Raw genomic sequence first — 71,832 nt, 5'->3', positions numbered from 1 at the left:
GACTTTTCACCAGCGTGGCTTTACTAATCCTAACAGTGGAGATAACACGCCCACATCTGAGGTGGTTATCAGCTCCCACAATCAGTTTAAAACAGCTGAAGAAGAACTCTAGAAGGTGAACATATGAAGGTTGGGATGTTATGAAGCAACGTGTTCAGCTGAAAATGAAGTAAAGACCTGGGAGCTTCAGCAGCACCAGACTGAATTATTTCTGGGAGATCTGGAGCTACTTCTGGTTTTATAGCGACAGACTGTTGAAGACAACAGTCCAAAAGTTGGACTGGGGGTCAAAAAGGTCATGAGGAGATGAATATTTTTAGAAATATCTGTAATTCGTTGTAAGAGCAGGGAACAGGGCTGCTTATTTCACCTCACCCAAACTGACTGGTTCTGTTTTATCCATCACAGTGTGAGGTTCATAGGACTGGGAGGATCATAGAGGAACATCCAGGAGTAAAGCATGTGGCCTCCTGTTCTCTGTGGGTTGTAGATAAAGTGATGCTAGAAGAACATTAGGTCTGGAGAGACCTGCACAACCATCTAGAACGAAGCATTTGGTGCTGCTCATATCTTTTACTGGTGGTCTGCAACAAATCTGTGCTTCATGGAGGATGTCAGGCTCAGGGTTGTGCAAGAAGAAGAGTGTAGATCACATTTCTGACAGCTTTGACCAGAATGAGGCTGTTTTTGAAACAAGAACGTTGAAGGAACGTCTCTGCTGTCCACCATATACACTCTTCTGTTCTGGTTAGTCCTCGCTGGAGAATACTGCTAGTTTCATGCTCATGTTCAGGCCTGATTTTTACATTTACTCCCTGCTCCACCTCATGCCTGCCTGCCTGCATTTGGGTCCAACTCCAACAACATTTCCTGACACAACGTTCAGTTTTTGGCGGTTTTTTCACTGGTTCTGTGTCTTTCTGACTGAGTAATAATAGTTTATAGGGGAGAAATCCCGTCTGCTCTGACTTGATGGTAATAAGAGTTAAACGTTGCTGCAGTTACAAAAAGAGTCCAAATGTTTCTGTTGATGAAACTGTTTAAATGTGAGTCAGCTGTTTAGAAATCCAGCCTTTTGAAAATATTTTAAGAGATTAAAGATAACAGGGCAGAATAAAACAGATGCAAGGAAATGACATCATCTATATGCTAATTAGTGAGTGACATCATGACCTATATTATATTTTAGGCTTTATTTCAAAGAAATTATGATAAATTAACAAGAACTAACTCAAGTTGGAGATGTGTTCAAAATATTTAGGAGGTGAACTATGAACATGAATCGATTCATTTTAACCTGACTGAACTAAAAATGAAGCGGTGCAGAACTGTCAGGGTTGCAGAGTCTCATTACAGCAGAAGGGCCTGGGTTCTGACCCAGACTGGGACCTTTCTGTGTGGAGTTTGCATCTTATCCCAGCGCATGCTTGGATCCTCTTTGGGAAGCCCAGCTTCCCATTTTCCAAAGAGATGCTGTTGGATGGGTGTGAGGACTTGTTATCACTCATGTAAAAACCTTGGGTTGCAAGGCACCTGCACTATGCCTTCCTCCCTGTGTGTGTGAGATCATTGTTATCTCTGTGTGAACCAGCCTCCTTTCCGTCTCACACACATACACCCTGTCTGAACTGTCTGTTGAACTGTGTATATAAATAAAGAGATAGGGTGTCAAAACTTTGTAGTTTCACTGCAAAGTGGGCTACCCTTGCTGCAAGTAACTATGACTGTGTCGTTCTTACCTCTGAGTTGACTAAATAATACCTAACATTTATTGGTCCTTCGAAGCCGGATTAATTCAATAACCTTATTTCTCTTTGCTTTAACAGTGACTCTGGGATCCGTGGGGGAAGCCTGACGTCGAGCGAAGCACCGCTGCACAGCCTCCATTAGCCGGAGTGGCTGAAAGTCCCGGTGTGTGTGAATTCACACCTGGCCAGTGGGTTATTGCCTTCCTCTGCGCGGGGTGACTCTCACAGGGTCCAAAGAGTCACCAAGAAGTCAACTCCGAGGTGAGACAGTTTTAAAATACAGTTCATAGGAAAAGTACTTAACAGTCGTTGGTAGTGCGTCGCCGGTAAGGACGCTGCATTCGAATGGTTTTATTCCACCGTGAAAGGGATAGTGACAAATTTGGTACAATTCCGCCGTGAAGGGGATTAAAGAAAACGACTGAGGATTATTCTCCTGGGAGGGAATAGAGTAAGCGCTATATAAATAAAAGAAGAAAAGTACTTAAAAGTCGTTGGTAGTGCGTCGCCGGTAAGGACGCTGCATTGGGATGGTTTTATTCCACCGTGAAAGGAATAGTGACAAATTAAGGTAGGGCCCCGCCAAGAAGGGGGCCAAATAAAACGACTAAGGGTTATTCCCCTGCGAGGGAATAGAATAAGCGCTATAAAAGTAAAAAGAACGGAGTAAATTGAGCTCATAAAATAACACCAAGTTAACTTAGAAAAATTACAAGGTACCTGAAACTAACTGTGTGACTGTGTTGTGTGTGTATGGAGGACTAAGCATTTTAATAGAATCAGCAGGATTCTGCTAGTCCTGTGTTTTCTTTTGCCCAGATTAAAACTACGTACTGGTGACTTTGGAGATTCAGGTCGGATTTCATTCCAGAAAATTAACACCGCTGCGAATTAGTCGCAGTAGAAGGCCGTGTTAATGTCCTCTCCTTAAAGTCTCATGCCAGTGACCTTTTATCTGGGACATTTATACTATAATTAAACTAACATAAAACATAATGGGGAAACAACAAAGTAAACAGAAAAATACTTTGGAGGGAGATGTAAAATTTATGGAGAATTATGTGGAAGGAGCAGGCATGATCTGCCATAGGTGGAATAAAAAACATGGGTTTTTGGGCAAATTAGAAACAAAGGCTGTCTTAAAATTACAAGGGGATCTAAAATTAGAAATAATGAAAACTAAAAAGAGACAAAAGACAGGACAAAGGAAGGTTGAATATAAACTGTCAGAAAAATGGTTGGAACAGAGCAAGCTGAGAGACATACAGAGGCAGGAAAAGGGGGAGAAGCGAAAAGAAAAGTTAGCAGCCGCAGTTATGGTGCGGCAAGAGGAGGAGACTACAGCTGTTTTCAGACAGCAAAAGCGGCAGCCTCCAGGAGCGCAGCCGCCTGCTACACAGGCAGTGATACAGCGTGAGGAGGAGGAAGAAGGCGCAGCAGCAGCACCTCCTCAAACCCCCGACCAAAAGCCAGATAAATCAAGTAACCCTTTTAAAACAGAAGAACAGAGCTCCTGGTCTCCTAATTTCTGGGGGAGCACAGGCGTACAAACTAGGAGTAAAAAAAAACCCACTACTGACCCCGGCTTATACCCAAATGAAGCTTTAAAGGCTCATGAACAGAAATTTCATCCATCTGAAAAAAATAAAAAAATTATAGAGGAAGACACATTTCCTCTTGTAGAAGTGGCCAATCCAAACATAGGTAACGCTGATAATCCACAGCCGCCAACCATTCTAGTATATAGGCCATGGACGCAGGAAGACAGAACTGCCGCTTTAAAAGGTATCCCAAACATACAGGAAGGTGTACCGGAATTTTTAGCAGCTATCACAGAACTCAGAGGAAGTTTCCATCTTAATGGCAGAGAAATGCACCAGTGTCTTTCTCAGCTTTTTGGCCATCGCTGGTGTAGAGTAGCCGGAGATTTCACTGGAAATAATGCCCAGGGAAATTCAATGGCGCACAATTCAGCGGATTTAAGAGATGCCTTACGCATCCTATATGACCGAATCAGAACAGAATACACACAGACAGCAGATTACGGCAAAATCTCACAATGTAAACAGAAAGATGAGGAAGACCCACAAGATTTTTTGGATAGAATGAGACGTGTTTTCAGAGCAAACTCTGCTATACCATACAATGAGGTAGAAGGCGGGGCATATCAACAGCAGCTGAAGAGAGCGTTTTTGCAAGGATTAAAACCTGAGCTCAGACGCTACATAGATAAACATTGGGTACACCAGAATACAGGCACTGTCACCCAGGCGTTGGAATATGCAGACCATGCACACAAAACGCAACAACACAGGAAAACAGACACATTCACAATGCAAGATGGTTTAATAACATTGCAACAAGTGTCAGCACACTCGTCAAGGGGGAGGGGAAGATTTAGAGGCGGGGGGAGCAGAGGAGGGGGAGATTTCAGAAACACACAAAGCATTGTGTGTCGGAGGTGTGGCAAAACAGGGCATTACGCCAGAGGATGCAAAGTAAACTTACAAAGCTCCAGAGCAAGAGATGAGAACTGTTGGCTTTGCAACAAGCAAGGACATTTTGCAAGAGATTGTCAGGAGAAACCGGTATACAACCCCAACTCCAACCAAAATTGACAATTACAGCCTCAGCCCTCTGCAGGGGAAGAAGATAACTCTGATATGGAGGAAGTTGACATACAAGCAGCCTTAGAACTGATAGCGTTAAGCAAATCACAAGATCTACCCTACAAGAACATAATAATAAATGAAAAAGTGTACAACTGCTTGTGTGACACGGGGGCATGTAGGACAGTATTAACTGAACCCCCACCTGGAGTAAAATATTCTAACACTGCAGTACATGTTAGATCTGCAGCCGGTACATCAGAGGTCCATTATCTAAGCACACCGGTGATCATAAAAGAGCCTGAAACAGGATCCACATGCCAGGCTCCCGTTCTAATTAGTCAGAAATGTCCAGTAAATCTGCTAGGGAGAGACATTATGCAGAAGTTACACATAAACATCGTGTCTACAGAAACAGGCATGAAAGCTATTGTTGAGGAGGGAGCCCTAGTTGTACACGGGTCCTCACAACCACACTATTACTGGTCTCTAGATCTAGGACCATCCCCAACAGCTAGAGAGCTGCTAAGAAAAACAAGAGAAAAACAAATTTTTCAACAAACTCAGTATATGCCAGATACTGAACTCCATGTGACTATGAGATACAAAAACACTGCAGGGCCAGATTATCAATATGACACTGTTTTTCATAGAGAGAATAATCAAACCATTACCATACAGCATCTGTATGTTGACCCCAAAACAGGGAAATCCTCTGCCTCAGTCCTACTGTCAGAAAAACAACTACAACTGTTTAAAGACCACACCCCTCATCTATCACTGACTAAACCTGTAGGGGGTCAATGGAAGAATTCAGAACATTTTCTACAAAGAGCTGAGAGAGGGAGATATGAGGCATCAACAGACTCTGACTGGAAAATAGATCATAATACAGGGATCTGGAGACTCACTCTAGGGTGGGTGATCAGAGTACATCCAAAAACGCATATGGATGAAGCTGACTGAAAGCTACAGTGTCTGGCTGAAGAAAAACAAAATCTAAAACACTCTGCCTTGAAAGCTGTCCCACCTGAACTGTGGTCCCAATCATCAACTGATGTAGGATTAATAAAGGGGTTCCCCCCATACAAGGTTAAACTAATATCTGAAAAAAGGCCATTAGTCCGTCAATACCCCTTAAAGCCAGAAGCCGAGGAAGGTATTAAGCCAGTAATACAGGACATGTTAAAATCAGGAATATTAAGAGAAGCCCCTGAAGCTACGTGTAACACACCTATTTTTCCAGTGCAGAAAGCCAGCACAGGAAAGTGGAGAATGGTTCAAGATCTCCGACAAATAAATGATATTGTACAGCATGCAGCTCCAGATGTTTCAAATCCACACACATTGCTGCATTCACTGACCCCAGATAAAAAGTATTTCTCAGTAATAGATCTTAGTAATGCTTTCTTCACAGTACCACTGCATGAAGAATCACAGCATTTGTTTGGTTTTCAGTTTAAAGGAAAGAAATACACCTATACTAGGCTTCCACAAGGTTTCAGTGAAAGCCCACATGTATATACACAAGCATTAAGGTACTCAATGAGCACCTGCATAATACCAGAACACAGTCAAGTTCTGCTATATGTGGATGACATTTTAGTAGCATCAGACACAGAAAAACACTGTGAAGAGGCCACAATTACTGTGTTAAAGCACCTACACCAAACAGGCCACAAGGCGTCAAGAGATAAGCTGCAGTTTTGTAAAAATGAAGTGGTTTATTTAGGGCACACACTGTCACAGAATGGACGCTCCCTGCTGAATAGCAGAAAAACAGCCATACAGGAAGCCCCAAAACCAATAACAAAGCAGCAAATGATGTCCTTTTTAGGACTTTGTAATTTCTGCAGAGAGTGGCTGCCCGACTATGCAGCCATAGTGCAACCATTACAATCTATGATTTATGGAACAAACATGACATTAAGGGACAGAATTATTTGGACAGAAGAGGGGGAAAAAGCATTTATTAACTTAAAGAACTTACTGCAAACCACAGTTACATTAGCCTTACCAGACTACAGCCAACCATTCACGCTGTGCGTGGACTCATGTCAGGGCTATATGAAAGCTGTACTGACACAACCCTTTGGGTCTAAAGATAGACCCCTAGCCTTTTACTCAAAGAAACTTGACGCAGTGGCCGGGGGTTTTCCTGCGTGTTTGCAAGCATGCTCTGCTGCCGCTGAAGCAGTGAAGCAAACAGCTGAAATAGTTCTATGCCACCCGCTGACGTTAAAAGTTCCCCATTCTGTTTCACTTGTTTTACTACAGACCTCACTTCCTTTTTTGACACATGCAAGGCATATTGCATTAACTTCTCTACTACTCTCACAACCAAATATTACCTTGCAAAGATGTGGCCCGTTAAACCCAAGTACCTTAATACCTACGGCAGAGGACGGACAGCCACATTCATGTAAAGCAAAAGTAGAAGAGGACACCAAACCCAGACAGGACATTTCCCAAACGCCACTGCCTAACTCACAAACTGTGTTTGTAGATGGGTCAGCATCAAAAGATGAATATGGGAAAAATAGAGTTGGTTACGCAGTGACAACCATTGACAGCATAATAGAAGCTAAATCCTTGCCCAAAACATGCTCAGCCCAGACTGCAGAGTTGTATGCTGTAGTGAGAGCATGTGAACTACATGAGGGACAGATACTTACTATATACACAGACAGCCAATACGTTTTTGGATCAGTACACCACCATGCTAAAATCTGGCAGAATAGAGGTTTTAAAACATCATCAGGAACAGAGTTAACACATTTTAATCTTTTGAAAAGATTATTATCAGCAATACAGCTACCTGGTAAAATAGCACTCTGTAAATGTAAGGCTCACCAAACAGATTCTAGCACAGAAACAAAGGGGAATACTTTTGCTGACATAACTGCAAAGAAAGCTGCAACAGAACCCCTAACACTAAAAATGACTGACCTGCTATTTATAGACATGTCAGTACTGAAAGATGCGCAACAGACAGCACCCAGTACTGAAATAAAGGCCTGGCTGAAAAGAGGGGCTGAGAAAAAAGATGATATATACCACATAGAAAACAAACCCGTTTTACCAAAAAATCTATATAAAACGGCGGCGGTGGTGACTCATGGTAAATGCCACGTGTCACAGAGAAATATGTCACATCTGGTGAAACATCAATTCTATGCTTTAAATTTTTCTGACTATGCAAAGAATTTTTGTAGATCATGTATTATCTGCTGCAAACATAATCCACAGGGGAACATGAGACCCAAAAGAGGCCAGTTCCCAGCAGCTATTCATCCCTTTCACACGATACACATGGATTTCATAGAGTTATCATGGTCAGGGGGAAAGAAATATTGTTTAGTGGTTATAGATGCATTTTCAAAGTGGGTTGAGATGTATCCTGCGAAACACTGTGATGCGCTCACGGTGGCAAAAAGTTTAGTGACACATTTCTTCCCTACATATGGTATCCCAAAAATCATAAGATCAGATAATGGGACTCATTTTGTAAATAATGTAATAGAATTGTGCTCTAAAGCATTAGGGTTTCAGTTAAAAAATCATTGTTCTTACCACCCACAATCTGCTGGGCTGGTTGAACGAACAAATGGAACAATAAAAAACAGACTGAGAAAAACAGTTGAGGAGACAGGCAGACCGTGGCCAGACTGTCTGTCTCTGGTCAAACTATGGATGAGAATAACTCCAAATCAATCTGGGCTCACTCCATTTGAAATAGTACATGGCAGACCGTTTCCTCTGCCTTCTGATATGAATGAAATAGAGAAAGCACAACAGGAAACTTCATTAGCTGAGTGGATGAACAAAATGTTGCAGACAAAAGAAGCACAAATGTCCAGTGGTCTGCCGATAACCTCTGCTCCTATCCCACAGAACGACCTGAGGCCTGGAGACCTGGTCCTGATTAAGACACTCCACAGGAAGGATTGGAGCACCCCCTGCTGGAAAGGGCCGTTTCAAGTGCTCCTGACAACGCCCACAGCTCTGAAAATAGCAGAGAGGCCTTCCTGGATCCATAAAAGCCACTGTAAGCCAGTTTTGCCGCTACAGGAGCCAAACCAACCGACGGGGTAAGCAGAAGGAAGTCCGGATCCAAAGGGGTTGGAGGACCCATATGGCCCAGCGTCTCAAACCGGTGAAGAAAACAGCTGATCTGCGCCCAATTATAAAATGGCTCTCTGTAACATGTGGACAGGACTGATAAGCCTGAGCTTAATTCTGGTAGCAGGACTCTTTCTCTATCTAAAGCAGGATCCACAGGAGGTGATACCGCACCAGAAGAGATGGACATCAGACGGGACCCATCTCAGACCACTGACGGAAGGACATGACACACACCCATTTCTGCAAAATTACTGGTATCGTTATGTGTATGACACAGCTAAAACTCAAAATAAAACTGATTGTTATGTGTGTTCTATGATGCCCGTGCATTCCCAAGGCCCCACTATATATGTCAAAGCTATGAACCTCACCGAGACAAGTTGCGCCATATCAATGGGCCTGATAGGATATACAAATAAAAAGTTATTTCTTATGCCAGACCAATCTTTCAGTAACCAGAGATTAAATTATAGTTGTGACCCAGAAAACTGCACTTGCGACAGAAAACAATGGCAACCTCTCAACATTACAGGGATATCAGAACCATTCAAAGCATATGTAACAGACCCCGGAAACCATCGACACTGCATAAGACAAAATATTATAGGGAATCATACTCATTTTGTAGGGAATACTACGAAATGTAACTACTTCTACACTTACAGGAATAATCCCGGAAACGGCACATACTGGATAGAAGGGGTGGCATGGTTATGTGGTAATAATGCTTATTATGTACTTCCACCCAGCTGGTATGGTGTATGTGCCCCAGTTTTCACATCAGATCACACTGTGATACTTAGTAAGCAGACTATAGTTGTACCACATAGGAGGTCAAAAAGGGAAATAGATGTTAAACCACATGACCCCATTTGGGGAACAAATGTCCCAGATGAATTTAAACTTTGGTCTACAGATGATAAAACATTATTATCTCTCTTACCCTGGTTAGGTGTGGGCAAATTAATGCTGCGCGTGGAAACTTTAAGTTATCGATTTGGATTGTTTCTAAATAACTCCATAATAGTAGAAGAGGGTCAAAACACAGAAATAAGCGCTATGCGAGCCATGATAATTCAAAACCGCATGGCTTTGGATATTCTAACAGCATCAACGGGGGGTGTTTGTGTTCTATTGAATAACACCTGTTGCACATATATCCCAGATAATATACACTCTGCAAACATAACGGGAGCATTAAACAACCTACGGAATCTGCAAAATGTCATGGCACATGACCACCCAGATCCTAACTCTTCTTGGTTAGATTGGATGCTCACAGGGGGATGGATACATCTGTTTAAGATTCTCTTAGTTGCAGTAATAGCATGCATGGGCCTTCTGTGTCTCCTGTCAATATGTATTATCCCATGTTGCAAATGCATGGTACAAAGCATAGTAACTCAGTCAGTCACGGTGGCATATGCAACACTGAACCAGGTAGAAATGCACGAAAATGAAGGGGACGATTATGATGACATGTTGTAAATAAATCACATCAAAAGCCTGAATGTACTCATACATTGTATTTCATAAAATGACCTTACAGCAGAAAATCGAAAGAAGTTGTTGCTTAAGTGAAATGAGAAAAAGTACAATGATGACATAAACAGGGCAGATTTTGAAATTCCTTTATTATGTTTCACTGTTTTCATTAATCAAGTATTATTCTTATTCTTTTATTTTTATGATTTCAAGTATTATTCTTTTATTTTTATGATTTCAAGTATTATTCTTATTCTTTTATTTTTATGATTTCAAGTATTATTCTTTTATTTTTATGATTTCTAGTATTATTCTTATTCTTTTATTTTTATGATTTCAAGTATTATTCTTTTATTTTTATGATTTCAAGTATTAATCAACATTTAACTTTTAATGGTCGCCGAGGGCGGCGGGGCCGTATGAGTATTTCCCACAAAATATAATCTGTTTACCGTCCGTGGGTTTTCGCTCATACAAAGTATTTTTCTTACTCGTTTTTATATTAAATGTTTTTACTTGTGATAAAAGGAGGGACTGTTGGATGGGTGTGAGGACTTGTTATCACTCATGTAAAAACCTTGTGTTGCAAGGCACCTGCACTATGCCTTCCTCCCTGTGTGTGTGAGATCATTGTTATCTCTGTGTGAACCAGCCTCCTTTCCGTCTCACACACATACACCCTGTCTGAACTGTCTGTTGAACTGTGTATATAAATAAAGAGATAGGGTGTCAAAACTTTGTAGTTTCACTGCAAAGTGGGCTACCCTTGCTGCAAGTAACTATGACTGTGTCGTTCTTACCTCTGAGTTGACTAAATAATACCTAACAGATGCATTATGGGTTATTATAAAAAATGTATCTCTGGTTTCTGTTGGGTTCACCGGGATGTGAGGGAATATTTCAGGCCTTAAGGAGACACATGTGAGCACCGACATCCATGGCCGGATGTGAAGGTAGGTCAGTGGGTCATTTGAATTCACACACTTCAAGCCCCAGGGAATGAGATTCATTTAAGTTAACGGTGAATATTAACCATATCCTGGTCTGTTCAGTAGAGCCCTAATGAATCTGGGTGGCTTGGTGTCGACCCATGAGATAACCATTGTTTTTATGGATTTTTGGTACCACGGGTCTTTAGTGAACAGTTACTATTTGAGGTGGAGAGAAAAGCAGAAGACAAGCAGCATAAGGCCAGAGACCAGAAATGAAACCTGGGTCAGCTGTGTGGAGGACTGCCCTACCAGCTAACCCCACCCAATCCCAGCATGGGATGAAGTCTCATTCTTATCTCATGTAGCCTGTTACACTCTGTTGTTCTTTATTGTTCTCAGTTGAGGAATTGCTGCTTTGTTTAAGTCTCTTTCCTTTCTTTCATTCAATGCCAGGGGGCTAAGAAGTCATTTAAGGTGTTAAGCAGTTGTTTTGTTCATCAAACAATTTAAATCTGATTTTATTTCATTCAGGAGTCTCACAGCACTGAGGATGACATGACCTTCTGGAAAGGTCAATGGGGGGATTTATTTTGTTAAAATAAATCCTTAGAGCTTGGCTTCGTCTACCGAGCCTCAGGAAAACTTGGTTTCAGGCAGTTCCTGATCAAATCTGTTCAAACCTTGTATGAGCGGTAATTGCTCGACCGAACTGAAGCACGGCGCCTGTCCTAGGTTCCCTTTATCCAGAGGAGTGTGACAGGGCTGTCCGGTTTCTCCATATTCAATCTGGATCGCAGCCCAACTTCCTGCAACATTTCTTCTTGAAAACAACATCTGTGTGTTTTTAGTTGCTGGTAGGGAGATTTTCATTAGTCAAGTTGCTGAAGACACCATTCTGAGAGATTCTGATCTAATATCTGTTGTTATTAAGCTCATCTAGAGTTTCTCAGCTTCAGGCCTCAAGTTTAATATAAATAAATGAGAAATGTTTCCATCCCTGTTAATTTGCAGATATCTTATCTTGGAGTTATTATTACAAAGAATGTTAATGAAAGATGGAATTTAAACTTGAGAAAACCAAAAAGAAATGAAACACTGGCTTCAAGGAGATAAATGTTTGACCGGAAGGATACGATTATCCAGAGCAGAAGGTATATCCAGGTTAACCTATGCTACCATCGCCTTACCTCTACCTCGTTCGTTCGTCGTCTTCCGCTTATCCAGGACCGGGTTGCGGGGGCAGCAGACTCAGCAGAGACGCCCAGACGTCCATCTCTCCAGACACCTCCTCCAGCTCCTCCAGGGCCAGCCGAGAGACATAGTCCCTCCAGCGTGTCCTGGGCCGTCCCCTGGGCCTCCTCCCGGTGGGACGTGCCTGGAACACCTCCTGAGGAAGGCGTCCAGGAGGCATCCGGTATAGATGCCCGAGCCACCTCAACTGACTCCTCTACCTGCAGGGATAAAATGCTCCACACATAATAAAAAAATAAAACACGTTACATCAGAATGTCTGCGCTCTGATAGTCTCAGCTGGTCTAAATGTTTTAGACTTCACCCTAAATTACACATTTAAAATGATCCGGATCAGGAACGTTTTGGATCCAGACTCAATGTGGAATACAATTCCATAAATATATGTATATATGTATATGTATATATATATATATATATATTTATATTGTCTCTTGTGATGGTTTATTTTGTCTACATGTTCTATTTTGGATTTTGTATCATGTTTGTTTAGTTCTCTTCTCCTCGTATTATTTTAGTCCCCTTGTCTTCCTTAGTTTTAATTCTCATTTAGTATCTTTGTGTTTAATTATGGTTTGGTATTGGTTCACCTTACACTCTTCTTGTTTATTAGTTTGTTCTCTGTTCCTCCTCGTCTTGGTTCCCTTTCTGTGTTTTATTCTATTCTATAGTCCTAGTTCTCCGTCCTGTTAAGTTAGTCTTTCAGTTCTCTCTTCCTCTGCTTCATGCCCTGTTTGGGTCAGTCAGTGTTTAGTTTTCTTTACGTTTGTACTTTGGATAAATTTATGGTTTCTTTGGATAGATCTTAGGTTATGTTGTTCTTTTGTTCCCTCTAGTTTCTCTGTTTACTTTAGTTAATCATTATTCTAGGTTCTTATGTTTCTTTGGTTATTTATAATTTCATTTAGATCTAGTTCCCCGATTCTTTATTATTCGGTCCTTTACTTAGAGTTTTGTTTTTATGTTTCCCCTTGGATTTATGATTATGTCTGGTTCCTCTCGTGTTCCCTTTGTTTTTCTAATTTGGTCACCGTAGCAACTATTCACATTCCCTCTGTTCTCTACTGCCTGGTCCACACCTGATCTCCATCTCTCCTGATTACCTGCCTCGGTGTCTCATTGGTTCTTACCTCACTCCACTCTGTTTATTAGCTCTCTGGTTCTCTTTGTTCTTGGCTGGTTCCTCCATCTTGTCACCCTCGCTCATGTCTGTTTTGTCCACAACAGTACCTTTTATTTTTACTTAAGTTAATAATTTACAAGCATATTTACAACGACATTCCTTCAGAGGGTGTTGTGCTCTTCAGGATGTCAAAGTCCAAACTGTGGTCCATTAGATATCAGGGACAAATGGGCTCCAGTAGTGGGTTACATGAAGGATATGTCCTTCTGATAAGGGCCCTGACATTTCTGTTTCTGATTGAAGGTTTAGAACAGACACAAATTAGTGGTCTATATAACAACAGGCCGGACCTAGAATGAAGAATCAAGTTTCTGTCTGAAGGAGTTCTCAGAGGTTCATCTGAGATTTTCTCATTCATATCATATCAAGAGTAAAACTGTGAAAACATTTCAGATCATTCATATCAACACATATTGTCCCTTATTTTAGCATTTTTCCTCCTCTTGTTGGCTAAGCCAAAGCTTTTGAATTCATTATGTTCAGAACATTTTTTAAACTACTGAGATAAGTGGGGTTTTCTGTCTTTTTTATCTTTGTTTTTTACTAAAACCATGTGTTTATATGCAAACGATGCTACTCAACCCATACCTTTGGTTATGATTTATTTGCATTTGTGACATTGTTTTTGTGATAAATGCTTCTAAGAACATTTTAGGCCGCAAGATAAGGTTAGTTATTTTAAATAAATAAAGGTTGATTTATCTTCATGTTGCTTTTTTGTTTCGTCTCAAAAAGTTCGGAAAGATTTCGAAGTAGAGCTTAGAAACATTTAAATGTGGAAAAACCCGCAGACTATCCTGACCTGACGGAGGAAAAGGTTTTAACCTTAGAACCTGTTCCGGAGGTTCTAAAGTAGATCTAGAACCTGTTCCGGAGGTCTGAACCTTCCCGTCGTTGTGTGATTTTCCTCAGCTGTTTTATTCTGATCCGAATAGAAATAAATCAAAACATAAATTCATTTAATCTCGCAGTGAGATGGATTTGTAGCTGCAAATCTCTAATAAACTGTCAGAGTTACATAAACATAATAATATCCATATCATTTCCTCACCTTGACAACAGATTAAAGTTAGAGTCATCAGAAGGAAGGAAAGTGTGAAAACTTTCTCTCCGTCCATTTGTTCGTTCAGTTGGTGCCGTCGCTGTTTTATCTGATATATATATATAATATAATATTATAACTAAATCTGTTTCTCTTTAGAGTTATAAAGACTCCCAGCTTCCGTCCTCACTGAGCTGCGACCTGTTTCCAGTCAAGCTGGGACTGAATGACTGGAAGACATGGTTCTGTTTCTCCACCAAACTTAAACAGAAGACTCTGATCATTTCAGGGTTGCTTCATGCTTGCTGCTGGTTTTAAAGCTCTGCTGAGATTTTATACATGGTTGAGGGGGAGTTTATCGCCCCACCCTCTTCAGCTCAAGAAGCACGTCATCAAAATGATTTGTTGGTCCAGCTTTTAAAGTCAAACAATCTTTATTTGTCTCCCTTGGGAGTCCTTTGTTTTGGACAGAGGGTTTTACTGCACCGGCACAAACTGCTCTGTAACTCAACACAGACAGACAAATAAATTGATCAATAAAACCATTCTTTAAAACACTGTTCACTAAAACACATTATTAAAAACTGTTGGTTCAAAATGTTAATTGAAATCAGTAAAACTGTAAAACAGTGAAAACATTTCAGCTTTATCCTCTTACCCAGGCTGTTCCTGGCTCCTTGCATCCATGATCACAGACCCAAGCTGGTTAATGAAGAATTAATGACCTGCCTGATTTTACAGGTTTCCTGACTGTTCATCTCACTCCGATTCTCGTTCAGAAGATCTTTAGTATCCAGGTTAATTTTACTGAACAGGCTCCATGTTTGACAGGTCTGGGGACTGAGAAAACCTCCTGGATGTCTCTGGGGACTGAGAAGGACTCCTGGATGTATCTGGGGACTGAGAAGGACTCCTGGATGTCTCTGGGGACTGAGAAGGACTCCTGGATGTCTCCGGGGACTGAGAAAACCTCCTGGATGTCTCTGGGGACTGAGAAGGACTCCTGGATGTCTCTGGGGACTGAGAAGGACTCCTGGATGTCTCTGGGGACTGAGAAGGACTCCTGGATGTCTCTGGGGACTTTGGACATTTAGTTAAAGCTTTCTCATAGAATCAATTCAAATTCTGCAAGATAAGACATGCCATGTGCTATTTGCTAAAATGTAGGAGAAAGAAGATGATATGATAATAAACAAATTATTAACAAAACTGGGAAAGAAAATGATTTATTGTTTCCATGTCACCAACAAGGATTCCCTTAAACAGCTCCATGGCTCCACCTGCTGTCGTGTCAAAGAAACAACGTAGTTGATGTTAATAAAAGTAGAAACCTGAAGGCTTCTACATGCTTGTGATGTTTCTCCTGAACAGCCTAGAAACAGATCAGGGTCAGACAATAAATGTCTCCACCTCATCAGCTATTGGGCCAAATCTGGCTGCCCCTAATCAATGATTATCATCTTTATATTGGAAAATAACTGTTAAAAGAAAAATAAATGAGCTGTTTATTTAGCCCTTCTGTGTCAACGTGGACCGACGACGCCACCTAGTGACCAGAAGTGATGTTAACTCCCTTTGAGCGGGCCTTTAGTTTGGTATAAGCAGTTGATCCAGTGTTGAAGTTGAACTGGCTGTACATATTTATTGTACGTTACATAAACAAGGCATGTTTTAATTAAATAAATATAAACATACACTAGCAAAAATAAATAAATAAATCAACTTTTAGTTCTGTCCCATAGCATGGAAACATAAAGGTCATTGTACCAATGTAGCGTCTGTTGATGCTAATAAATGTTATTTGTGCTGTGACCCGGTTCTGGTCTCCTCATTAGAACATTGTTAGAGGACAGAATCATTAACTAAAGATGCTCCCAGCCTGACTTCACCACAGATGTTGGTTTTCAGTTTCAGTTTTATTTATATAGCGCCAATTCACAACACATGTCGTCTCAAGGAACCCCACAAAGGGTCCCACTGATGGTCATTGTTATACTAAAAACCACAAGGATTGGGATACCTCTCTCTGTCAGACTGATTATAACCATTGGAAAAGAGAAGGGGTCATACAGGTAGCAGAAATGGAGGGTGTGTTTGGACCTCAACCATAACTGAGCCGGTTTAGGCTAAACCTGACTCACCCTTACTCCAACCAACAGGGAGGAAGGAAGGCAGAGATAAAAAATAATTGGAGAGTGTTGTTTCCTGTTGCATTGTGTAAAAGGTGGGTAACTATAAAATAGGCTAAGTCAATTCAATCGAATCATATAGATTTCAAGTCAGGTTCATACATTCCAGTTAATTGTAACCATTGAACAGTTCAGTCAGATTCAGTTATTTATTCAAATTGGATAAAAAGTTTTTCTGTCTAAGGAAACCCAGCAGATTACATCCAGTCAGTGACTTGCAGCATTCACTCCTCCTGGATGAGCATGTAGAGACAGTGGACAGTCACTGGCGTTGACTTTGCAGCAATCCCTCATACTGAGCATGCATGTAGCGACAGTGGAGAGGAAAAACTCCCTTTTAACAGGAAGAAACCTCCAGCAGAACCAGAACCAGGCTCAGTGTGAGCGGCCATCTGCCACGACCGACTGGGGGTTTGAGAGAACAGAGCAGAGGCACAAAGAGAACAAAGAAGCACTGATCCAGGAGAACTTTCTATGGGAAGGAAAGGTAAATGTTAATGGATGTAACTCCTTTAGTCATTTCACCTAGAAAGAAAGAACAGATAAACTCTGAGCCAGTTTTCAAGGTTAGAATCTGAAAGAGAGAACATAGAGTTAGTTACAGTAGAAGCTCAGTCAGTAGCCATGTCTAGGAGAGAGAAAGGGTTAAACACTGAAAGACAGGGCTATGTGGATCATCTGTAGAAGGTGAGCATTAAGTTGTTGGCAGCAGAAGCTTGAACAATGCCCCTCTCCAGAAAGGTGTCACAGGTAGACACAGAGTCAGGCCAGGTGTAGCTTCTAGGAAGATAAAAGAGAGAACAAGGTTAAAAGCTGAAATAACAGCAAATAATGCAAAATTGGAGAGTAGTGTGAGAATGTAGCAAAGAGGGTGAAAGTGGTCATTATGTCCCCCAGCAGCCTAAGCCTATAGCAGCATAACTACAGAGATAGCTCGGGATAACCTAAGCATAAGTAAAGCTGAGTATCATCAGCGTAACAGTGAAAATTTATCCTATGCTGCCTGATAATTTGACCTATTGGAAGCATATATATAGTAAAGAGAATTGGCCCAAGTACTGAACCCTGTGGTACTCCACAATTAACCCTGGAGTTTAAAGATGATTTATCATTTACATGAACAAACTGGAATCTGTCAGACAGATAAGATTTAAACCAGCCTAGCGCTGTTCCCCTGATCCCTACAGCATATTCCAGCCTTTTTAAGAGAATATTATGGTCGACTGGATCAAATGCAGCACTGAGATCTAACAGAACCAGAACAGACACAAGTCCATTATCTGAGGCCATAAGAATATCATTAGTGACTTTCAGCAGAGCTGTTTCAGTGCTATGATGAGCTCTGAAACCTGACTGAAACTCTTCAAACAGGTCATTGCTGTATAAATGTTCACACATTTGATTAGCAACTATTTTCTCAAGAATTTTAGATAAGAATGGAAGATTGGATATAGGTCTGTAATTTATTAAATCATCTCGATCAAGCGAAGGTTTCTTAAGTAAAGGTTTAATTACAGCTAACTTAAAAGCCTGTGGTTCTGATCCATTTACTAAAGATAGATTAATCATATCTAAAATGGGGCTGGTAATCAGAGGGAACACTTCCTTAAATAATTTGGTTGGGATTGGGTCTAATATACAAGTTGAAGGTTTAGATGAAGCTAATATTTCTGATAACTCAGGAAGCTCCACAGGTTTAAAACAGTCCAAACACAAATCAGGTTCTACAGTTATTTCCAATGTTGTCTCACTTTCTGAGGATGAAGTAATCATCTTTGGGAGTATGTCAAAGATTTTATTTTTAATAGAATCAATTTTATTTAAGAAGAATCCCATAAAGTCATGGCTGCTGAGAGCTAAGGGAATGGATGGCTCAACAGAGCTATGACTCTGTGTAAGTTTAGCAACTAAAGAGAAACCGAGGATTATTCTTGTTCTCTTCTATTAATGATGAGAAATAAGCTGTTCTAGCTTGGTGAAGTGTCTTTTTATACAACAGTAGACTATTTTTCCAGATTAAGTAGGAATCCTCTAGGTGTGTAGTGCGCCATTTTCTCTCCAATTTTCTAACATTGTGCTTTAAAGTACGCAGCTCTGAATTAATCCAAGGAGCTAGCCTCCTATGAATGATTACCTTCTTTTTCAAGGGGGCTGCATTGTCTAATGCATCACACAATGATGAAGAAACACTATGAACAAGAGAATCAATTTGTGAAGGGGCAGAAACAAAATTATTGCCCTCCACTGTGCTGTTCAGTGATAATGAGGAAATTAAAAGTGGAACCGATTTTTTAAAGGTTGTTACAGCATCGTCTGATAATGATCTAATATAATAAAATTTTCTTTCAGTTGTGGAGTACTCGGTTAAATTAAACTCAAAGGTTATTAAGAAATGGTCAGACAGGACAGGGTTATGAGAGAATATTGTTATGTCTTTACACTCAATGCCATATGTCAGCACAAGGTCCAGAGAATGAAGACAAAGGTGGGTACGTTTGTTAATGTTTTGAGCAAAGCCAATTGAGTCTAAGATAGCATTAAACGCTATATTTAGGCTATCACTTTCAGCGTCTACATGAATGTTAAAATCCCCCACTATAATAACCTTATCTGTATTTAACACTAAATCCAATAAAAAGTCTGAAAACTGATCTAAAAATTGAGAGTAAGTGCCTGGTGGACGGTACAAAACAACAAACAGAAGTGGTTTTAGTGCTTTGCAATTTGGATGAGGAAAACTAAGGATTAAATATTCAAAAGAGTTGTAGCTATTGATTGGTCTGGGACTAATCAATAAATCGGACTGAAATATGGTTGCTACTCCTCCTCCTCGCCCAGTAATTCGAGGAATGTGAAAATTTAAATAATTAGTAGGAGTTGACTCATTTATAGTAACATAATCCTCTTGCTGCAACCAGGTTTCTGTGAGGTAAAATAAATCAATCTGATTGTCACAAATCAGGTCACTAACTAGCAAAGTCTTTGAAGAGAGAGATCTTATGTTCAGTAAGCCACATTTAATTGTTTTATTTTTCTTTTTAGTCTGAGTTGTGTTTGTTTTTATTAGATTTTCCTGATTTCCTCCTTTTAGATTATTTTTTAATCTATTCAATTTTGGCCGTGGGCGAGACACTTAATAGGGTGCAATTGTTGGTGCAGTCTTGACTTGTCAGAGTTTCCACCAGTGTCTGGTCTGATAGTTCTCATGTTAGCATGAACACAGCATGACTGAATAATCTGTTTTGTTCTTTGTCCTTGAGCGCCTCTCTTACAGCAACACATGAGCCAAATATAGCTCATAAGATAGAAAATCGGCCCCCTGCTGGACAAATACAGACAAAAAAGTCCAATGAAGGGAATTATTGTGATAGTCAGAGGTTTTATTCTTCTAAAAAGTTTTGTTTCATCTGCAAACATCAGCATCTAAAACATTCAGATTTAATAGAAAATATCCAAACATTTAACCTGAAGTCCATTTCTATGCAACAAAACACTCAACTGCATGTTTTTGTTTTGCTGACTGAATTTAATTTGACATTTAATAAAATTCTCTCCTGCAGCTTTAATTTGTGTAGAACATTTCAGTAACAAGACAATTCAAAGCGCTTTACATGAATAGAAAACGAGAAAAGAAAGAAACAGAGAAAAGAAGATATCAGTGTCATAATAAATGCAAGTAAATAACAGTTGGACTACAGACTGAAATTAATGATGTTTCAGTTAATAATTTAAATAAAAGAATCAGATGAAACTCTGGTTTTTATCCTTAGTTTAAAGGATCTCAGGGATTCAACATCTCTGCAGTTTTCTGGAAGTTTGTTCCAGATCAGTGGAGCATCACAACTGAATGTCGGGGGAGGTTCTTGGGTCGGATCAAAGTGCAGACAAGAGCTCGGTAGCCGCATCATAGTTTATTCCACACTCCAGGTACTATGGCAAAACGTAGCAAAACATAGTCATGGTAAACGTAGCATAGACAAAGCATAGACATAGAAAAGGAACCAGCGAGGAACTAAACAAACAGAACAACTAATATACACAGAGCACATAGAAGGGAACAAAAGGCAGGTAATCAAAGAAACAGGGAACAGGTGAAACAAATACAAAGGCTGAGGATGGGTGAAAGGACTAAAACAGAAAACACAAACTAAGCAAGAGAATAAATCAGAGGAGGAAATAAAGAACTAGAATAACTATGAACTAAAGTAAACAGAGAAACTAGAGGGGAACATAGAAACAATAACTTAAGAAATAAACAAAGAGCCATAAGGAGAATCTAAATTACAAAATAAACCATCAAGTCCAAAATGTCACTCCATGACACTGAATGCTGCTTCTCCATGTTTGGTTCTGGTTCTGGGATGCAGAGCAGACTGGGACCAGAAGACCTGAGAGGTCTGGAAGGTTGATACAAAAGCAACAGATCTTTAATATATTTTGGTGCTAAGCCATTCAATGATTTATAGACTAACAGGAGGGTTTTAAAGTCTTTTCTCTGAGCTAGAGAGAACCAGTGGAAGGACGTTAGAACTGGGCTGATGTTCTCTAGTTTCTAGGTTCTAGTGAGGACCAGGCAGCAGCGTTCTGGATCAGCTCCAGCTGTCTGGTGGACGTTTAGCCAGACCTGTGAAGACACTGATGCAGGAATCAATTCCACTAAAGATGAACCCATGGATGATTTTTTCCAGTTATTCCTGAGACAGTAGTCGTTTCTAGCTGTGTGCAACCTGTTCATCACTCCATTGGTCCAAAAATGACTTCAGTCTTGTTTTTATTCAGCTGGAGAAAATTCATTGATTTGTTTTATGCAGCTGCCCAACTTTATCTCTTTTTACAAAAAACTTTCAAAAACTACGAGCTAAAATAAGAGAAGATCTTCAAAAATGTCCACATGTTCACATAATATTAGAAGGCGGACATTTCCTCCCCAAACTTCCTTTTTATTCCAATATATTCCCACTTGTATTAAGCTTTTTTCATAACGTAGATAGGTCTCAGAATTTATTTGGACTAACAAACAGCCTAGATTAAGCATAGCTTTCTTAAAGAGGCCACAATGAACAGGTCTGCATGGGGATACAAAATTTTAAAATGTATTACTATGCAGTCAACATTAAAACGATGGTCTATTGGCTGCAAATTTACTGAAAAACACAAATCCGCATTTTCATTTGGCAATGCAATGTTTAATAACTGGACTGAAAAAGAAATTCCTGGCTTTTCAGATGTACTCTATTTATAGATCTGTAAGGATAATGATTATTGATTAGTTAATATTTATCAAAAATTATAATTAAAAATCATAATTCTGAAAATAATTTCATAACCAAAAATCATTACTTATGAATAGAAATCAGAGATGAGCTCTGGTGTTGTGATTATTGGCCCAAAGCCCTTAATAATTACAATTAGTTATTTATCATTAATAATTGATAATCAGTAACCAATACTATTACTGGTCCTTCTCAAAAAATTAGCATATTGTGATAAAGTTCATTATTTTCCATAATGTCATGATGAAAATTTAACATTCATATATTTTAGATTAATTGCACACTAACTGAAATATTTCAGGTCTTTTATTGTCTTAATACGGATGATTTTGGCATACAGCTCATGAAAACCCAAAATTCCTATCTCACAAAATTAGCATATCATTAAAAGGGTCTCTAAACGAGCTATGAACCTAATCATCTGAATCAACGAGTTAACTCTAAACACCTGCAAAAGATTCCTGAGGCCTTTAAAACTCCCAGCCTGGTTCATCACTCAAAACCCCAATCATGGGTAAGACTGCCGACCTGACTGTTGTCCAGAAGGCCACTATTGACACCCTCAAGCAAGAGGGTAAGACACAGAAAGAAATTTCTGAACGAATAGGCTGTTCCCAGAGTGCTGTATCAAGGCACCTCAGTGGGAAGTCTGTGGGAAGGAAAAAGTGTGTCAGAAAACGCTGCACAACGAGAAGAGGTGACCGGACCCTGAGGAAGATTGTGGAGAAGGGCCGATTCCAGACCTTGGGGGACCTGCGGAAGCAGTGGACTGAGTCTGGAGTAGAAACATCCAGAGCCACCGTGCACAGGCGTGTGCAGGAAATGGGCTACAGGTGCCGCATTCCCCAGACCTGGGCTACAGAGAAGCAGCACTGGACTGTTGCTCAGTGGTCCAAAGTACTTTTTTCGGATGAAAGTAAATTCTGCATGTCATTCGGAAATCAAGGTGCCAGAGTCTGGAGGAAGACTGGGGAGAAGGAAATGCCAAAATGCCAGAAGTCCAGTGTCAAGTACCCACAGTCAGTGATGGTCTGGGGTGCCGTGTCAGCTGCTGGTGTTGGTCCACTGTGTTTTATCAAGGGCAGGGTCAATGCAGCTAGCTATCAGGAGATTTTGGAGCACTTCATGCTTCCATCTGCTGAAAAGCTTTATGGAGATGAAGATTTCATTTTTCAGCACGACCTGGCACCTGCTCACAGTGCCAAAACCACTGGTAAATGGTTTACTGACCATGGTATCACTGTGCTCAATTGGCCTGCCAACTCTCCTGACCTGAACCCCATAGAGAATCTGTGGGATATTGTGAAGAGAACGTTGAGAGACTCAAGACCCAACACTCTGGATGAGCTAAAGGCCGCTATCGAAGCATCCTGGGCCTCCATAAGACCTCAGCAGTGCCACAGGCTGATTGCCTCCATGCCACGCCGCATTGAAGCAGTCATTTCTGCCAAAGGATTCCCGACCAAGTATTGAGTGCATAACTGTACATGATTATTTGAAGGTTGATGTTTTTTGTATTAAAAACACTTTTCTTTTATTGGTCGGATGAAATATGCTAATTTTGTGAGATAGGAATTTTGGGTTTTCATGAGCTGTATGCCAAAATCATCCGTATTAAGACAATAAAAGACCTGAAATATTTCAGTTAGTGTGCAATGAATCTAAAATATATGAATGTTAAATTTTCATCATTACATTATGGAAAATAATGAACTTTATCACAATATGCTAATATTTTGAGAAGGACCTGTATGTTCAGAAGGTCTCATGTCACACACAAATAAAAAATATTTCTAAAAGTCTTGTTGGTTTCTCTGTTTAGTCAACTCTTCTTTTATTCCCTCTAACTTTAGGATTGTAAGTATCCAGGGTCAGGAGAGGGAGTCAGTGAAAAGCCCACAGCTGCTACTTGGCCCTGGTTTGTCCTTATGGATGAGGTATTGGGACAGAGGTCTTCCACAACACCTCCTGTCCTAATTGCCTGAAAGGAATGCTCATTCCAATCTCTAGAAACAGAAAAGGCCACTCTTCTATGACTATTTGCAAGTCTGCTCCCTTGTTGATTGCTTTACGCAACAAACTTCATAACATGAAAACGTTTAGATCATTTCATCCTAAACCAATCTGTTAATCTGCCCAAACCCAACCTCTGAACCTGTTGAGGGAATGTTGTCCAAGGGCAAAGTCAGACGGTGACCAGCTGTTCATTACCGTAAACACGGTTGCACGCCGTAGTCTTTCCTCCAGACTCGGCTTGTCGAAACAGCTTCTCCACCCGGGCTTTTCTCGAACACCGTTTGCTTCTGTGGGGCCTCGAAGAGAAAATGTAAGCAACTCTTACACCTTAATTTCCCCGTTCATGAATGAAAATACCGGATACACAGACAGTATTTCATTCTACTTAACTTTGCATATGATCGGTGATCGGTCCTTGGATACAGTTGAATTTATGTCTTTTTACCAGCAAAAGACATCAGCGCGCTTTGTTTCTCTCCTGTCAGGTACCTCTGGCAGGCCGTGTGGAAGAGAAAGACTTGTGGAAAGGTGGGGGCTTTTATTTGGGTAATGGCGCCACAGGAAGTCCGCAGTTACCCCCTTTCCTGGCTGTGCTGGAAGAAGGTTAATGCACTTTATTTTGAAAAGTTCCAGGAAAGTATGTACCGGAGTTTTAGTGTTGAAACCCATGGCTGTATGGTCCCAACACACACGTTCAGTGCAATAAATTCCTCTCCAACACAAAGATAACACAAAATCAAATACTCAGTCAAAACTGTGTTGGTGGGTTTTTTATAACTGATAAAAATAGCTGCCCAACCTAGCAAACTCAAAGTAACAATAAAATGACATCTGAAATAATTGAAACGAACTTCAAATTATGTTTTCCCTCAAGACTGGACAGATGTACTCACTTCACCTAGAACTTTTGGGCAGTCGGGGTGTGGAAAATGCTCCAAGACGTTAAATGTGAGCAGCCACAATGGCGCTGGCACAAGGTCGCAAGCCGCGTCGTTAACGTGGTTGAGGAATGATGGACAGGATGTCTCCTCCGGCTGGCAAAAAGAGCGGTCTGTACACAGCTCAGCAGCGCGTCACGCTATTGGTCAAAACGCTCCGTAACGTCGTCAATTGGATAATATCTTTCAGGAGAGGAGGTCCTACCAGAAAACAAATTTTTCTTTTCTTCCAATTTGAGGCTCTGCAATTCAAAATGTCACAGTGAAAGACTTATAAAGCGCGTTTAAACAGTAAACCAGCAGTTCAGCTCTAAATCAACAACCATCACACCAACTGGAGATTTAAGGCACATAAAGGTGGTCTGATTAACAGAAATATACTCTACTTTTCTTTTTTCTGTAAATAAAGAAACAGAAAATTGAGAACTATTAAAAACAAAAAGGATACTATCTATTTGTTTCACTATTTTGTCATTTGTAGAAATTAAATGTTTATTATAAAATGTTATTTTAATTTTTTGGTATTTTTCTGCTGAGATCTCCTCTTTTTAAAACATTTGCTGTTGACAATTTTACAGTGGACCATATCTTCTTTTTACATTTTGCTGCTGTAAAAATGAAGGCTTGTGTTTGCTTCACAATCAACACGTCTATACCGTAAATCTGAATGTGCACAACTCCATAAGCTGCAGTTTTACCCAAATAATTCAGTAAAATGTAAGGTTTTTAGATATTTCTATCATTATAGTATTTTCTTATAAAATGTATGCATATTTATTTGTTTTCACTTTAAATAATTCTAATTTTCACAATTTTCTACAGTAAAATTAAACATTATTTTCAAGTTTCCCAATTAACTGTTATTTTATGTATTTAATACAGGAGAAGAACATTTTTGTCTTTATGGTCTTTTACTGTTGCTATTTCACGGTCTTTTGCTGTATTTTTTACTGACTTTTTTTTTTACAATGTAGAAGATTCTTCGGTTATCTCCAACCTCTAACAGCTTAGAACATGTGCTCACCCACATTATGGGTCAGCTGAAGATCATTTACCCAGAAAGGTTGGCTGTCTGTGTGGTCCAGGGACAGAGCAAAGTTCAGGATAACCAGGAAGAGAGAGAGATCAGCGTTCTTCCTGACAGACGAAGCAGAAGACATGGACAAGGTGAGATTGAAACCCTCTGAGATGTTTAGCAGACATTTGGACACTTGTTTTAAAGACATGTGTACAGGTGAACTCTGCAGTCATGTATGAGGTGTGATCATTTAGGTCTAAATTACTGTTAATTGTTTACTAAAACCAGCCGCCACAGAGACAGTTTCTTCCCCCAGGCTGTTTCTCTGATAAACATTTAATACATTACCAAACAACCTGGGTGCTGCACGGTGGTGCAGTTGGTAGCACTGTTGCCTTGCAACAAGAAGGTAAGAAGGTCCTAGGTTCAATTCCCAGCTGGGGTTGTTTCTGCATGGAGTTTGCATGTTCTCCCTGTGCATGTGTGGGTTCTCACTGGGTACTCTGGCTTCTTCCCATAGTCCAAAGACATGCCTGTTAGGTTAATTGGTAACTCTAAATTGCCCTTAGGTGTATGAATGAGTGTGTGCATGGTTGTTTGTGTGTTGCCCTGTGATGGACTGGCGACCTGTCCGGGTTGTACCTGCCTCTCGCCCATAGACTGCTGGAGATAGGCACCAGCTTCCCTGTGACCCACTATGGAATAAGCGGTAGAAAATGACTGACTCACCAAACAAACTCATACTGAAGTCCACCTTGTATATTGTATTTAAGGACATAAAGATAAAAACCCACAGAGCAAAGTGTACCGGAGTCAAATTCCTTGTTTGTTGTATGTACGAACTTGGCAATAAAGCTAAATCTGATTCTGAATTTAAATTTCACGTTCAGAGATGGATCCATCAGATCTGACCTCATGTGATCATTTAGGTCTAAATTAAATTAGATCAGATCTGACCTCATGGAGGGAGATGATCCAAACCAGCAGCAGGATGGATCCATCAACATGTACAGAGTCTTTAAGCATCAAGTTAAAGACCTTCATCTTTGAGCTGAATTAGTTCTCATCAGGTTAGAGAAAAAAGGTTCATGTATTTCTGTTCCATATAAAGAATCATTATCACATTTGAATCATTGATTTAATGTTAATTAACCACATCTTTGATATCTCATCGGTCTCTCCTGGTCTTATGATCACAGCAGGAACATCATTTCTCTGAAGGGATTATTTCACTGCAGCTCTTTTCATATTCAGAGGTTTTTAAGCCCTCTGTTTAGGCTGTAAAATAAAATGTGTGATCAGGGTGAGATCCGGGGACCGAAGGTTCTTCTTTATAATATTTGAAATCTCCTGGGTTGTTTTGGATCTTCTCATCAGTCAGTAATATTTCTTCAGTCCCACAAAGTCTCTTCTCAGTGAAGTCTCCTCTCTCAGGAAGACCTAGATCCTACTCTAACCCATCCCTCCTTTGTCTGGTCCTGCTCTCACCCTCTGATTTGTTCTTCTGGGTTCTGGTTCACTGGATGCAAACTTCTAATTTGCTCACAAAATGCTCCTGTTCGCAGATGTTCTGGTTTCACAGTCTAACAGGGACTGTTACTAAATACTTTGAAGACATCCATTAATATTGATTATTATATGTGTATCATTTTTATTCCTAAAGATTTCCTAAGAGGCATCTTAGTATTTGGGTGAAGAAAAGATAATGTCCAACTTTACAGTTGTTCTGTATTGTCTCTGTCCTGGTTTGTCTTCAGATGAAGATGTCAGACTTGTCTTCGTTCTGCTGTGCAACATGTATTACTCTGAAGGATCGATGTTCACGACCAAAGGGACTTATCAACCTGCTCCTTACAAAAGGTGACAGCCACCCACTGTTGCACAGACATTCACCACCACTGTTAGACCTTCACTGTAAGACCACCACTCTTCGCGGCGGGGCTTGTTGCCTCTATTGTCTTTAGCTTCGAACGCCCACAGGTGGTGTTACAGTTCATGCAGATAACAAGTATTCTGTGCTGCCTGAGGTGAACCAGAGTTCATGTTTTTTATTGGTGGAAACACGCGTCACTGGTTCGAAATCACGTTCTGGAACTGGAACGGGCTCCAAACCGAGTTGGTGGAAAACGGGTTTGTAAGACCCACTGTAGGATCCACTGTACAACCCCCACTGCTATAGCCACACTGTTGTGATTATTATTATGATTATATTATTTAATATTAGTATTAATATTTTAATATTTTTATTAAATAATAATTGGGTCTGTTCAGTGTTCAGTAAATAAGGAGCCAATAAGGAGGTGGCATTAGGACAATAGAGAAAGGGTAGAATCGAGCTCTGGCATTACTGAACAGCAAAACTCTGCACATACATGGAATAAATTCACACAATTACTTAAAACACAAGAATTTATTAATAAAAATAATTCAACGAAGTCAAAGTCAAACATATTTCAACCAACAAGCTCTTTAGTATCCTAGAACAACCTAACTAAACTACCAAGCAGAATGACTGAATAAAGAAATTGAAGAACTATGCACAAATGAAGCAAGGGAATCAATAAAAATGGTTAATAGCCATGACCAATGAAATGAACATTACCTTTCAATGTTATTTATGTTTGAGAACCAAGGATTATCTTAAAGAACCTGGAAATGAGGTTAGATGAACCTTAGAACTAACTTAGAACAACAATTGGTATACATTCAAACAACTATTCACAATGAAAGATCAGATAAAACATTATTTTGATAAAATTACCCGTGCTCGTACTCGTCGTCTTCCGCTTTATCCGGGACTGGGTCGCGGGGGCAGCAGACTCAGCAGAGACACCCAGACGTCCCTCTCTCCAGACACCTCTTCCAGCTCTTCCGGGGGGAGCCCAAGGCGTTCCCAGGCCAGCCGAGAGACATAGTCCCTCCAGCGTGTCCTGGGCCGTCCCCTGGAACTCCTCCCGGTGGGACGTGCCTGGAAAACCTCCCGAGGAAGGCGTCCAGGAGGCATCCGGTATAGATGCCCGAGCCACCTCAACTGGCTCCTCTCGATGTGGAGGAGCAGCGGCTCTAGTCCGAGCCCCTCCCGGATTGTCGAGCTCCTCACCCTATCTCTAAGGGAGTGCCCGGCCACCCTACGGAGGAAGCTCATGTCAGCCGCTTGTATCCGGGAACTCGTTCTTTCGGTCATGACCCAAAGTTCATGGCCATAGGTGTGGGTAGGAACGTAGACCGACCGGTAAATCGAGAGCTTCGCTTTTCGGCTCAGCTCTCTCTTCACCACAACGGACCGGCACAGCGCCCCCATTACTGTGGCAGCCGCACCGATCCGTCTGTCGATCTCCTGCTTCATTCTTCCCTCACTCGTGAACAAGACCCCGAGATACTTAAACTCCTCCACTTGAGGCAGGAACTCCCCTCCAACCTGAAGAGGACAAGCCACCCTTTTCCGGTCGAGAACCATGGCCTCGGTCTTGGAGGAGCTGATCTTCATCCCAGCCGCTTCACACTCGGCTGCGAACCGCCCCAGTGCATGCTGTAGGTCTTGACTAGATGGGGCCAGCAGGACCACGTCATCTGCAAAAAGAAGAGACGAAATCCTCTGGTTCCCAAACCAGACCCCTTTTGGCCCTTGGCTGCGCCTAGAAATCCTGTCCATAAAAGTTATGAACAGGACCGGTGACAAAGGGCAACCCTGCCGGAGTCCAACATGCACCGGGAACAGGTCCGACTTGGTGCCGGCAATGTGAACCAAACTCCTGCTCCGCTTGTACAGAGACCGGATGGCCACTAGTAAAGAGCCACCGATTCCATACTCCTGGAGCACCCCCCACAGGGCATCACGAGGGACACAGTCGAATGCTTTCTCCAGGTCCACAAAACACATGTGGACCGGTTGGGCAAACTCCCATGAACCCTCGAGTACCCTGTAGAGGGTATAGAGCTGGTCCAGTGTCCCACGGCCGGGACGAAAACCACACCGCTCCTCCTGAAGCCGGGGTTTGACTATCGGACGGACTCTCCTCTCCAATACCCTGGCGTAGGCCTTACCAGGGAGGCTGAGGAGTGTGATCCCCCTGTAGTTGGAGCACACCCTCCTGTCACCCTTCTTATGAAGGGGGACCACCACCCCAGTCTGCCAATCCAAAGGCTCTGTCCCCGTCCGCCACGCAATGTTGAAGAGGCGTGTCAACCATGACAGCTCCACAACATCCAAAGACTTGAGGTCAGCCGCCTTAGGAGTCCCACAAGCCAACCACAGCCGATAGGACTCCTTCTTCAGCTTGACAGCGTCCCTTACTGCTGGTGTCCACCACCGGGTTCGGGGATTGCCGCCGCAACAGGAACCGCAGACCTTACAGCCGCAGCTACGGGCAGCAGCATCGACAATACATGTGGAGAACATGGTCCATTCGGACTCTATGTCTCCAACATCCCTCGGAATCTGGTCAAAGCTGTCCCGGAGGTGGGAGTTGAATACATCCCTGGCCGAGGGCTCTGCCAGACGTTCCCAGCAGACCCTCACTATGCGCTTGGGCCTGCCAAGTCTGTATAAAGTCTTGATAAAATTAGATTTAAAAAAATTATTTGCTGAATAAAACCAACCCACTGAGTGATTAATTCTCAGTGGTGTTTAATTAGCTGCCTTTATTTAGTGCAATAATATTTAAGGAAGTATTATTTTGAATAAGAACCAACAAATTTTCTGGATAAAGGATTCTTGACTGGTCCTCACCTGCTGACAAAGAAGCCTAAGGATAAGATGGAGGCGAGTCACCTGTTACCTTAGCTGTTAGCGGTTGGACCTAACAAAAGGGAAGCCTATAGCTTCCTTAAAGTCAAACATATACCTTTAAAATTCCATTAATGAAAGAATGAAAATGCAGAAGCGTTGAGGGTGCGTTATGGCCGATTATTGTTAAAAAATATCCTTTAAATATAGTTTGTCTTAATTTTAAAACACAACGCAGAACACATAAACAGATGAGCAGCTAGTCTGTTAGCTGAGTTTTCTCAACACAAACAAAAACCAATTTCATTAAACTAACATTATTTAGATTATTTAACTCTAAACTAATCTCTGCCCAAACACCACCGCTTACGTGAACCGTGCTGAGGCAAAGTTGAGGGAAGCAAAGCTATCATCCATGTGTGGACTGAACAAAGGGACTAGCGTTGCAGTTACTCTCTGTAGCTGGGGGGTTGGGGGGTTTGAAGGCTGGTTAGCAGGCCCAGTCGAACTGTACGATAAAGGTACGTTCGGCCACATCAGTGGCCATGCCTGGGAAGCTCCCGCCACCTGGGCGGTGGTCCTGTTTTCCTCTGTCAGGCCAGGAAAAACCACTTCAGTTCGAAACGTCTCTTGGGAGCTTCTGTAGCGTCTACCGGCCTCAAAGGAAAGTCAAGCTACGCTTGTCTTATTACTCCCTTTATGAATGAATGCCTATTATTTTGAACAGCATATCATTACTTAACTTTGTTGAATGATCGATGTGATCAGTCACTTTGGATCCAAGTTGAGGAGCACCTTCTGGCCACGCTGTGTCCCTCCCTTAGCTGCAGCGGCAGCCGGATTGAGGCTGCCACGTTGGAACATGGCGTTATTGTTTAGCTCTGACTCCTCCTCTTCCTGCGCTGAGCTGGAAGTGGGTTCGTGATTTATTTTGAAAGGTCCAGAAAAGTTCACGCTGGCCTTTGATTATGTACAGTTCAGAGTCCATGTTCATCTATGCTGTAACCCATGGCGGGGGTCCCAACAACACTGTAAGACCTCGTGTAATCTACAACGATTGCGTGCACAATGGATAACAGGTGTAAAACTGGTGCAGACCTCCTTGTTTAAATGAGGAAATTGCATGTGCTGCTGGCACCATGGAGTGTTGGAGAGCAGACCGGCCTTAAAATAAAGATGAAGTTCCAAGACTTTTGCGAAACCCTTAAAATACGTACATTTCCCACACGACTGATGGCTCTAAGTCAAAAGCTGTAGAAGGAGTTCGCTCAGATATGCGGGCTAGAAAGGGCAAATCTGGGGTCAAAATGGCAACTTCAATCCAAAATGACTGACTTCCTGTGGGGTTTGGACCAATGCTCCCAGAGACTTTTTTGTAGGTCTTGACAAGTTACATATGTGTACCAAATTTCAGATTCCTCCGTCAAGGCATGGCTTGGGGCTGATTTCTTATAATTTTCTAGGGGGCGCTGTGGACGAATTAGGCCACGCCCACCAAATATGTCATTAGATCTCTGTTGAGGACTGGACAAGCATCAATCACATTAAATTTGGTGCAGATCAGATGATGTATGTGGAAATTAAAGCCAAACGTATGGCCATGACGTGACGTCCAAATTCGCTGCGCCACCATGGCCACGCCCTTTTATTAAAAGACACTGTGCTTCAAACCAAGTTAGACCCACTGGTTATCAGTCACCTGACACAGTCTCAAGTTGATTGAGTGTAGACAGCCGGATAGCGACCTTTCCCAGTAAAAATAATGACTTCCTGTTCTCAGGGGGCCTGGCTTTGATGATGTCAGCATATGACCCCATAGGATTGTCGGGAACCTGAAGGTCGTCCATCATGCCAACCTAACATCATATTCCAGCCTAATATGACATGTATTTCATTGAAAAGAAATATGTGGATATGTGATTTGGCGTTTCTTTGAGAAAGTTATTGCATTTTTTCACTTTGGGCGCGAACGGCATATTCGTGCCCCGGTCACACCCCCTAAACATGGCCAAAAACTCATGATTTTGACAACTTTGAATCCCCCATCCCTTAACTGCATATTGACCAGATATGAAGCCGATAGCTCAAAATCCCTAGGAGGAGTTTGTTAAAGTTCGAGGTGAGTAAAATTGAAAAACGGCTAAAAATTGGCGTTTGACCCAAAATGGCCGACTTCCTGTAAATTTTAGGGCATACCCCCAGGAGACCTTTTTTCTTGGTTTGAGGAGCTCTACCTGTGTGCCAAATTTCAGATCTCTACGACTTACGGTTTGGCCTATCTCACTTTAGGAGACGCTGTAGAGCCGTTTGGCCACGCCCACTGACAACGACATTAAGGAACAAGAATTTCACGCGGGTGACAATTTTGGGTACAATCGTGTGCGTTTTGGGGTTTCATGTCTGTGACTTTCCTTGTAGGAGCTATATCAATTTCATCTTTTATGGCGAGAAGTCATATTTTGAGGCGTTGCCACGCCCACACACTTTCATGTATCAAAAAGCTTTTGATAACTTTTGAGCCCTAGTGCCTTAAGACTATACTCATTGATTTCGAAGTCTGTAAGTCAAAAGCTGTAGGAGGAGTTCGTTCAGATTCGACGAGTGTAAACGAGAGAAAATGTCAGCCTTGATCCAAAATGGCCGACTTCCTGTGGGGTTTGGACACTGGGTCCAAGAGACTCTTTTGTAGGTCCTGAGAAGTTACATAGGTGTACCAAATTTCATAAACCTCGGACAAAACATGCCTTGGGGCTGGTTGTTTTAGTGCTTCTAGAGGGCACGTCTGCATTGCATTACATTGCAAACGTGCCGAGTAACTGGTTGAATTGCAGCAGGGCCGAGCTCAATTTGTGGCAGTGGCAGGCAGAACTGGTAGTTCCGGTGGCAGGCTGTGGCATCCTCGTGGCAGCCTTATGGCTTGAGACATCCAGCGTGTTTTTAAGCATTTATTTATAATTTTCTGTGAGTGACAATTCAGAATAGCCGCTCATGCTCTATAATAAACCGGCTGTTTGTGCAATAAATCTTCATCATCCTTTCATCATGTCACACATACACATAGTGCTATTTATTTTCCATGTCAAGTAAATACAATCACCTTATGTTATGGTTCTAAAGCTGTTTATTAAATAATAATCAATAAGGAAATCATTATGTAAAGGTAACAGGCTATAACAATAATGACATCCCGTTTGCCGATAATCAGCATTGGCATCACTTCCGGTGGCAGCTCCACAGACACTATTAACAATAATGACAACCCGTTTGCCGATAATCAGCATCAGCTTCCACAAAAACAGCGGCAACCGCATTGGCAAGCTTTTACGGCCGGTCTGGCAATGTAATGCAATGCAGACGTGCACAGTCTTAATTTCATTTAGTTATTAATTTCATTTATGGGTCAAATAATGCAGCCACATTCTTAAAATGAAAAAGCATTTCTGAAAATAATTTGTCATTTTCAAATTTTACATTTCAAATTGAATTTTGGTATCTATTTGCTGGGGCATATTTTGAAAAATAAATCTCAAAAGTATTTTTGTTTTTCATTTTAATTAAGTGGAAGAATGAGCAGTCTTGCAGAAGAAAATTAAAATGCAAATAGGATTATTGATTACTAATTTCATTTATGAGTCAAACAATGCAGCCACATTCTTAAAATGAAAATGCATTTCTGAAAATGCTTTTTCATTTGAAATATGGTAACGATTTGCTTCCATAGCTGAGGAGCATCTCTCAAAGACTGAACAGAACCATCGGTCCTGACTCTTCCCATAAATCCAGTCCATAACAGAACAACACAAAACGGGTTCAAATACTTTTATCAGGTCCTGCAGAGTTTCAGGTCATAAACCAAGGAATTTGAGCAAGGCACTAACATTTTCCTTAGAAGATCAGACCCTGATGAAATCTGTATTGCAGTGATGTTGCCCTTATAAAAATATGGCTAATGTTGGGAATGACTGTAAACATGAACATGATTTTTCTTTGCCTGCAGTGTGTTTGTTGGCTCTGCTGTTTGGAACGGTCTGGTCCATAACTGGACGGGAATGTTTACCTGGAGGGAATCTGTTTGGGATCGTCATCCTCTTTATGTGCTCTGTTCTGGGAGGGAAACTGCTGGGAATGATCCAACTGCCGACCTTGCCCCCCTTCCCTCCACTGCTTGGTAAAACCCATCATTCAGACTGATTCTAGTCCTAATCTGCCATCATCTGATCCCTTTGGGCCCAAAGGGGCAGCGGCACCAACCGGAGTGTCCATATGTGTTTGCAGGAATGCTGCTGGCAGGCCTCCTGTTGCGTAACGTTCCCTATGTTACCGACGCCGTCTTCATCGACACTCATTGGTCAGCAGCTCTTAGGAGCATCGCCCTGTCCATCATCCTGACCAGAGCCGGACTGTGCCTCGACCCCTCGGTACAAACATTAAAGAACCTCACTGCACCGTCTCCATACATCCTGGTTCAGCTTCTCATATTTCAGTTTTGTGTCCCTGCAGGCGCTGCGCCGTCTTAAAGCGGTGTGTGTCCGTGTTGCGGTCGGCCCCTGCATGGTGGAGGCCTGCATCGTTGCTGTGGTTTCTCACTTCCTGCTCAGCCTGCCATGGGTCTGGGGCTTCATTCTGGGGTAAAACAGGCACACATTCATAAACCTGAAGCGTTGTGTAAAACCTGTAGAACTGAACTGTGTGTTTTTGTGTAGCTTTGTTCTGGCAGCAGTATCTCCAGCTGTTGTTGTTCCTTCAATGCTGCTCCTACAGAAGGAAGGATATGGAGTGGAGAAGGTAACATCATGATTCTGCAGTATGTATGTAAACAGTACCAGAACCAACCCATACCGAAAACCCCTCTAACTAAGCTTCATGATCTAAGATCTCCTGCTGGGGCATCAAGGTTCTCTGTGGCAAAAATGACCCAGACAAACTGACAAGGTGTGTCTTCATGTCACATGACCAGTCAGGGGACCTGAAAACAACCTAGTTTATAGAAGATATCACATCATTTTAAACTTCGTAGACATATTCTTCTAGAATGTGACAAAGTATCAAGCAGCAGATAGGACTATCTAGTCCATACAGTTATTGTCATAAAGAACAGAAACTTTCTGGACCAGAATCTCCTGGTCTAGCATCTTTCTCACAACACAGCTGAACTTCTAAGAGCTTTCAAAGCTCTTTGAGAAGCTGCCTTCTACCTAACCCAGTAAGATGCCCACAACAACCTCAGAAAGTTCCTGCTCTTTGACACGTTGAGCAGTCTACCTGCAGGAGCTGAATTAATCAAACAATCATGTGACTAACCTCTGAAACCTAAAGACAGATCTTCAAAACAGACTCAGTGTCCTGATTCTCTTATGTCTGAGCTCTGCTTTTCATGCTGTCATTAATTTCTATCAGGCGTTTTCTGCATTTTCATCAGGTTAAGGTTCTTTGTACATTCAGTTATTTCTGTTTCATGTCATTTCCTGGTTTCATGCTACTGCTCCTCACACACTAACCAGCTTTATTCAGTCCACCTGCGTCAGTCTCCCTGACACACCTTTGTTCTGCTTCAGTTGTCATTGCTCTCCGCCGGGTCTTCCCATGTCGATGCCGGCCCGATTTGCTTGATGACCAGCTTAAGCGTTCGCCTTTTATTATTAAACTTTTTAACTCACTGTGCTGCTTCTGCCTGTCTGTCTGTATATTGGATCCAGCTCCAAGTTCCTCCTTGATTCTCAGGAACAGCTAAATGTTGCCACCATAAACCACTGAAACCACATGAAGGTTGTTGGACCTTCCGCATAGATTGCTAGAACTGTTTCTGTTGACTGATGAGTTGAAATAAACCAGTAAAAGCTGAAGGTAGCATTTTAGGTCTTTAGTGAACCAATGAGGAGCAGAGATTTAAGGCTTGTGATCCTTTCAGGGAATCCCAACGCTGCTGATAGCTGCTGGGAGTTTTGATGGTATTCTGGCCATAACAGGATTCTCCACCTGCTTGGGAATCGCCTTTTCCACGGGTCAGGCATGCCTCCTTTAATATTCTGCTCAGTTCTACCGTGTTTCTTTACACATGTTGTGTATGTTCTTCCAGGTTCTACCTGGATGAACATCCTCAAAGGTCTACTGGAGGTGGTTGGTGGGATCATAGCTGGACTTATCCTGGGCCTGTTCTTGTGCTTCTTCCCGAGCAATGACCAGGTCCGACATCATGAATAATCTTTTAGAATAATAATAAATGAAGTAGTCTCTGAAGGTCTGTTGTCTTTCTGCAGGAGGACCTGGTGCTAAGGAGGACTCTCATGTTGTTGGGTCTGTCCATATTTTCGATCTTCTTCAGTAATGTTATTGGTTTTGCTGGTGCTGGTGGTCTCTGTACGTTGGTACTTTCCTTCCTGGCTGCTCTGGGGTGGAAGACTGAGAAGGTAATTCACATCCAGGTTTATTTTTCTTCTGCTATCTCACATCTAAAGTATTATATCCTGGTGCTACCTGCTTGGAACCATCTACCCACCACTGGAGTCTCTACATTCCTGGAGTTAAGGTAGTTTATCTGCTCATGCTCTGCTGGAGGAGACCATGGAAATGGTAGGAATAAAAATGGAAATCTGTCGTATTGAGTTTAAAGCATTTGACCCACATGCAGAAAGCAATTCAGGAGACGGTATTGTTTGGTAAAGTGTTTATTTACAACTGGGTGAATAATGCAGGGAACTGGAACCAGGATGCAAACTGCAGAAATAAACAAGAAGGTAAGCAGGAATAACTCTGGGGCTGAACTCATGAAAATAATAAATCTGTCTTTTACAAAGAACGGTGGAGGGATCCACCAGAGAGGGGAGTGGAGAAACCAAGTGGTTGTTTGCCGGTGAGACTGAAGTTGGTGGATATGGTAAGCCAGTAGAGTTTGTAATCCACGAGGTGCAATGGAAGGAGGAGGGTGGACAGGGTTCGCAGATGGAGGTCCGAGGTACACAGGAATCAGGAGGATGACAGCTGGCGTGATCAGACGAAGTTATGAGAGACTTGAGTCTTTGTTCATGGAACTGGAATGCTTCCTTCCAGAAGACGGTTTATCCAGGCAGGATTCAATGCAAGGCACAATCAGGTTCAGGAAACTTGCAGGATACAAAGACAAAGTTACTTGGTGTACAAGGCAAGGTCAAAGGCAAAGGTAACGTGGCTGAGGAGTACCACTAAGGGCAACACTCTGGCAGTGAGTTGCTGGCAGCCTCCTCCTTAAATAGTCCTCTGCAGAATAATCAGGGGAATAGCGAACACCTTTCACCTCTCCTCCATCTAGAGGCTGAGCACAGTAAAAGCACCAACAGACACACAAAGCACAGATCCTGAAAAAACCCAAGAATGTGCCTCCTCTTCATGTCCAGCAAAAGTCTTGACAATTAGTGATCAAACCTGCACACTCTAACCAGCACCTGTAGCTCCTGACTGCAGTCACATTCAGTCACAGACGATTAAAATGTTCTTCAGCTGCTTGTAGGACTGATAGACGCTGATAGATGAAGCTAACGGTATCTCCAGGCTCCAGTGGCGGGAATGGTCGGTCGGTGTTGGGATGTGTTCCAGCCTCTCCTGTTTGGTCTGATTGGAGCTGAGATCACCATAACATCCCTCAGCCCCAGCACTGTGGGTAAGAACCTCCCAGTAAGGACATCGGTCAGGATTATGAACTTATTGCTTCTAATCTGCCCAGCATCACTTCTATGAATGTCTGTAATGTTCCATGTCCTTGCCTCTGAGGAGGCTCCTACACTCTAAAGTCCTCCTGATGGTTCGTGTTTCTGGTCAGGTCTGGGCATGGCCTGCATTCTCATTGGTCTGGTGATCCGTCTTCTCGTCACCTTCCTGCTGGTTCATTTTGGAGGTTTCACACTGAAGGAGAAAGTCTTCATCGCAGTGGCCTGGCTGCCTAAAGCTACTGTACAGGTCTGTTAATACTTATACTGACCTCATGGAGTACATTAATTACCTCTGAATTCTCTGGAGCAGTTGTTCTGGAGTCACTTGAATCAGGTGTGCTGGAGCAGAGACACATCCAGAACATGAAGTGGGCCCTGAGGACCATGGTGGGGAACCACTGGTCCAGAAGATGTTTTAAACTCTTAACACTCATGATATTCATGTCTAGCTGTGATATCCTCATATGACCAAAGAAACCAATGAACCCTGAAATAATAAAACCCACTGAGGCCCAGTCAATGATTGTCTTATTACAGTGCAATAAACCCAGCTGATGGAGGTGTGACTTTGAGAAAGTGTTAGTAATAAATTAACACATTTAACAACACACATCACTTTCACAACCAATATTTAAAGAACTTTTCATTTATTTTTATTTTAATCATAGTGAGCAGAATATTTAATCCCCTGAAGTAACCTTGAGTGCTTCATCTTCATCACCTTAAAGAACCTGAAGAACAACGACACAAAAAGTACGATTAAAACAACTTCAATCCTAGAAATCCTCCTGAAGCATCAGATTCTCACAGTGTCCCATCATGACCACATAAAGAAGCATCAAATGTTCCTTATTCACATTGGAAGGACTTAGGTAGACCCCACCAGTGGTCCATCACAACCGCTCTGCTCCAAAATCGTAAAGTTCTGATGTTTAGAGGCAGATGCTGACCTCAAGGACCTCCCTGATCAACAGGAGTTTAAAAATGTCTCTCTGTCCTCCCACCAGGCTGCTATTGGCTCCAAGGCGTTGGACATGGCGAGGGAGGAGGGGGACGAGACCTCGATTCAGTTCGGTCTGGTTGTGCTAACGTTAGCGGTGTTAGCCATTCTGACCACAGCTCCCATTGGTGCGCTGGGAATTGGACTAACTGGGCCGCGCCTCCTGACACGTTATGTCAAAGGTTAGTACAGAGTATGGAGGTTAGGTCTGGTCCATTGTTAGTTGGTACTGATTTGATTGGACAACCTTGAACTATGAAGCTCCTTCAGGTGCTTCAGTGAATCTGATATGAAGAACAACTGAACTAACCAAGCCTTCTGGATTAGAGTAGACATGTCTCTTAGAACCACATAAAGAAGGTCCAGTTGGCTTATATTCACTTAGCTTCAGTCATTAAAAGGTAAGTCAAGAACCAACAGGTTACCATCACTGACCATCAGGTGTTTTACTGATCTGAAAGAGACAGAAAAGTGTCACAACAACCTGATCTATGCTCTGATGTACCTTCTATCTTCACCTACAAGATGTTTATGTAATTTTCTGTAAATCCCAACAGATGAGACAGAGATGGAAGCCTCGCCCATCAGTCCAAATGGATCTACTGAATAAGAAAACCACGTGATCATTGAGAACAAGGTGTGAAGCTTCTGACTGATCCACCGACTGTCTTTCAGAAGCTGCATGTAGCTGCAGGACATTTTCATCTGTTTGTTTAAATGCTTTAGATGTTCAAGTTTCTCCTCAGCTGAGATGTTAGAAAAGCTTCTGCTAAAGACGACGAACCAAACTACTTCAGCTTTTCTTCTAGATGTTTGAGAATCATTTGTTTCACAGAACGATCTGTAAGACCGTCCTAACTGAGCACCTTGGGTTTATTATTGGGTGTTTCTCATTGTTAAAGTTAATTAAACCTTAGTAGAAACTCAGGGTAAAACCAACCATGTTCAGACAAGAGGATCAGTTTGGTGTTTCATTGCTGGGGAACCTCAATGAGGTGGGTTCTGGTGCAGATGGTACCTGCAGGTATTTAGAGGAACCGTTTCTGGGTCAGTGGCTTCAGAAACTCTGTCCACTAGGCCCACAACAGCTCATGGTTTCTATCTCACTGCTGTGGGTCTAAGCCGGTCTCCACCCACAATCACAGGTTCTCCATGTTTGTTAGGATCTCCCAGAGACCTAAATGTTAAGATGAGAGGTTTCCTGCACAGCTCAGACCTAACTGCTGCTTTGACTTTTTCAGCACATGCAGGCCCGTCTTTTTCTGCAGACAGTGTTCTACCGGGACCTGGTTCTCTTTTTGGGTTCTGTCTGTCTTTGTTAGAAGCCAAAGTTCTGCATATGTGACCATAACTGGACTTTATTGGCACAAACATGTTGATGTGATGCTCTTCTCAAGCTGCAGCAATAAAAACCGAACCTGATCTGACCCGTTTGTTTGTCCAGTTCAACGTCTTCATTCTGTTTTAATCTGATATTATTCACTAAACTGGGATCATATCTTTATTCATGTTTCATTTCCTACTGAAACAAGGTTCTGCATCACCTTCTGATGACCTCTCTGTCATGTGTGTCTCTAGATGGAAACAAATTGGACAGATATTTTTATCCTAAATGCAGCTTTTGTCCTCCTGGAATAAGTTTTGATGAAAACAAAGTGTGTTCATCGGTCTGGTGATGGACCGATCAGAACCAGCTGGAACACTGGATGTTCTCCAGCTGCATCATATGTTTTATACACCTGTACTGTCTTCTCTGCCTGCTCTGAAGTCTGTAGCAGGTCCTGAAGGTTGGATACCAACTTCTAAGTGAGGATCAAAGATGGCTACCATGGGTATTATCTGAGCGGCAGCTGCTGAGGCAGTTTGATGGTTTGCATCTCATTGAATGAGTCACACTTTACTGTCCAAGCTCTGCAGGTGAAGATGTTTCCTCACTGGAGTTAGAGGTCAACTGTGTTCTCAACCGTCTCAGATTTAAACAGAAAGCATCATGAACCCAGTTTCTGAAGTTCTTTAACATGTTGCTTGACCAGAAAGCAGATGGAACATCAGAGCAGATCCAGCTCCTCAGATCCAACCTCAGCTGTCCTGTTCCATCCCAGGAAGGAAGACACGTTCACATTTCAGAACAAGATATGACAGAAAAACTGTAGGAACCACCGTACAGCAGAGGACAACCTGGTATCTTTTCTCAGCTGGCTCCACAACCTTTTAAACATTGAATCATCACCAAGACATCTGACATGTCACTCGGGTTGGTACCACATATGTGACAGAGACCTACTGGACCAAATGGGTCGGCAACATTGAGGACTGAAAAGACTCTTGGTTTAAACCTGATCGTCTTCCTGCAGCTCATCAACATCTTTAAACTTTGAACAAACAGAGAAGTGCATCAGACCCCCAGCCTTTAGACACGCACACACACACACACACACGCACACACACACACACACACACATACACACATCCGTGTTTTACTATCTTTATGAGGACTTTTCAGTTACTTCCATTGACTTCCATTCATTTTCCTTGATTTTTAGTGCCTAACCCTGACCCTAACACTAACCCTAACCCTAACCAGTTAATACCTAACCCTAGCTCTAACGATAACTCAATTCATACCCTAGTTCTAAACCTAACTCCTTTTCCCAGAAAGGAATTTGGAAAAGTGAGGACCTGTAAAATGTCCTCATTTTGTCAAAATGTCCTTACTTTGCAATAAAAATGTGAAAAATGGTTCTCACTCAGCAACAAGTACAACACACACACACTCTGTTTTGCTATATGTAGTGAGGACCATGTGTTGACTCCCATTGACTTCCATTGATTTTCAGTCATTTTCAACCCTTTCTATGCCCTAACCCTGACAATAACCCTAAACCTAACCATTACCAGTGCATGCCTAACCCTAACCTTAATCTAAACTAAATTCACACCTTAGTCCTAAACCTAACCATTAGCAAAATAGGTCGTGAGGACCAGCAAGATGTCCTCACTTTGGTACAAATGGTCCTCAATTTGATGGTGATATCGGACAATTGGTTCTCACTGTGATGCCAAAACAGGAACACACACACACACACACACACAGTTTCCTGTTTCTTTGTAACTGCCATAACTCAGTCTGTTTTCCACACCAGTCACCACACGCAGAAACCATAGAGTTTCTTAGAAATCTACAGGAGCTCCTGAGAGCTGCACAAAACTCAGGCCCCTGATCTGTTGCTATGAAAGAAGTTTCTGACCTCTTATGATATCTGCCTCTGATTTGCTGCTAAATGACCTCAACTGAACACAGTTTGCCCCTCAGATTTAGATTCAGTGCTCAGCAGAGCGGACATGTTTTTATCAGGTGGACCTGCTATTCTCAGCCAGAAAATCTTTACTAAAAAAACCACCAGCATGAGTCTTTGACAGAGGTCGTAGAAGCTTAAAGCTTTGTTTGGTAGATTAAAAATGTTACTATTGTTTTTACCATATGTAAAGATGAATTCTGTGTAGATTGTTCTGGGCATAAGGAAACAGTCACTCTGAGCAGCATGCAAGGCCTGTCTGGAAACAAGTTAGATAAGGAAAAGTTCTTGGAGTGAGGAAAGACTAATGGACTGGTTATTTTAGAAGTGAACTTGTAGGTTGGATGGAAATAGTCCAGCTGGAAAGAATTATGATATCTTGAATCCTGCCAGGTCGCTTTGACAGTAGAGTTCAGCGGTCCAGATAAGCTAATGGAATTGTTATTGTAAACTGTCACATAAACCAGTTTGATTCACTGCAGATGTTTTGCTGGTTCTGTATTCCTGGAACTGCGCTTGAAAATAAATGTTGTGAGTGCCAAAATGTGCATAAGTGAAAGGGTACATCTGATTGGTCAAAAAGCCTCACATACACAACAATGATATGACTGTTGTATATATATCTTGACTCATTTTGGGATTCTTTGGGATTTTGTATAAAGATGTATTCAGAGATGTGTTCTGAATAAAAGGTCCCCCGTGTCGGCTTTGAGAGGAAACCAGTTGTCTCTTCATCATTTTTAAATTGGTAATCTTGCTTCTCCTACAATACCACCACCTTATTGGACTGGTATTCACAGGACAATCCTTAACAGACCGAAATATTATTTAATAAATTATTAAAGAATTAATTTTAAATAATATTTTTGTAATTCATAATCACAGCAGATCAAAAAGTTTCATCACTTAAAAAGATACAGAGTAAACAAAGTATTCTAAGGTCACAATTTACAGATTTGTAGTTTTGTGATGCAGCAATACCCATTATACCCAGGTTCTACCAACCTATACCAACTGGAATCATTACTTATGCAGGACCCCTGTAAGAAGGTGTGTGTGTCTAATTGTACTCTGATGTGTTAAAAAGAGCATGGACTGTTGTTTACCAGATATCTGTTCTCAGGTCAACTCTCACGCTTGCTTGGCAGTGTGGCTCAGTTCTCTACATCTCACCCTGTGCCTGGGGGCTGCTGCTCCTTCTTTGCCGATGACCTACCTCTGTGCGGGGCATATGGCTGCCCTGGGTTGATGCAGTGTATTTGGCTGCCTGGGACCGCTGCGGCCGTCTGGAGACAAGTCCACCTGTCCTTTGCTGCTTTTGGGTGCTGTGTGTTGCAGGCTCTTGATTGTTCTCGCCACACTACTAACTCCGCCACTCCAGAGGCGTATGCATGAACAGTGCAATGGTTTATTCACAACCAGGCATGTATAAAAATTAATTATGTGTGAAAGTCTCCAGAAATCCACGCAACCATTTGGCCTGCTGTTAAAAATGTGCAGAAGCCACACAAATGTTTTACTTAACAATAATAAACTACACAGAACTAAAAAGTTTTTATGGTTTAAACCAGAGCGATGAAATTGAATCACATTCAGCCTCAATAACGTAACACACCTCAGAAAATGATGGAAATAACCTCAAAAAATTATGGAAACAACGTCAGTCGGATGGAAACTGTGAAACTTCCTCTGTTTCTGTCCCCTGTAGATGGAAATGCTCATCGGTCTGAGCACTGAGGAGCACAAATGCATGAGAATCATCTAAGGGACACCTTCATTCTCACTGAGAAGAAAACGGTGTCGGATCAGCAGATGAACTCCTAACAAGTCAGGTTTGATTGTTCCTAAGGTGGACAAGCTGGATACAATCACACATGTCCATAAAAATCTGCTAAAGTTGCTCCTAACTGTGGAACAATGGCAGCTTTGGTTCAGCTGGAGGACATCACCAATCATCAGAAACCCAGTAAATGTACAGAAAGAATCTCTACTTACAGAGCAGGAATCTGACAGATGTTTGCTTCATGGTGTCTCTCAGAGCTCTGATAGATCTGTTCAGATATAATCGGAGACTGAAGGTAAGACCTTCCTCTTCCTCTGAGGAGCAGCAGGAACTTAAGGTCTAATGAAAAGACATGTACATGCTATGCTTATAGGATTTGTATTGCTATGCTTAAGTATGTTTAATAATGTGTGTGTTTGACTAAGACTTACTTTTGCCCAGTGATAACAAGATATTTTTATATGCAAGACTTCTGCCCTATGATAACAGATATTTTTGTATTTCTACATATGTAATTAAAGGTCAAAAGCAGAAATACGGGAAGTGTTGAAAAGTCAGCTGAATGAGTGTCAGACAGCCAGATATGAAATCAGACACTCGATTAAAATGTATTTTTGTACATGCCTGGCTTTTGAATAAAGACTGCTGTTCTTGGGGAAGTAATCAGAAGTTTCAGAGGACGAGCTTCTCCCTGTACAGGCATCTAAAAGCTGCGCAGTCTCCGTGTTTCTATTATTACTTTGTTTTATTAGTAACAATATAGGATGTCTTAGCTTTACCAAACAAACAAACATGCAGGAGTTTAGATTTAACTCCACAATTTGGTGACCCCGACGTGATTTGGGAAAAGCGAGGACTTTCGGCTAAATCAGAACTTGACCAAAAGACTCTGACACTGGGTACCCCCGTATTTTTAACAGAAGGTAAGCAGAAACCGCTGGTTGTCTAGGTGGTGTCCAGAAAACAATGTGGGTTACATTGATAACTGGCCAACATTTTGGGGAAAACTTGGTCTGATCCGGAGAGACGGCATCCATCCCACTTTGGATGGAGCTGCTCTTCTTTCTAGAAATCTGGCCGAATTTATTAGTCCTCCAAAACTCTGACAACCCAGGGTTCAGACCAAGAAGCAGGGTCGTAGTTTAACACTCCTCTCTGCAGCTTCTGTACTGCTACCCACCCATTACCCTATCAAGACAGTGTCTCGCCCACGGCCAAAATTGAATTGATTAAAAAATAATCTAAAAGGAGGAAATCAGGAAAATCTAATAAAAATAAACACAACTCACACCGAAAATAAAAATAAAACAATTAAATGTGGCTTACTGAACATAAGATCTCTCTCTTCAAAGACATTGCTAGTTAGTGACCTGATTTGTGACAATCAGATTGATTTAATTTGCCTCACAGAAACCTGGCTGCAGCAAGAGGATTATGTTACTATAAATGAGTCAACTCCTACTAATTATTTAAATTTTCACATTCCTCGAATCACTGGGTGAGGAGGAGGAGTAGCAACCATCTTTCAGTCTGATTTATTGATTAGCCCCAGACCAATCAATAGCTACAACTCTTTTGAATATTTAATCCTTAGTTTTCCTCATCCAAATTGCAAAGCACTAAAACCTCTTCTGTTTGTTGTTTTGTACCGTCCACCAGGCCCTTACTCTCAATTTTTAGATCAGTTTTCAGACCTTTTATCTGATTTAGTGTTAAATGCAGATAAAGTTATTATAGTGGGGGATTTTAACATTCATGTTGACGCTGAAAGTGATAGCCTAAATATAGCGTTTAATGCTATCTTAGACTCAATTGGCTTTGATCAAAACATTAACAAACCTACCCACCTTTGTCTTCATTCTCTGGACCTTGTGCTGACATATGGCATTGAGTGTAAAGACATAACAATATTCTTTCATAACCCTGTCCTGTCTGACCATTTCTTAATAACCTTTGAGTTTAATTTAACCGAGTACTCCACACCTGAAAGAAAATTTCATTATAGTAGATCATTATCAGGCGATGCTGTAACAACCTTTAAAGAATCTGTTCCACTTTTAATTTCCTCATTATCACTGAAAAGCACAGTGGAGGGCAATCATTCTGTTTCTGCCCCTTCACAAATTGATTCGTTTGTTCATAGTGTTTCTTCATAATTGTGTGATGCATTAGACAATGCAGCCCCCTTGAAAAAGAAGGTAATCATTAATAGGAGGCTAGCTCCTTGGTTTAATTCAGAGCTGCGTACTTTAAAGCACAATGTTAGAAAATTGTAGAGAAAATGGTGCTCTACACACCTAGAGGATTCCTACTTAATCTGGAAAAATAGCCTACTGTTGTATAAAAAGACACTTCACCAAGCTAGAACAGCTTATTTCTCATCATTAATAGAAGAGAACAAGAATAATCCTAGGTTTCTCTTTAGTTGCTAAACTTACACAGAGTCATAGCTCTGTTGAGCCATCCATTCCCTTAGCTCTTAGCAGCCATGACTTTATGGGATTCTTCTTAAATAAAATTGATTCTATTAAAAATAAAATCTTTGACATACTCCCGAAGATGATTACTTCATCCTCAGAAAGTGAGACAACATTGGAAATAACTGTAGAACCTGATTTGTGTTTGGACTGTTTTGATCCTGTGGAGCTTCCTGAGTTATCAGAAATATTAGCTTCATCTAAACCTTCAACTTGTATGTTAGACCCAATCTCAACCAAATTATTTAAGGAAGTGTTCCCTCTGATTACCAGCCCCATTTTAGATATGATTAATCTATCTTTAGTAAATGGATATGTACCACAGGCTTTTAAGTTAGCTGTACTTAAACCTTTACTTAAGAAACCTTCGCTTGATCGAGATGACTTGAAAAATTACAGACCTATATCCAATCTTCCATTCTTATCTAAAATTCTTGAGAAAATAGTTGCTAATCAAATGTGTGAACATTTATACAGCAATGACCTGTTTGAAGAGTTTCAGTCAGGTTTCAGAGCTCATCATAGCACTGAAACAGCTCTGCTGAAAGTCACTAATGATATTCTTATGGCCTCAGATAATGGACTTGTGTCTGTTCTGGTTCTGTTAGATCTCAGTGCTGCATTTGATCCAGTCGACCATAATATTCTCTTAGAAAGGCTGGAATATGCTGTAGGGATCAGGGGAACAGCACTAGGCTGGTTTAAATCTTATCTGTCTGACAGATTCCAGTTTGTTCATGTAAATGATAAATCATCTTTAAACTCCAGGGTTAATTGTGGAGTACCACAGGGTTCAGTACTTGGGCCAATTCTCTTTACTATATATATGCTTCCAATAGGTCAAATTATTAGGCAGCATGGGATAAATTTTCACTGTTACGCTGATGATACTCAGCTTTACTTATCCATAAATCCTGATGAGCCCAACCAGTTAGATAGACTACAAGCATGTCTTGAAGATATAAAAACTTGGATGACTTTAAATGTTCTGCTTCTAAATTCAGAGAAGACAGAAGTTGTCGTCTTTGGACCAGAGTCTTTAAAAAAGAAACTGCTCAGTCAATAACTTAACCTGGATGGCATTAAATTGACCTCTGATAATAAAATAAAAAACCTTGGTGTTATTTTTGACCAGGACATGTCATTTAAATCCCATATTAAACAGGTTTCTAGGATTTCCTTCTTTCATCTCCAGAACATTGCCAAAATTAGAAATATTCTATCTAGGAGTGACGCTGAAAAACTAGTCCATGCATTTGTTACTTCAAGGCTGGACTATTGTAATTCTTTACTATCAGGATGTCCACAAAATGCAGTTAAAAGCCTTCAGCTGATTCAAAATGCTGCATCAAGAGTTCTGATGAAAATTAAAAAGAGAGATCATATTTCTCCTATTTTAGCTTCCCTTCATTGGCTCCCTGTTAAATCCAGAATAGAATTTAAAATTCTCCTCCTCACATATAAAGTCCTTAATGATCTAGCTCCATCATACATCAGAGATCTGACTGGTCCATATGTTCCTAACAGAGCATTTCGTTCTCAGACTGCAGGTTTACTGGTGGTTCCTAGAGTCTCTAGAAGTAGAATGGGAGGCAGATCCTTTAGTTATCAGGCTCCTCTCCTGTGGAACCAGCTCCCAGTTTTAGTCCGTGAGGCAGACACCCTGTCTACTTTTAAGGCTAGGCTTAAAACTTTACTTTTTGATAAAGCTTATAGTTAGAGTGGCTTAGTTTATCCTGAGCTATCTTCCTTATTTTTTACCTCTGTCTTCCTCCCTCCCTGTTGGTTGGAGTAAGGGGGAGTCAGGTTTAGCCTAAACCGACTCAGTTATGGTTGAGGTGCAAACACACCCTCCATTTCTGCTACCTGTGTGACCCCTTCTCTTTTCCAATGGTTATAATCAGTCTGACAGAGAGAGGTATCCCAATCCTTGTGGTTTTTAGTATAACAATGACCATCAGTGGGACCCTTTGTGAGGTTCCTTGAGACGACATTGTTGTAAATAAGCGCCGTTTAACTAAATAATCTGAACTGAAACTATCTGTGTAGTTATGCTGCTATAGGCTTAGGCTGCTGGAGGACATAACAACCACTTTCACCCTCTTCGCTACATTCTCACACTACTCTCCAATTTTGCATTATTTGCTGTTATTTCAGTTTTTAACTTTGTTCTCTCTTTTCTCTTCCTAGAAGCTACACCCGGCCTGACTCTGTGTCTGCCTGTGACACCTTTCTGGAGAGGGGAATTGTCCGAGCTCCTGCTGGCAACAACTTAATGCTCACCTTCTACCAATGATCCACATAGCCCTGTCTTTTAGTGTTTAACCCTTTCTCTCTCCTAGACATGGAAATTGACTGAGCTTTTACTGTAATTAACTCTATGTGCTCTCTTTCAGACTCTAACCTTGAAAACTGGCTCAGAGTTTATCTGTTCTTTCTTTCTAGGTGAAATGACTAAAGGAGCTACATCCATTAACATTTACCTTTCCTTCCCATAGAAAGTACTTCTGGATCAGTGCTTCTTTGTTCCTTTTGTGTCTCTGCTCTGTTCTCTCTAACCCCCAGTCGGTCGTGGCAGATGGCCGCTCACACTGAGCCTGGTTCTGCTGGAGGTTTCTTCCTATTAAAAGAGAGTTTTTCCTCTCCACTGTCGCTACATGCATGCTCAGTATGAGGGATTGCTGCAAAGTCAACGCCAGTGACTGTCCACTGTCTCTACATGCTCATCCAGGAGGAGTGAATGCTGCAAGTCACTGACTGGATGTAATCTGCTGGGTTTCCTTAGATAGAAAAACTTTTTATCCAATTTGAATAAAAAGCTAACTCCGACTGCACTGTTCAATTGTTAGGAGTAATTGGAATGTATGAACCTGACTTTGTGAAGAGCCTTGAGACAACGTGTGTTGTGAATTAGCGCTATATAAATAAAACTGAATTAAACTGAATTGAACCTGTTTAAACGAACTCTGCACTTTTGGCATTGTCGATAGGCCTAAATTGTGTCTGAGTAAGTGAAATGTTCTGCTAAATTTAACACGGTAAAAGGGTTAGAGTCCCGATAAAAGGGTTAGAATCCCGGTAACAGGGTTAGAGTCCTGGTAAGAGGGTTTAAGTCCTGTAGTTGAAAGATACTACAAATTCTGTTTCCTGAGTTTGGCAACTCCACATGTTTTCTGACAAGGATTCATGATATGGCTGGGTTAGAGTCCCTTGGCGTGGGAAACTATAAAGAACAGAATGTTAGAGTCCTTCTATGGGGTTCGAGTCCCCATAAACCAGTAAAAGAAGGTTAGAGTCCTTCTGCGGAGTTTGAGTCCCCATAAATCAGTAATAGAGTCCTTAAAATAGGGTTAGGGTCCCCAGGTTGTGCATTGTATTCTGGAGTCAGAGAGCTAAGACCGGGCAAAAAACACAAAGGTTTGAATGCTGTGTTTTATTTGAGTTCTGTCTCAATAAAACCAGATTACAGATGTGGTAAAACTTTAAAACACATAGTCAAAAGTCCCGTGAAGCTATGAGCAGGCTGTGGGCCTGTGAGATCAGTAACAGTCAGGGTGTGAGTGTGAGTTATAAATAACATTTGTAACAAGACCAGCATGATAACCTATGAGCTGAATAGGATAATTCAGCAAGACTAGTTAGAAACTGGAGCGCATTTAGTGCACTCCAATAATAGATAGAAGTTGCATAAAACATAAACACATTTTCCTTGGTAAAACAAACCTTTAAAATGAAAATGGAAAAAATTGGGTTATTTTTGAAGGTAAGAAAGATTCTGATTGGACAGTGGTACCACACAAAAATTAAACTAATCTCATGTTTTCTAAAACACTGCATAGAAAAGGATTTCAGAACCGTGGAGTTATTTTCCACCACAGTAACAAGTTTTTAAGCATGCTTTTTCTTTATTTTAAAACAGATCTGTATTTTTGTTTTGTTTTTGGCTTTTTAGCATAATGTTTGTCTGAAGCTTCTTATGAACTGGGTTAGAAGCAAATATGATCTGAGGTAAATTAGGAGCTGTGAACTAATAATTTTAAATCTGATTATTGTCCAAGCAGAAATAATACACCAACAGGTCTGGGGATATTCAGCCAATCCTTCAAGATAGCTAACATCATTGTTCAATGCAGTAGTACTCAACCTGTGGTTCCTGGACTCCTGAAGCCTGTAAGCCATAGATTTTGGGTCCATAAAATTATAATATTTAATTAAAGGTAGACCGATTAACTATTAAAATAGATCTAAGCCAATGATGGGTTCCAGTCATTTGGTGGCTTTGAAATGCAATAATACTCAAAATTTCTACTCTGGGGACACAGATTGGGGTTGAAGAGTTTAGTTTTGGAACCAAGGTTAGGATTTTTATGACAGAATCAAGACAAGTAAAATCCTTTATTTTAGGAAAAGAAAAGAAATAAAGGCTCTCTTAACAGTAAGAGGATGGTCGGCTCAAACTCCAGTCTCTTTGTTTGATTTCTTAGGGTTTAAAGATTAAAGGAATACATAGGAGTACAAAGGTATACAAGGTGATTTCAGATTATTAAGAGATAAAATATTGGAACATTTATCAGCATTTGGATTATTAAAGACGGGTTCTAGTAATAATTTTCTCCCCAACTCTCAAAATTTAAATAGCCAAATTAAGGAAAATTATGTGTCTTCCTTTTGAAACACTATGTGGAAAAAAGTCCAGTTTGGAGTCAAGCTTCTTATCTTAATTTCTGATTAAGTCAAACACTGCAGTTTTGTTTAGTTTGGGTATAACATAAAAATGTCAATGCCGGCTTAAAATACTTCTTTACATTTAACCTGAGCAGAGAAATTCTTGAATGCAGCTGCGATCAAATTGAGAAACAAAAAGAGAATTATAACAATAACTCTCAGGATTGTAGTTATTATTATTACAGAGTTACATTACAAAGAATTAGCAAAAGGTTTCAGCATCAGTAAATTTGGATTCATTTAAGAGAAAACTGTTGCTGTGCTTCTAAATACTTTGAGATCTCTTTGGATTATGTGCACTCATTTTTAAAAAGGATCCTGACGATTGTCATAACAAAATTAATCAATTATAGCATTAAAAGATATGGCTGAGAAAACATATTCTGACAAGAGATTGTTAAAAACTTCTTTGAATTCTTGAAGCTTCAAATTTGGCCATTTGTCTGTCTTTGATGTTTTGTCTTTGTTTTGTTGGAATAAATGTTTGTTTATATGTTGCATGAAACAATAATTTCATATTTGGCTCAGATTGTGTGCATTCTTGATTCTCTCCTCTTTGAGAGAGGTTAGTTTTCAGCTCTGTGAGGCGACCTTGACGAAGAGATGCAGCTGCCTGAGAACAGAGATAACACTTCTGCACAAAAGGCAGAAGCCTGTCTCAACAGTATATGTCAGTCTACATGAGATACTAACAACTTCACCTACTGGTATAATATAAAGATCTGATTGAATATGTGAAACAAACAATGATGAAAGTTTTTCAACAGGTGATGCTCATCCAGGAGGAAGACAGTGTTCCTAGGAAATGCAGCTCATTCATTAACAATCAATTTTTCTCCTATAGGTGGAAGTTTTGCTGACTAATCATAGGCTGGATCTATGAAACATTATGAGCACAGAACAAATGACCAAGGTTCTGACTGACTTATGAACCTCACTGACCTGACAATGATAACATGACACCCAACAGATAACACCTTTAAGGTGGACCCACTAAGACCACCTTATTGATTCTTGGTGAATAAAAAAGAATTGAAGCGTTCAAAACAGACCTAGTGGAAACAAAAGGGGTTATGAGGAAACAATGTGCATTTTAAGAATAATAGAAGTCAAATTATGCTCAAATTTTTACAAATAAAATGACTCTGACAGAGAAATAAGTAAGTAGTGTGTGAATGTGTGTGAATGGGAATGACTGATTTCATTGTAATGCATCTTTGAGGGACCTTAAAAGCGCTAATAAAGGTCTGATGTTCTGATGATCTTTGCCAAATTTATATCTTAATAAGGTTTCTAGAATCTTTTTTGAAAAATCATATAAAGATGGCAAAGGTTCTACCTGTATTAAAAATACTGATAACCATAAGAAAGTTCATAGATCCGTCTTCAATTTTTCACAATTCTTTTACAAACAGGTTATTTAAACTTTCATGTGGCCAAATGTCTGTGTTTGACTTTCTGTTTTTGTGAAATAAATGTCTGTTTCATGTTATGTAAAAATTAGAGTCCTCAACATTACCATAATAATATTAGGTCAGTTCTCTATGGTAAAACAAAAAGATTTTAACAGACGTTTAGACTTTTTCCAGTCAGGTTCAAAATGATTGAATTAGACTCAAACTTAACATAAGATGAAATGAACCTTAACAGAATTTCTGGATTGGACTGAAGTAGAGAAAATAACTTTACATATGTTTCCGTTAAAGGCTGCATCACATCTAAACTTCCCCTCACACTGAACATGTCAGATCTGTTATTTAAAGATGCGGACGTGCTGAAACACTGACAGCAGCAACAGAAGTTAGAACTTGGCTGAACAGTGGACCTGTTAAAAAGATGATATTTATCAGATAGAAGATAAACCAATCCTCCCAAAAAATTTATACAACACAGCGTCTACAGTGACACATTGGGAAGACCCACGTGTCAAGGAGGAAAAAGAGGGGGAGGTGGATTGTTTAAGTAAAGCGCAGCTTATAGCCCAACTTTGAGCCGGTATTGGCCTCTCCCCAAGATAGTCTGCGTTTCCAAATCGCAACCCCCCCATTAAGCACCAGTGAGTCCACAGCTTCTGTTTTCTGGTGAGACTGATTTAATTTTATTGTATATTTTTCAGATCTTTATAAAAAATCATTATTTTAGCAATTGTGTTTTCCTGTAACACCATTTAAACCCATACTAACCGCTTCGGACAGCCAGAGTGTGGGGGAATACTGGCTGTGAACGCCATGTTGAGGGAGAGCCTTCCAGTAACAGCATTGATACAAACAATCTTTGCGTTAATGCAGCTCCAGTTTAGGTGCAAACAGATGTTTTCTATGGCACGGAGGTGTTTCACAATACTACAAGTAGGGGGAAAAATAAAAAAAGAGAATAGTTTCTGCTCAGTCTGCCGTGGGATGATACCCTTCATCTCATTAGACAATGGTGGGTGTTGCACCCTTCACCTCCCCTCCTTTCAAAAAAAAAAAAAAAATATGCAAGGGCATAAACCTCCATGGTAGCAAAAATCGATATCTTGCAAGAGATTGCTCAAATTGTTTTTATATTTCTGCTTTTCTCTTTTTGCAATGTTTTTAAAAAAAAAAATCTTCAGCCAAGAATCTGTACGTTTTGTTGTTTGCACCACTTCCTAACAAATCCAAAAGGCTGGAGAAGAGTGACTTAATCGATCTATAGCAAGTCAAACAATTATTTACACGTGATCCTATTTTATTATGATAAAAACAATGTTTTAGTTTGCTTTAAAACGACTCATAGGAGCTACAAACACACCGTTATAGTATTATTTGGATTCAAAGGGCAACAAGTGTCTGTATTCATTTTTCCTGAACTTTTAATTATGATCTGATCCAATTCTGAAGCAAATCCTCCACAGCATGGGGTGTAAAGTAATCATTTGACAACTTATACTTGTTTTAAAATTGTATTTGACCACATTTATAGCTTACAGTTTGATATCAAAGAGTATTTATTTAAATGCCTTTTAAGAAATCTGTATTTTCTTATTTTCTGCCCTATTTTGCAGCACACATTCCTGCTGTAGTGTATGTTTTCACAGGGTCACATGGGTATTTACAGGCAGTCACACATTGCAGCCACAGTGTAGCCTATATACGGCCATGCATTGGCATGCATCTCTGTGCTGCTCTGGTTAGAAAACTTTCCTCCTGCAACCTGAGCTTCTGTTTTAGTTTACAGTTTTCATTTTTGACTGATGAGTTAAATTTGTTTTCACATTTTTTAAACACCTTAAATGTAATCAGGTTTTGCAATGTCATGCATGAAAGGAGTGGAAAAGAACTACAGGTCCTTCTCAAAATATTAGCATATTGTGATAAAGTTCATTATTTTGCATAATGTCATGATGAAAATTTAACATTCATATATTTTAGATTCATTGCACACTAACTGAAATATTTCAGGTCTTTTATTGTCTTAATACGGATGATTTTGGCATACAGCTCATGAAAACCCAAAATTCCTATCTCACAAAATTAGCATATGTCATCCGACCAATAAAATAAAAGTGTTTTTAATACAAAAAACGTCAACCTTCAAATAATCATGTACAGTTATGCACTCAATACTTGGTCGGGAATCCTTTTGCAGAAATGACTGCTTCAATGCGGCGTGGCATGGAGGCAATCAGCCTGTGGCACTGCTGAGGTCTTATGGAGGCCCAGGATGCTTCGATAGCGGCCTTTAGCTCATCCAGAGTGTTGGGTCTTGAGTCTCTCAACGTTCTCTTCACAATATCCCACAGATTCTCTATGGGGTTCAGGTCAGGAGAGTTGGCAGGCCAATTGAGCACAGTGATACCATGGTCAGTAAACCATTTACCAGTGGTTTTGGCACTGTGAGCAGGTGCCAGGTCGTGCTGAAAAATGAAATCTTCATCTCCATAAAGCTTTTCAGCAGATGGAAGCATGAAGTGCTCCAAAATCTCCTGATAGCTAGCTGCATTGACCCTGCCCTTGATAAAACACAGTGGACCAACACCAGCAGCTGACACGGCACCCCAGACCATCACTGACTGTGGGTACTTGACACTGGACTTCTGGCATTTTGGCATTTCCTTCTCCCCAGTCTTCCTCCAGACTCTGGCACCTTGATTTCCGAATGACATGGAGAATTTGCTTTCATCCGAAAAAAGTACTTTGGACCACTGAGCAACAGTCCAGTGCTGCTTCTCTGTAGCCCAGGTCAGGCGCTTCTGCCGCTGTTTCTGGTTCAAAAGTGGCTTGACCTGGGGAATGCGGCACCTGTAGCCCATTTCCTGCACACGCCTGTGCACGGTGGCTCTGGATGTTTCTACTCCAGACTCAGTCCACTGCTTCCGCAGGTCCCCCAAGGTCTGGAATCGGCCCTTCTCCACAATCTTCCTCAAGGTCCGGTCACCTCTTCTCGTTGTGCAGCATTTTCTGCCACACTTTTTCCTTCCCACAGACTTCCCACTGAGGTGCCTTGATACAGCACTCTGGGAACAGCCTATTCGTTCAGAAATGTCTTTCTGTGTCTTACCCTCTTGCTTGAGGGTGTCAATAGTGGCCTTCTGGACAGCAGTCAGGTCGGCAGTCTTACCCATGATTGGGGTTTTGAGTGATGAACCAGGCTGGGAGTTTTAAAGGCCTCAGGAATCTTTTGCAGGTGTTTAGAGTTAACTCGTTGATTCAGATGATTAGGTTCATAGCTCGTTTAGAGACCCTTTTAATAATATGCTAATTTTGTGAGATAGGAATTTTGGGTTTTCATGAGCTGTATGCCAAAATCATCCGTATTAAGACAATAAAAGACCTGAAATATTTCAGTTAGTGTGCAATGAATCTAAAATATATGAATGTTAAATTTTCATCATTACATTATGGAAAATAATGAACTTTATCACAATATGCTAATATTTTGAGAAGGACCTGTAAATGTTTTTTTGCATCAAGTTGCCAAATATATTTCAATGATTATTGTAATTTTAAATGTGTCATTTAAAGAATTTGCTTTGTGTTTAGTAGTTTTTCTTTTTAAAGCATTTACTTACAGCATCTGAAACTGAAATAATATTTAAAAGTCTTAAGTGTAAACACCCGTTAACGTTATTCTTAAGTGATAAAAAACATTTATTTAGACTTTTTTAACAAGTTTGTTTGGATCAATGAAGCTGTCATATGTTGTGCTAATTTTTTTTTTACCACTTAGGGTTTGCAAGAAATAATTATAATATGAGGATATTTTCAAATTTATAGTAAATTCATTTCTCAGACTGACAATTTTGCATTTATGATGCATCCAGGAATCACCTTTAATGTGAATAAATATCCTATAAACCCCCTCCAATATCTAGTTTTCATGAAACACTTTAAATTCCTATACTAAATGTTAAAAAATGTTACATTTTGGTTTGTGTGTCATCTGTATTTTCTGTTAATCAACAAAGCACATAGAATCCCATGCTTACTATTTCAACATAATCAGATCAGAAGACCTGTTTTTAAGTCTTTATCCCTCATCAGTTTTTGTTTTAAACCAACATTTGTGACATTTTCAATGGTTTCCAACTGTCAGACACAGTCCTGGTAGCTATCTTCAATTTGACTACAAATGCATGATAAAGATTTACTGTAATACATCTAAATTGGAAAACATGGGCGATAACTTCAGTGTAAAAGTTTTGAATGAACTGATTTAGTTTGGAATTGGAATCCTTGTTTTTGCTTCCCATCTGAGCATCAAGTGAAGGTGATCAAAAGAAAGTGGTCAGAACCCAGGTGGACGGGTCCATTCCAGGTCACAGAAAGAACCTATCATGCGGTGAGGCTCAAAGGTAAAGGTGACACCTGGTGCCATTGGGGTCAGTGCACCGCAGCCGAGAATCCACAGAGGTCTCTCAGTCCAGGAAAACCTGAGAGAGAACACGACAACAGAAGAGCCACCTCCTCTCCCTACAGAAGGGGCAGAATAATCTCCTAGGGGTGAGGAGAAGTCATCATACCCATAGGTTAGTCTACACCTTGGGTTCAACAATCTGCAAAAGTATTCATACCCACATAGGGGCAGAATAATCCCCTGGCATGAATCTCAGGCTCCAGGTCAGTCTACACCTGTGAGTTGAAGACGACGACCAGGACAGCATACAGCAGAAGAGGCGGAAATGATTGAGCTTCTCTCTCACAGGGTGGTTGTAGCTGCTCTCCCACCCAGAACAGAACTGAATTAAAAAAAATACTGAACTAAACCTTTTGTGTCTCTGTTAATTTTTTGACAGGTATCAAAGATTATATTACTCACAAGTGTTACCAGGAATGATGATGAGGAGCAGGAAGGCATGCTGAAGATTTAAAGTTGCTTAAAATATAACCTGTGGGGAATTAGAGAGTGAAGTCTTAACAGACTTCAAAAAGGGGAAATTGTTGGAAAATATTCATGCTATGCGTATAGGATTTGAATTGCTATGTTTAAGTATGTTTAATAATGTGTGTGTTTGACTAAGACTTACTTTTGCCCAGTGACAACAAGATATTTTTATACGCAAGACTTTTGCCCAATGATAACAGATATTTTTGTATTTCTACATATGTAATTAAAGGTCAAAGGTAGAAAAACAGGAAGTGTTGAAAAGTCAGCTGAATGGGTGTCAGACAGCCAGATATGAAATCAGACACTCGATTAAAATGTATTTTTGTACATGCCTGGCTTTTGAATAAAAACTGCTGTTCTTGGGGAAGTAATCAGAAGTTTCAGAGGATGAGCTTCTCCCTGTACAGGCATCTAAAGACCGCGCAGTCTCCGTGTTTCTATTATTACTTTGTTTTATTAGTAACAGTATAGGATGTCTTAGCTTTACCAAACAAACGAACATGCAGGAGTTTAGATTTAACTCCACAACCTCCACCCAGATGGAGCTAGCTGTGGGTTAGGGGCATCGTGACACGTCCTGTCCTCCTTTCTGGCTGTGGTTCATTGTGAAATTATTTGCTCCTGTAGATTTTCTTCACTTGATCTAATTTCTCTTCACTCTGACGCTTGTATGTTGTTCTCATCTTTATAATGAAAACAGCCCAATGACAATGTTGGGCTTCTATGGGCTCCTGCCTGTCGCCCCCTATTGGTGAAACTGAGCAAAGAAAAACACAAATTACAAAGCAGAAGATTCAGTCACACGATAGATAGATAGATAGATAGATAGATAGATAGATAGATAGATAGATAGATAGATAGATAGATAGATAGATAGATAGATAGATAGATAGATAGATAGATAGATAGATAGATAGATAGATAGATAGATAGATAGATAGATAGATAGATACTACTGTAAAGTGCCTTTAGTGTGAAGATGGGTGTTGGAATAATTGAATATAGATTTATCTTGTGGAAGTGTGTTGTTACAAGATAATGGTGTTTATGACCTGTTTATGATGCAGCTGTTTCTCCCATCCTTTAGAGAGTAATGTTCTTTGTAACTAGGGACCCTGAAAAATAATAAAAAGAGAGGAACGGACAGATGGTTTTCAGAGAGGTAGGAGATTTGTAACTGAAACACATCTCTGTCTGTTCTCCTCGCAGTGAGTAAAGTAACTAATTATTTGTCTTTCTCTTCTTTTTGTGATGTTATAAGTATTTTAGGTTGTTTGAACCTGACAAACACCACAAACCATTTTTCCAAGGTTCTTAGGTAAACTGAACCAAAATGAACATACACTTCGCACACGTTCAGTGCAATAAATTCCTCTCCAACACAAAGATAACACAAAATCAAGTACTCAGTCAAAACTGTGTTGGTGGGTTTTTTATAACTGATAAAAATAGCCGCCCAACCTAGCAAACTCAAAGTAACAATAAAATGACATCTGAAATAATTGAAACGAACTTCAAATTATGTTTTCCCTCAAGACTGGACAGATGTACTCACTTCACCTAGAACTTTTGGGCAGTCGGGGTGTGGAAAATGCTCCAAGACGTTAAATGTGAGCAGCCACAATGGCGCTGGCACAAGGTCGCAAGCCGCGTCGTTAACGTGGTTGAGGAATGATGGACAGGATGTCTCCTCCGGCTGGCAAAAAGAGCGGTCTGTACACAGCTCAGCAGCGCGTCACGCTATTGGTCAAAACGCTCCGTAACGTCGTCAATTGGATAATATCTTTCAGGAGAGGAGGTCCTACCAGAAAACAAATTTTTCTTTTCTTCCAATTTGAGGCTCTGCAATTCAAAATGTCACAGTGAAAGACTTATAAAGCGCGTTTAAACAGTAAACCAGCAGTTCAGCTCTAAATCAACAACCATCACACCAACTGGAGATTTAAGGCACATAAAGGTGGTCTGATTAACAGAAATATACTCTACTTTTCTTTTTTCTGTAAATAAAGAAACAGAAAATTGAGAACTATTAAAAACAAAAAGGATACTATCTATTTGTTTCACTATTTTGTCATTTGTAGAAATTAAATGTTTATTATAAAATGTTATTTTAATTTTTTGGTATTTTTCTGCTGAGATCTCCTCTTTTTAAAACATTTGCTGTTGACAATTTTACAGTGGACCATATCTTCTTTTTACATTTTGCTGCTGTAAAAATGAAGGCTTGTGTTTGCTTCACAATCAACACGTCTATACCGTAAATCTGAATGTGCACAACTCCATAAGCTGCAGTTTTACCCAAATAATTCAGTAAAATTTAAGGTTTTTAGATATTTCTATCATTATAGTATTTTCTTATAAAATGTATGCATATTTATTTGTTTTCACTTTAAATAATTCTAATTTTCACAATTTTCTACAGTAAAATTAAACATTATTTTCAAGTTTCCCAATTAACTGTTATTTTATGTATTTAATACAGGAGAAGAACATTTTTGTCTTTATGGTCTTTTACTGTTGCTATTTCACGGTCTTTTGCTGTATTTTTTACTGACTTTTTTTTTTACAATGTAGAAGATTCTTCGGTTATCTCCAACCTCTAACAGCTTAGAACATGTGCTCACCCACATTATGGGTCAGCTGAAGATCATTTACCCAGAAAGGTTGGCTGTCTGTGTGGTCCAGGGACAGAGCAAAGTTCAGGATAACCAGGAAGAGAGAGAGATCAGCGTTCTTCCTGACAGACGAAGCAGAAGACATGGACAAGGTGAGATTGAAACCCTCTGAGATGTTTAGCAGACATTTGGACACTTGTTTTAAAGACATGTGTACAGGTGAACTCTGCAGTCATGTATGAGGTGTGATCATTTAGGTCTAAATTACTGTTAATTGTTTACTAAAACCAGCCGCCACAGAGACAGTTTCTTCCCCCAGGCTGTTTCTCTGATAAACATTTAATACATTACCAAACAACCTGGGTGCTGCACGGTGGTGCAGTTGGTAGCACTGTTGCCTTGCAACAAGAAGGTAAGAAGGTCCTAGGTTTGATTCCCAGCTGGGGTTGTTTCTGCATGGAGTTTGCATGTTCTCCCCGTGCATGTGTGGGTTCTCACTGGGTACTCTGGCTTCTTCCCACAGTCCAAAGACATGCCTGTTAGGTTAATTGGTCTCTCTAAATTGCCCTTAGGTGTATGAATGAGTGTGTGTGGTTGGTTGTGTGTTGCCCTGTGATGGACTGGCGACCTGTCCGGGTTGTACCTCCCTCTCGCCCATAGACTGCTGGAGATAGGCACCAGCTTCCCTGTGACCCACTATGGAATAAGCAGTAGAAAATGACTGACTGACCAAACAACCTCATACTGAAGTTGCAATTCCACCTTGTATATTGTATTTAAGGACATAAAGATATATGCAGAATATATCTTATAATGCAAAACCCCAAAAAAAAAAAAAAACCCACAGAGCAAAGTGTACCGGAGTCAAATTCCTTGTTTGTTGTATGTACGAACTTGGCAATAAAGCTAAATCTGATTCTGAAATTAAATTTCACGTTCAGAGATGGATCCATCAGATCTGACCTCATGTGATCATTTAGGTCTAAATTAAATTAGATCAGATCTGACCTCATGGAGGGAGATGATCCAAACCAGCAGCAGGATGGATCCATCAACATGTACAGAGTCTTTAAGCATCAAGTTAAAGACCTTCATCTTTGAGCTGAATTAGTTCTCATCAGGTTAGAGAAAAAAGGTTCATGTATTTCTGTTCCATATAAAGAATCATTATCACATTTGAATCATTGATTTAATGTTAATTAACCACATCTTTGATATCTCATCGGTCTCTCCTGGTCTTATGATCACAGCAGGAACATCATTTCTCTGAAGGGATTATTTCACTGCAGCTCTTTTCATATTCAGAGGTTTTTAAGCCCTCTGTTTAGGCTGTAAAATAAAATGTGTGATCAGGGTGAGATCCGGGGACCAAAGGTCATTCAGTCATTTTCTACCGCTTATTCCATAGTGGGTCACGGGGGAGCTGGTGCCTATCTCCAGCACTCCATGGGCGAAAGGCGGGGTACACCCTGGACAGGTCACCAGTCCATCGCAGGGCAACACACAAACAACCAAGCACACACTCATTCATACACCTAAGGGCAATTTAGATTGACCAATTAACCTAACAGGCATGTCTTTGGACTGTGGGAGGAAGCTGGAGTACCCGGTGAGAACTTACGCATGCACAGGGAGAACATGCAAACTCCATGCAGAAAGACCCCCGTCTGGGAATCAAACCGAGGACTGCTTTCACAGTCTAACGGGGACTGTTACTAAATACTTTGAAGTCATCCATTAATATTGATTATTATGTGTGTATCATTTTTATACCTAAAGATTTCCTCAGTCTCCGAGGCATCTTAGTATTTGGGTGAAGAAAAGATAATGTCCAACTTTACAGTTGTTCTGTATTGTCTCTGTCCTGGTTTGTCTTCAGATGAAGATGTCAGACTTGTCTTCGTTCTGCTGTGCAACATGTATTACTCTGAAGGATCGATGTCCACGACCAAAGGGACTTATCAACCTGCTCCTTACAAAAGGTGACAGCCACCCACTGTTGCACAGACATTCACCACCACTGTTAGACCTTCACTGTAAGACCCCCACTAACCCCTACTATAAGACCCACTGTTTTTCCACAGAAGGAACTCTCATTTTTAAACCAGTTCAGTTTGGGTACCTTCAAACTTTGGTGTTTGTTGAGGACCGATGTGCGTTTCCACCAGTTTTGGAAAACAAGCATGAGTCATCAACAGTGGGTGTTACACAACTAGGGGGGGAAAGCTTGGTAGCGAGACAGTGGAGCTTGCTCAGCTGTGTGCAGTCTTCATTGGTTCCCTGTTAAATCCAGAATAGAATTTAAAATTCTCCTCCTCACATATAAAGCCCTTAATGATCTAGCTCCATCATTCATCAGAGATCTGATTGGTCCATATGTTCCTAACAGAGCACTTTGTTCTCAGACTGCAGGTTTACTGGTGGTTCCTAGAGTCTCTAGAAGTAGAATGGGAGGCAGATCCTTTAGTTATCAGGTTCCTCTCCTGTGGAACCAGCTCCCAGTTTTAGTCCGTGAGGCAGACACCCTGTCTACTTTTAAGGCTAGGCTTAAAACTTTCCTTTTTGATAAAGCTTATAGTTAGAGTGGCTTAGTTTATCCTGAGCTATCTTCCTTATTTTTACCTCCGTCTTCCTCCCTCCCTGTTGGATGGAGTAAGGGGGAGTCAGGTTTAGCCTAAACCGACTCAGTTATGGTTGAGGTGCAAACACACCCTCCATTTCTGCTACCTGTATGACCCCTTCTCTTTTCCAATGGTTATAATCAGTCTGACAGAGAGAGGTATCCCAATCCTTGTGGTTTTTAGTATAACAATGACCATCAGTGGGACCCTTTGTGAGGTTCCTTGAGACGACATTGTTGTAAAAGCGCTGTTTAACTAAATAATCTGAACTGAAACTATCTCTGTAGTTATGCTGCTATAGACTTAGGCTGCTGGAGGACATAACGACCACTTTCACCCTCTTTGCTACATTCTCACACTACTCTCCAATTTTGCATTATTTGCTGTTATTTCAGCTTCTAACTTTATGTTCTCTCTCTTTTCTCTTCCTAGAAGCTACACCTGGCCTGACTCTGTGTCTACCTGTGACACCTTTGTGGAGAGGGGCATCGTCCAAGCTTCTGCTGGCAACAACTTAATGCTCACCCTCTACCAATGATCCACATGGCCCTGTCTTTCAGTGTTTAACCCTTTCTCTCTCCTAGACATGGCAACTGACTGAGCTTCTACTGTAACTAACTCTTCTAACTCTTCTTTTTCCTGCTCTTGGTGGAGGTGGACACTTTTTCTCTGTCTCCCGCACCCCTCCCATATCTGCCCTGCTTCAGCTCTGTGTCTTGTCTTTTTTTTGGAGCCTCTTTTTGCACATCTTCCAAATTCTTCCAAAATATGGATTTGGTCAACTGGTCTCTCAATGCAATTGATCAAATTTTCTCGACGAGAAGAAATGGGTCGGGAGAGCCCACTTGCCCGGACGGGACATTTTTCTCCGGATACACGATGGACTCCTGGCAGAAGTGGAGGATTGTGTGTCTGTCAATAATGTCAGTCGAGGATGTGGAAGATGTGTATATAATTGGATGTTTGATATCAGGATTTCTGCTTTTTGGAGTCAGCGGTTACCTGGCATATCGAGAAATTCGGAGAATGTCAGCAGCTGTTCTGGCAATTGTGAGGCTGCCTGGCATGTATGATGGGATCTTCAGGGCGATCAGCACTCAGACTGAGATGTTACGTGAGCTGAATCGCAGACTGGATGTGATCCTTACACAGGATCGCAGGCAGGTTGCGGTTCCTGGACTCAGGGGTGAAATGGGATAAATCTTGGAGAAAGTTGTTCGCTCGGATCTGGCAGAAAGACCAGGAATTTGGCTGTTTGGATTCGCCTTTGAGAAGAACCAGCGAGACTCTCAAGGCTGATGGAAAATTAAGAGTCAGCCTAACCCAAATAATTATTGTTTTTCTGAATCTGGCTCCCCTGCGCGGCCTTGATGGCTGGCTATCTTCAACTTCTCCTGGAAGTTATGTAAACATGACGCTCTGCTCCCTCCCTTCCCTGAGGACACCTGTGGACCTGCTCAGAACTTGGCCGGTTGATGAACATTCCATTGTAACATCAAGGACAATGGCCTCTGTGACAGTGCTTCATGGACTTACTTGCACACACTCACTTGCACACACACACGTGCTCAATATAAACATTTGCACCCCTCACACCACCTTCACCGTTCCCGGCATGATGTTGTTTTGTAAATTTGTTGCTTCTTTGTGCTGAGGTTTTTTGCAATCTCAAACTGTATCCTGCTAAGGATAAAGTGTGAAATATGATTTTATTTCCCTCTACTTACCTAATGTGGCCTCTTTTCTAATCTAGCAAGGGCAGCACCTGTGAGTGGGCAGCAAAGCCTCGGTGACCCGTCCCCCCATTGTCTTGTATCATGATGTATGTTTGGATGGGTTGTACTGGAATTCTAATTTCCCCTCGGGGATCAATAAAGTATCTTTGAATTGAATTGAATTGAATTGAACTCTATGTGCTCTCTTTCAGACTCTAATCTTGAAAACTGGCTCAGAGTTTATCTGTTCTTTCTTTCTAGATGAAATGACTAAAGGAGCTACATCCATTAACATTTACTTTTCCTTCCCATAGAAAGTACTCCTGGATCAGTGCTTCTGTATTCTTTGTGTGTCTCTGCTCTGTTCTCTCAAACCCCCAGTTGGTCGTGACAGATGGCCGCTCACACTGAGCCTGGTTCTGGTTCTGCTGGAGGTTTCTTCCTGTTAAAAGGAAGTATTTCCTCTCCACTGTCGCTACATGCATGTTCAGTATGAGGGATTGCTGCAAAGTCAACACCAGTGACTGTCCACTGTCTCTACATGCTCATCCAGGAGGAGTGAATGCTGCAAGTCACTGACTGGATGCAATCTGCTGGGTTTCCTTAGATAGAAAAACTTTTTATCCAATTTGAATAAAAAGCTAACTCCGACTGTATTACTTGGAATGTATGAACCTGACTGCTGTGAAGAGCCTTGAGACAACATGTGTTGTGAATTGGCGCTATATAAATAAACTGAATTGAATTGAATTTTAAGGCATAAAGGTCATCCATAAACTAGACCTAATAGTGTGATCTCCTTAAATAAGGACACTGTGCCAGAAAATGCACAATGTTACATTTGCATATGTTCAGCATCTTCAATTGTAACAGAAACGAGTAGTTATACAATGCATGTTTACTATGTTTTTTCAAACATTTTAATTTTTATATGGTAGGTCCTTTGTCTTCGTGGCGGGGCTTGTTGCCTCTAATGTCTTTAGCTTCGAACGCCCAGAGATGGTGTTACAGTTCATGCAGATAACAAGTATTCTGTGCTGCCTGAGGTGAACCAGAGTTCATGTTTTTTATTGGTGGAAACACGCGTCACTGGTTCGAAATCACGTTCCGGAACTGGAACGGGCTCCAAACTGAGTTGGTGGAAAACGGGTTTGTAAGACCCACTGTAGGATCCACTGTATGACCCCCACTGCTATAGCCACACTGTTGTGATTATTATTATGATTATATTATTTAATATTAGTATTAATATTTTAATATTTTTATTAAATAATAATTGGGTCTGTTCAGTGTTCAGTAAATAAGGTGCCAATAAGGAGTTGGCATTAGGACAATAGAGAAAGGGTAGAATCGAGCTCTGGCATTACTGAACAGCAAAACTCTGCACATACATGGAATAAATTCACACAATTTCTTAAAACACAAGAATTTATTAACAACAATAATTCAACGAAGTCAAAGTCAAACATATTTCAATCAACAAACTCTTTAGTATCCTAGAACAACCTAACTAAACTACCAAGCAGAATGACTGAATAAAGAAATTGAAGAACTATGCACAAATGAAGCAAGGGAATCACTAAAAATGGTTAATAGCCCTGACCAATGAAATGAATATTTACCTTTCAATGTTATTTATGTTTGAGAACCAAGGATTATCTTAAAGAACCTAGAAATGAGGTTAGATGAACCTTAGAACTAACTTAGAACAACAATTGGTATACATTCAAACAACTATTCACAATGAAAGATGAAATAAAACATTATTTTGATAAAATTAGATTTAAAAAAATTATTTGCTGAATAAAACCAACCTTCTGGGTGACTAATTCTTAGTGATTATTTTGAATAACAACCAACAAATGTTCTGGATAAAGGATTCTTGACTGGTCCTCATCTGCTGACGAAGAAGCCTAAGGACTCATAAGATGGCGGCAAGTCACGTTTTACTTTAGCTGTTAATGGTTGGACCTAACAAAAGGGAAGCCTATAGCTTTCTTAAAGTCAAACATATACCTTTAAAATACCATTAATAAAATAATGAAAATGCATAGGTGTTGATGGCACGTTATGGCCGATTATTGTTAAAAAACATCCTTTAAATAAAGTTTGTCTTAACTTTAAAACACAACATAGAACACATCAGCAGATGAGCAGCTAGTCTGTTAGCTGAGTTTTCTCAACACAAACAAAAACCATCGTCATTAAACAAACATTATTTAGATTATTTAACTCTAAACCAATCTTCTCTGCCCAAACACTACCGCTTATGTGAACCGTGCTGAGGAAAAGGTTTCCTGGGCTATTAGTTGAGGGAAGCAAAGCTATTATCCATGTGTGGACTGAACAAAGGGACTAGCGTTGCAGTTACTCTCTGTAGCTAGGGGGTTGGGGGGTTTGAAGGCTGGTTAGCAGGCCCAGTCGAACTGTACGATAAAGGTACATTCGGCTACATCAGTGGCCGTGGCTGGGTAGCTCCCACTACCTGGACTGCGGTCCCGTTGTCCTCTGTCGGGCCAGGAAAAACCGCTTCAGTTCGCAACGTCTCTTGGGAGCTTCTGTAACTTCTACCGGCCTCAAAGGAAAGTCAAGCTACGCTTGTCTTATTACTCCCTTTATGAATGCCTATTATTTTGAACAGCAGATCATTACTTAACTTTGTTGAATGATCGATGTGATCAGTCACTTTGGATCCAAGTTGAGGAGCACCTTCTGGCCACGCTGTATCCCTCCCTTAGGGAGCTGCAGCCGGATTGAGGCTGCCATGTTGGAACACGGCGTTGTTGTTTAGCTCTGGCTCCTCCTCTTCCTGCACTGAGCAGGATGTGGGTTCATGATTTATTTTGAAAGCTCCAGAAAAGTTCACGCCGGCCTTTGATTATGTACAGTTCAGAGTCCATGTTCATCTATGTTGTAACCCATGGCTGGGGTGCCAACCACACTGTAAGACCCCTTGTCATCTACAAAGATTAACAGGTGGATAACAGGTGTAAAAGTGGTGGAGATCTCCCTGTTTAAATGAGTAAATTGTATGTGCTGCCGGCTGTCACCATGGAGTGTTGGAGAGCAGAGCGGCCTTAAAATAAAGATGAAGTTCCAAACCTTGGAGTTAGAGGTAATAATAATAATAAACAGCATTTATATAAGTATCTCAAAGTGCTACAAAACAACAGTAAAAACATTTAGAAACGTGAAAATACTAAAAGCTACAGTTAAACTGTGAAATACTGATAACAAAACCTAGAAAAGACTTGCATCTAAATAATCCAGCTCAAACATCTGGATTTACCTCCACCAACTCATTCATGCATTCATGTTATCTGATATAAGAGCTCTGGAGGAGGCTGAGGAGCATCTCTCAAAGACTGAACAGAACCATCGGTCCTGACTCTTCCCATAGATCCAGTCCATAATAGAACTACACAAAACGGGTTCAAATACTTTTATCAGGTCCTGCAGAGTTTCAGGTCATAAACCAAGGAATTTGAGCAAGGCACTAACATTTTCCTTAGAAGATCAGACCCTGATGAAATCTGTATTGCAGTGATGTTGCCCTTATAAAAATATGGCTAATGTTGGGAATGACTGTAAACATGAACATGATTTTTCTTTGCCTGCAGTGTGTTTGTTGGCTCTGCTGTTTGGAACGGTCTGGTCCATAACTGGACGGGAATGTTTACCTGGAGGGAATCTGTTTGGGATCGTCATCCTCTTTATGTGCTCTGTTCTGGGAGGGAAGCTGCTGGGAATGATCCAACTGCCGACCTTGCCCCCCTTCCCTCCACTGCTTGGTAAAACCCATCATTCAGACTGATTCTAGTCCTAATCTGCCATCATCTGATCCCTTTGGGCCCAAAGGGGCTGCGGCACCAACCGGAGTGTCCATGTGTGTTTGCAGGAATGCTGCTGGCAGGCCTCCTGTTGCGTAACATTCCCTACGTTAACGACACCGTCTTCATCGACACTCATTGGTCAGCAGCTCTTAGGAGCATCGCCCTGTCCATCATCCTGACCAGAGCCGGACTGGGCCTCGACCCCTCGGTACAAACATTAAAGAACCTCACTGCACCGTCTCCATACATCCTGGTTCAGCTTCTCATATTTCAGTTTTGTGTCCCTGCAGGTGCTGCGCCATCTTAAAGCGGTGTGTGTGCGTGTTGCGGTCGGCCCCTGCATGGTGGAGGCCTGCATCGTTGCTGTGGTTTCTCACTTCCTGCTCAGCCTGCCATGGGTCTGGGGCTTCATTCTGGGGTAAAACAGGCACACATTCATAAACCTGAAGCGTTGTGTAAAACCTGTAGAACTGAACTGTGTGTTTTTGTGTAGCTTTGTACTGGCAGCAGTATCTCCAGCTGTTGTTGTTCCTTCAATGCTGCTCCTACAGAAGGAAGGATATGGAGTGGAGAAGGTAACATCATGATTCTGTAGTATGTATGTAAACACATTATTTTCTATCAGGCGTTTTCTGCATTTTCATCAGGTTAAGGTTCTTTGTACATTCAGTTATTTCTGTTTCATGTCATTTCCTGGTTTCATGCTACTGCTCCTCACACACTAACCAGCTTTATTCAGTCCACCTGCGTCAGTCTCCCTGACACACCTTTGTTCTGCTTCAGTTGTCATTGCTCTCCGCCGGGTCTTCCCATGTCGATGCCGGCCCGATTTGCTTGATGAACAGCTTAAGTGTTTGCCTTTTGTTATTAAACTTTTTAACTCACTGTGCTTCTTCTGCCTGTCTGTCCGTATATTGGATCCAGCTCCAAGTTCCTCCTTGATTCTCAGGAACAGCTAAATATTTCCACAATAAACCACTGAAACGACATAAAGGTTGTTGGACCTTCCGCATAGATTGCTAGAACTGTTTCTGTTGACTGATGAGTTGAAATAAACCAGTAAAAGCTGAAGGTAGCATTTTAGGTCTTTAGTGAACCAATGAGGAGCAGAGATTTAAGGCTTGTGATCCTTTCAGGGAATCCCAACGCTGCTGATGGCTGCTGGGAGTTTTGATGATATTCTGGCCATAACAGGATTCTCCACCTGCTTGGGAATCGCCTTTTCCACGGGTCAGGCATGCCTCCTTTAATATTCTGCTCAGTTCTACCGTGTTTCTTTACACATGTTGTGTTTGTTTTTCCAGGTTCTACCTGGATGAACATCCTCAAAGGTCTACTCGAGGTGGTTGGTGGGATCGTAGCTGGACTGATCCTGGGCCTGTTCTTGTGCCTCTTCCCGAGCAATGACCAGGTCCGACATCATGAATAATCTTTTAGAATAATAATAAATGAAGTAGTCTCTGAAGGTCTGTTGTCTTTCTGCAGGAGGACCTGGTGCTAAGGAGGACTCTCATGTTGTTGGGTCTGTCCATATTTTCGGTCTTCTTCAGTAATGTTATTGGTTTTGCTGGTGCTGGTGGTCTCTGTACGTTGGTACTTTCCTTCCTGGCTGCTCTGGGGTGGAAGACTGAGAAGGTAATTCACATCCAGGTTTATTTTTCTTCTGCTATCTCACATCTAAAGTATTATATCCTGGTGCTACCTGCTTGGAACCATCTACCCACCCCTGGATTCTCTACATTCCTGGAGTTAAGGTAGTTTATCTGCTCATGCTCTGCTGGAGGAGACCATGGAAGTGGTAGGAATAAAAATGGAAACCAAGAAAGTGTCTCCCCTTCATGTCCAGCAAAAGTATTGACAAATAGTGATCAAACCTGCACACTGTAACCAGCACCTGTAGCTCCGGAATGCAGTCACATTCAGTCACAGACCATTAAAATGTTCTTCAGCTGCTTGTAGGACTGATAGACGCTGATAGAAGAAGCTAACTGTATCTCCAGGCTCCAGTGGCAGCTATGGTCGGTCGGTCTTGGGATGTGTTCCAGCCTCTCCTGTTTGGTCTGATTGGAGCTGAGATCACCATAACATCCCTCAGCCCCAGCACTGTGGGTAAGAACCTCCCAGTAAGAACATCGGTCAGGATTATGGACTTAATGCTTCTAATCTGCCCAGCATCACTTCTATGAATGTCTGTAATGTTCCATGTCCTTGCCTCTGAGGAGGCTCCTTTACCCTAAAGTCCTCCTGATGGTTCGTGTTTCTGGTCAGGTCTGGGCATGGCCTGCATTCTCATTGGTCTGGTGATCCGTCTTCTCGTCACCTTCCTGCTGGTTCATTTTGGAGGTTTCACACTGAAGGAGAAAGTCTTCATCGCAGTGGCCTGGCTGCCTAAAGCTACTGTACAGGTCTGTTAATACTTATACTGACCTCATGGAGTACATTAATTACCTCTGAATTCTCTGGAGCAGTTGTTCTGGAGTCACTTGAATCAGGTGTGCTGGAGCAGAGACACATCCAGAACATGAAGTGGGCCCTGAGGACCATGGTGGAGAACCACTGGTCCAGAAGATGTTTTAAACTCTTAACACTCATGATATTCATGTCTAGCTGTGATATCCTCATATGACCAAAGAGACCAATGAACCCTGAAATAATAAAACCCACTGAGGCCCAGTCAATGATTGTCTTATTACAGTGCAATAAACCCAGCTGATGGAGGTGTGACTTTGAGAAAGTGTTAGTAATAAATTAACACATTTAACAACACACATCACTTTCACAACCAATATTTAAAGAACTTTTCATTTATTTTTATTTTAATCATAGCAAACAGAATATTTAATCCCCTGAAGTAACCTTGAGTGCTTCATCTTCATCACCTTAAAGAACCTGAAGAACAACGACACAAAAAGTACAATTAAAACAACTTCAATCCTAGAAATCCTCCTGAAGCATCAGGTTCTCACAGTGTCCCATCATGACCACATAAAGAAGCATCAAATGTTCCTTATTCACATTGGAAGGACTTAGGTAGACCCCACCAGTGGTCCATCACAACCGCTCTGCTCCAAAATCCAAAAGGTCTGATGTTTAGAGGCAGATGCTGACCTCAAGGACCTCCCTGATCAACAGGAGTTTAAAAATGTCTCTCTGTCCTCCCACCAGGCTGCTATTGGCTCCAAGGCGTTGGACATGGCGA

The 71,832-nt window shown here is 41.0% G+C and overlaps 2 protein-coding genes across 2 annotated transcripts in view; both read left to right on the top strand.

Moving 5' to 3' along the window:
• Positions 1-25,838: 25,838 nt before the first annotated feature.
• Positions 25,839-40,644, top strand: LOC124880572 (sodium/hydrogen exchanger 9B2-like). Its single transcript, XM_047385821.1, has 13 exons — positions 25,839-25,958; positions 27,567-27,669; positions 34,533-34,703; positions 34,811-34,953; positions 35,036-35,163; positions 35,239-35,320; positions 36,444-36,537; positions 36,612-36,718; positions 36,793-36,942; positions 38,060-38,168; positions 38,328-38,464; positions 39,225-39,399; positions 39,775-40,644. Exons 1-13 carry the CDS (start codon positions 25,950-25,952, stop codon positions 39,825-39,827), a joined length of 1,461 nt encoding a protein of 486 aa, XP_047241777.1. The 5' UTR covers positions 25,839-25,949; the 3' UTR covers positions 39,828-40,644.
• Positions 40,645-60,496: 19,852 nt separating this feature from the next.
• Positions 60,497-71,832, top strand: part of LOC124880570 (sodium/hydrogen exchanger 9B2-like) — a 12,248-nt gene continuing 912 nt past the window's right edge. The window contains exons 1-12 of the mRNA XM_047385819.1: positions 60,497-60,616; positions 62,344-62,446; positions 68,421-68,591; positions 68,699-68,841; positions 68,924-69,051; positions 69,127-69,208; positions 69,770-69,863; positions 69,938-70,044; positions 70,119-70,268; positions 70,634-70,742; positions 70,902-71,038; positions 71,799-71,832. The exon at positions 71,799-71,832 is cut by the window's right edge and continues 141 nt beyond it. Coding sequence (XP_047241775.1) covers positions 60,608-60,616; positions 62,344-62,446; positions 68,421-68,591; positions 68,699-68,841; positions 68,924-69,051; positions 69,127-69,208; positions 69,770-69,863; positions 69,938-70,044; positions 70,119-70,268; positions 70,634-70,742; positions 70,902-71,038; positions 71,799-71,832 — 1,267 coding nt within the window. The 5' untranslated portion in view covers positions 60,497-60,607. The remainder of the gene's footprint in view (positions 60,617-62,343; positions 62,447-68,420; positions 68,592-68,698; positions 68,842-68,923; positions 69,052-69,126; positions 69,209-69,769; positions 69,864-69,937; positions 70,045-70,118; positions 70,269-70,633; positions 70,743-70,901; positions 71,039-71,798) is intronic.

This window comes from Girardinichthys multiradiatus, chromosome 14 (genome assembly GCF_021462225.1).
Source record: "Girardinichthys multiradiatus isolate DD_20200921_A chromosome 14, DD_fGirMul_XY1, whole genome shotgun sequence".
In the NCBI taxonomy this organism is placed as follows: domain Eukaryota; kingdom Metazoa; phylum Chordata; class Actinopteri; order Cyprinodontiformes; family Goodeidae; genus Girardinichthys; species Girardinichthys multiradiatus.
This window is presented reverse-complemented; position numbering and strand designations above follow the sequence as displayed.

Coding starts and splice junctions, on each gene's coding strand:
- LOC124880572 (XM_047385821.1), top strand. Junction 34,954..35,035: donor GACTGTGCCTCGACCCCTCG/GTACAAACATTA, acceptor GTGTCCCTGCAG/GCGCTGCGCCGTCTTAAAGC. Junction 38,465..39,224: donor TGCCTAAAGCTACTGTACAG/GTCTGTTAATAC, acceptor TCCTCCCACCAG/GCTGCTATTGGCTCCAAGGC.